We start from the raw sequence: 72,089 nt of genomic DNA, 5'->3' as shown, positions 1-72,089 counted from the left end.
TTTACATCCTCCCAGGAATTTTCAATCAATTAACATCATCTTCCATAGTAGCTGACCTACTATGTGGGATCTAAATATGAGGGAAAAAATATCATTCTAAAGCAGTGGCTGGACGGAAGTTGTAAAGAGACCGGCCACCAGCCTGTTGGGCAGAGTGTAGCTGCTGCTGGAATATCTGGATTCAAAAAGGCTGCATGAAGCCCTTTGGCAACTTGCAAAAGTGGACGCTTGAGGTGTCCCTGGAGCACACACTGCTTGCAGTGGGTTCAGAAGTTTTAAGAAACTTTGAGATAGCTCACCTATGATAATAACGGAAGTAAGACAAAAATAACCTTTATCTACCCATGTTCTTAAAGCCTGAAAAGTCTCAGGGAAGGTACCTGGGTAAGATTTTAGTCAGATCAGAAAAAAAACCAAGGAGATCTAGGTGCAGGTGGGCATGTATGCTGAACTGGGTTTGCAGTTTAGCAAGATGTTTGCAGTAATCTGCAAAGCCAAATGACACTTTCTAGGCTAAGATACTCATTAAATTCACAAAGCTTGCAAGTCAACTTAGGCTGTGCTCAAAGGAACATGGAGATTTACACCTGCATCCTGAAATGGAGCAGAACATGTGCCTTTGACCCAAGGTAGGCAAAATATGGAGGTGCTAAGTATGTCTTTCTCTGAGACTTCCAGGTCAGGCAGGAGGTAAGTGAAGCTAGGTTAACTGAAACAGAAGGAAATATTGATGTGAACTCTGGTGAACTGAAATGGCTGAGTCTTACAGGCCTGTAATCTGGGCATCAGCACAAACTGAAAGGGACTGTCAGAATGGAAAGGATTGAGGTAGCCAGCATTCCTCTTGTGATTTTTTCTAAAACCATTATTAAGAAAAAGCATCTCCAGGAAACTGTGGTAGTTACAAAAGTGCACAGGCCAAAATAACAGATCAAATCATGGCCAGAGCTGGCAGCAAGCAAAGGTCACTGCATTTCTGAGTCAAAACACAGTCAGCAAGGACTTCATGCAGGATCTTTTACACATCCACTGGAGCTAAGCAGATAAAACAGGAGCATCCAGAAGAATTTGCTGCAGTGGAAATGAACTGCGATCTATCATCCATAATTCTTCCTGCATAAAGAGAAATCCAATTGTCTAAAAACATGAGGCAGCAGAAACTGAGTTGATATTTCAATTTAATTCACTTCAGTTCACCTTATTGAGTTCAACAGTATGCAGAACACTATCTTTTATCACTCAAGTGTCACTGCTCTTCATTTTTTGCATAGTGAATATGGTTATGGCTATCGATGTACTTATGAAATATGCACTCAGATTCCTCCACTGTGTGTCTGGCTTTGTGCCGGCAGATACAAAGAATTGTTCTATGGTGGTTGGGTGTTTGGTTTGGGGTTTGGTGGGGTATTTTGAGGGGGGGGGGGGGGGCAGGGGGTAGGGAGAAAAGAGGTAGGCTAATCTTGCAAAAGCAACCTCCACAAGGTCACAGACTTCTTTACAGAGTTCACTGCTGTTGCAGAGACTGTAACGTCATTACAGTTTCCAAGAAGGGCTCTATTTGTTCCATCTTTTTGGCATAACGTTGCAGAAGTGATTATGAGCCAGATTCAGTTCTAAACCATGTGAGAGAAAAAAGATTATCAAGAGCTCTTGACAGGATGATCACAACCTGAGAAATGTTGTTCTCCTCACCCTCCATGACAGTCACACTTTTTTCTGAAAAATGAAATCTGAAATATATATTACTGTGCAGAGACCAGGCTTTGTTTTCTGCCATGCCTGAGGCCGTGGGTCAGGCTCACAGCTCATGTGGTACACCCGACTACTGCCAGTACACCTGCAGAATGTCCTGTCTAGCTTTAAGTAAAAGACAACACCCACCCCAGCGAAGTGTCCTCCCTTCCTGCCTGAACTACACTGCTCCTCCCAAACCTCGGAGATGTTGTGGGTTGCCTGGCTTTTTTCCTCCTTTTATTTTCATGCTTTTCTGCTTAGTTACAGTTTGGAACAAGAAGGAGGATGCTCACAAGGACCTCAGCCATCCTCATTCCCATGCACTTTTCCTTTTGCACCTTTAGGTTTTACCACTAGATGGAAGCCTTGACCTCCAGAGTTGCTCCGTTAGATTCCTGACCATTCAATTCCACACTTGAGCTTATTGGCGAGCTGTTTATCTACACTGAGTCAGAAACTGAAGTAACAATTCGCTGGGCTCAGGCATTTCTGTAGCTCACTGATTCGTACATGGAAGGTATAAACCTCCCAGGTCTTGTGGCATTCTCAGATAAAACCGTAGAGATTACTAGGTCTGTGTAAATCTTTACAGAATCACAGAATCACAGAATCACAGAATCACTAAGGTTGGAAAAGACCTGTAAGATCATCAAGTCCAACCATAAAAAAAAACAAAAAAACAAAAAAAACAAAAAAACCAAACCAAAACAAAAAACCACCAAAAAACCAAACAAAAAACAAAACCAACCCCCCACACACACACACAAAAAAATACCAAAACCACCCACAAACCACAAAATACACCACAACCCGCACCAAAACAACCCACCCACACCACACAGCACCATGCCCATCAAGCCACATCTCACAATGGCACGTCCACACGCTTCTTGAATACCTCCAGTGAGGGTGACTCCACCACCTCCCTGGGCAGCCTGTTCCAATGTTTCACCACTCTCTCAGTAAAGAAATTTTTCCTAATATCCAGCCTGAACCTCCCCTGGCGCAACTTGAGGCCATTTCCTCTTGTCCTGTCACTAGGCACTTGGGAGAAGAGACCAACACCCACCTCTCTGCAACCCCCTTTCAGGTAGTTGTAGAGAGCGATAAGGTCTCCCCTCAGCCTCCTCTTCTCCAGACTGAACAACCCCAGTTCCCTCAGCCGCTCCTCATAAGACTTGTGCTCCAGACCCCTCACCAGCTTCGTCGCCCTTCTCTGGACACGCTCCAGCACCTCAATGTCCTTCTTGTAGTGAGGGGCCCAAAACTGAACACAGGATTCGAGGTGCGGCCTCACCAGCGCCGAGTACAGGGGCACGATCACCTCCCTGCTCCTGCTGGCCACACTATTTCTGATACAGGCCAGGATGGTGTTGGCCTTCTTGGCCACCTGGGCATACTGCTGACTCATATTCAGCCGGCTGTCAATCAACACCCCCAGGTCCTTTTCTGCCTTTACTAATGATATGGACCTATATTGGATTGGCCGTGGACAAGCAAGGGGAAGAGAATGGGATCACTGCTTCCCACCAGTCTCAGCACACGGGGATAGTCACTGGTGGCATATAGTCGGGTTGCAAAGCCTGTTGAAGGCTATTCCTTTTGGCAGCACTGAGCTCCCCAGCACACTACTCTGAGGTCCCAGGACATAACATAAATAATGGCTATATACTGAGTTTCCCACATTTCTAGTTGCAAGCACCACATGAATGAAGAGTGTTTTCAATTGTTACTGTAAGAAATTTCTCACCAAATATTTCCTATGAATGAATATTTTTTACATCTTATTTCCAAGCAGTTCACTGTGAATTTTTATGTTCAGCTTTCAAGGTGTTTAGGACATACGGCCCTCATGGGATCATTCTCTGACTGGGGAAACAGCTTTTACTAATGGGTTATGAACTGCTGAATACTCACTATTATGGACTCAGAATTTGCTTTTGAAGAAAGCTCATGTTGGCTGTTAGCCAGCATCAATGAGATCAATGGGAGGTATTTCTGCTCCCGAGTGCCAAGTCAGATGCTGAGAACTCTACTGTTTTAGCAGACAGCAAATTAATTTCAATATTTAGGCAAAGCAAACAGGAAACACAGTTTATAAAAATTTGCTTAGAAACTTAGAAGGCTATTCCTGAAAAGTATTTCTGATGCTCATGTGTCTTTAGTCCTCACTTTTATAAGCCTATGGAAAGATCCAGGGACAAAGGGATGAAGTTCCTTGTTTCTTGCTCTTCAATTATTTTTTGAATAAAATTGCAAAAATCTGATGTAATCTTGCTGGTTTTCCCTATGATTGTTCTCACACACAGTACTAAAACTGTTATATCTGTAGTGCTACTAAACTGCAGAACAGTTTAGATTAGATGGTGTGTACGTCAACCAGTGGCATGTAAGGCTACATCTGTGCAGGTACATCAGATAGTGAAAGGTCGGACCTCTGGCTCTGAGGGCAGCAGACGTAGCATGGATTACATCTACCTAAGTAAATTCTCTTCTTCCCCCAGAATATTTGGCTTGGTCTTTAATGACAGACAGAAAGATCTCTAGTCTGTGTTGTTGCCTAAATTGTGATGGGTGCTGTTTGACAGAGCTCTAGCTGATTGTCGTGGTGTACCCCAGCCGGCAACTAAGCACCACACAGCCACTCGCTCACTCCCCCCAAAGTAGAAGTGAGAAAGCTCATGGGTTGAGATAAAGACAGTTTAATTGGTAAAGCAAAAGCCGTGCAGGCAAGCAAAGCAAAACAAGGAATTCATTCACCACTTCCCATGGGCAGGCAGGTGTTCAGCCATCTCCAGGAAAGCAGGGCTCCATCACGCGTAACGGTTACTTGGGAAGACAAATGTCATTACTCCGAATGTCCCCCCTTCTTTCTTCTTCCCCCAGCTTTATATGCTGAGCATGACGTCATATGGTATGGGATATCCCTTTGGTCAGTTGGGGTCAGCTGTCCCGGCTGTGTCCCCTCCCAACTCCTTGTGCACCCCCAGCCTACTCGCTGGTGATGAGAAGCAGAAAAGGCCTTGACTCTGTGTGAGCACTGCTCAGCAGTAACTAAAACATCCCTGTATCATCAACACTGTTTCCAGCACAAATCCAAAACACAGCCCCATACTAGCTACTATGAAGAAAATTAACTCTACCCCAGCCAAAACCAGCACACTGGTACAAGCTAAAACTGCTGAAAAGGATGTAGCCAGTGTGGACGATCACAGACTAGTCATGATTCCATGGTGCCATGGACCTGTTTCATCTACCAGTATAGGCATAGCTCTTAAAGTCTAGGCCCTGAGCTGGTATAGATAAGCTAATTCAAAGGATTTACATACATTCAGTGTACTCAAGGATTTGGTACACACTAGCACAAATCAGTACAGGTTAGGGAAAAAAAACTTCTATAGATTTGTTTTTGTCATAACATACTTGGGAATTTCACATTGCCATTTGCAAATTATTTGTGTGTAACACAGACAGCACAACCAACCCTCTCATGGGCTTCACAGGTAGCTCTTTTCTCTTGGGCTCTGCTTGGGGTTAGGATTGTGCTGTCATTACTCTAGATGTCATTAATCCCTTCTGTTCATTTGGGTCAATCTGTTTCATAGTCCTGCTTGATTTTATTCAGTGTCCTTTTTATGGATTGGGGCAGGAAGGGGAAGACGTGCCATCTCTGTAAAGCAATTGTGTTGTAACAAGCAATGCTGTTGCTTATTACAAGAAGGAGAATGCCTTATGTGTATGAGCTAGTCTACGCCATATACGTTATCTCAGTGGGACAAACTACTTAAAGTCTGAATGTAGTATGTCTGAACTTCAAAAAGACACTGTAAAAAAAATTACTTTTCCTGGAAAATTGTTTGTTTGGTGTTAGAACAAGTAATTGAAAGGGACGTAAAATCTTGGGCTTGGGCATGGTTTCTTTGTGTACACATTCCTATCCATTCCTTGTGGAGCATATTACATGGGTTAGGGCATGGTCCTGCACCAGCTGGAGTTACTGGCTAAGCTCACCTCAACTTTACCATTACAGGATGATAGCTTGAACTAATAATATTCAGCTTGTGTTTATCTCTTATATAGTAACAAAGAAGGGAAGAAGCTATAGTTGAATTCAAAAAAAACCAACAAAAGCACAAACTGACAGGAATCATGAGTGGCTGTACTATCTGAAAATACTTTGAACTTGTTTCTGAAACCAAATTCATTTCAGGTTGCCAGTGTCCCTTTAAGAAGTACCATTTAATGTGAAAGCCATTTGGAGAAAAACAAAAGTCTCATTGACAATGGTATCAGCATAGAATGAAGGACAATGTCACTGTATTTCATCACTGCCTTCTGTGGTAGGGCTTATGTTTATTGAATAGAAAACTGAACATAATAAATATGTGGTAAGCTTCTATAAATAGCACCTTTTTGTTATATTAATAATTTTCAGTTTTCCGTGATTTGCAGATGCCTCAGATTTTGCAAGTGGAAAACGCACGTACACAGAGTGGAGCCTGGTGCATGGGAAGAGGTGAGAATGCCAGTCTGATGGCTAAAATTTGAATTAATATTTGATTTGAGTTTTATTTTAATCTATAGTTATAACAGAGTCATGAACATTCATTTTATGGGCCAAACTGTTTAAATCTTTTCTTCCATTAATGAGCCAGCTGCTGCCAAGACATTCACCAAATTCAGTGGAGTCACAATCTGTTCCTTAATCTAATTACTAGTAAAGGTGCCCATAGAAAACTTTTTTTGGATTGCTCAATGTTACAAAGTTTAATGTAGTTTTACCGGTCAGAAATGTAAGTCAAAGGCTGCACTGGCTCCAATGTCTGATACAATTAGGTTAATGGCATGAAGCCACTGGAGTGTGGAGATGCAGGCAGACTGCTCCGTGCCCAGGAGTCAGAGCCATGGCTGTATTTGCCCTTGCTGTCAAAGAGAAGAGAGCGGCAGTGACAACAGTGGCTAGAAGGATCTTTCTAGAAATAAAAACTGTCAGGCTCTCCTTGCATTCTCACACCCATAGGCAGCTGTCCTACAAAGTGCTCCCACTTCCTAGAAATTTCAGTAGGTTTTTCAGGGCATGGACAGAGAACTTTTCACAAAAAATTTCTAACAACTTGGTCTAATAAAATACATGAACTGCTGTGCTCCTCAGGTCTGAGTCTTTCCTTATGTAGGCGCTAGCATGAGAATGTAAGAAGAGATTAGAATGAGGTCTTCCTGCAAGTGAGAACTCATCTTAAATGACTTGAACATTCCTGGAAAAGCCCCTACCATGTTAAACTTTTTGCAGCAGTCTTCCTAAGTATAGGAGTTTTCTCCCCATTTTCTTCCTGCTCCTTGCCTCCATTATTGCGGAGGTTTTTTCCTAGTTTCTATCAGCCTGCTTCCAAGCTGCATTTTAGTTCAGCTGTAACAAAGTCGATACTGGAGTGAGTGAAATACTGTCCTCCTTGGCCACTGTTCTGGCTATATAATGGCTTACCTCACTCACCCTTCAAGATTGTGATCAAGATCAAAGATGACAAGTTTGATGTTACATCTATACACTCCTCCAACAACTGTTTCTCTTCTACAGAGGTTTAGACACAGGCAATTTCCACCTTGAACAATAGCCTCTGTCATGTGGACTTGCCTGTGTATTATATGGAAATCATTACTAAGTATTACTGAGAAAGAGCCTAGTTTACTTTCATTAGGGCAGTCAGATTTCAGTTATTTATAGACTGGTTCTAGCTTTTTATTTTCTCCTCAGGAAAAAAAAAAAAGATTACTCTCAGTCATAATCCTGTTCTTGTTTCATGTGGAGATGGAGGTGACTAGGAGGGACTAGAAAACACAGAGCAGATTCGGTGGAACATTCTCATTAGTGAGATGAATGATCAGCATGCGACCACCCATGCAAGGATCAGACTCTGATTTCTCCCTGGCCCTGAGGGCTGGATTATCCAGTCTGTTAGGGATGTGCTATGCTGCATAAGCATGATAAAATCTCAGTCAGAGCCTTAAAGGAGTTAAGAGACACCTGGAGAGAACCCCTTAATACAAACCAGAAGTGCTGTACAGGTGGAAGGAAAGTATATAGATATGACACCGCTTGGGTCCAAAAGCAGTCTGTGTTTGCATGGAACTGCACCCAGTTTCACAACTCTTGTTTCAGATGCACTGTTACATGAATTCAGTCAGCGTGATTTGGGACTTGAACTGGCCAATCCACCTGGCTTGGGAGCAGCCCCGCCAGCTGGGGAATATCAGTACTGTGCTCCATTCCCAGGTACGGATATCCATCCTGACATCTCCCCTCCAGAGAGATGGACGGGGAGAGGTCAGACAAGGACCCCTGCCAGCACCATGGGAATGGAAATCACATTAAGGACATTTAGTTCTGGAGTGGGAAAGGAAGCGCTTGATAGTTTTTTAGCACATAGGCCTAGGCTCCCACTAAGTGACAAAAGCTGGAGTGGATTTCTAATGCTCTACAAGCAGCCCCTTTCTTCTCTTGTCCACATGTAGCTTCAAAGCTGTGGAAAAAGAAGGCCATCATTTAAAGAGAGATATTCTTATGAAAGAGCTCTTGAGCTGCTGGAGACTTTTACTGTAGCTTGAGTGCCTCCAGGACTCCTGACACATACAACTTCTAGAGATTTTATTGTAAAATGGAATTCAGATAAACACCAGTAGCGTCTCACCTTCCCTGCGGCTGCTTTCTGTCTGCCCTGGCCACCCTGCCAGAACTGGTTGGTGATCCATGAAGATCAATAAAAGATCATGCAATAACAGTACACACACTCACAGCTCAGCATCCCAGCAAACTGCTTGTTTGATCATTGTCATCTAGATCTTAATAATATGAATCTTCTGGTTCAAGGCATGAAATCTGCCTTGCAAGTACATACAAGGGCTATTGATTTTCATTAACTCAAAGCAGTGAAATTAGATGTTTAAGATACAGCCTACTTGCAAGAAGCATGCTGCCTAGTACTTGGCAGGGAACAAATTCCTTTGGAGGTGACTCAGGACCTATTTCTCTTCACTGGCTTTGAAGGGATTCCAGAGAGATAAGTTTCCAGGTGTCTAAACTTCAGCAGTCTGACCACTTGCCCACAAATCTTCTCCAAGAACTTCTGCTACGTGGGAGCACGGGAGCCGCAGTCCTCCAGTACCACGTCCCCAGTGCTGTGCAGGGCAGCAGAGAGGCAGCCCACCGCCAAGGGCCTTACTGCAACAGCCGTAGCAACACCCCATCCCCTGTCCCCTAGGCAGGGCACTCAAAATCAGGGGAGGTCCTTTCTGTGCAAGGGCTTTTTGCTAACCTGCAATGCAGAGGAGTCAGGGCTGGTCCTAGTACCTTTCTTAACTGCATGGAAAAAGAAAAGAAAGCCAAATTGTAAGCGAGGAGCAGCCCTAAAATTAGCTCAAAAAACCAATGTGATGAATATCATGGAAAGGTTTCCTCTTATAACCAGATCTGTACAAATAGTGAGAAAAGCAAATAGCAATGTCTCTCTGTTACAGACTAAATAAATATTCTGCTACTGAAGATGCTGTTGAAAGTAGAGCTTACACTTGGCAAATAAAGAGATCAAATTAGCAGCAGGATTCATAGCCTTTTAGATTTACTAACATATGCAAAATAACAAAGACAGCACTCTTGCAGCACTTCATATCTTCATAGCACTATGTAAATATCACCGAGCCATATACCTCAACAAACCCCCATATCTTCTCAATGCCCCATTAAGACCTAGCTTTAACGAGGCATCTGCTCTGTGCGAAGATTGGCTTCCTTATCTGTCCAGCCTTTTGCCTCATCTATAAGGTGGCTAGATATGGCTGTGGTCTTCTGTCACTAGAAGAGAAACCTAAATCACTATATAGTTATTGGACTGTAAACCACTGCTATTTTTTGTTGGCTTATGAAATGATCCAGAGCCCACACTCAGTTCCCTGAGCCATCTAATACCCTTTCCACAGCCATTGCAAAATTAGTCACAAGCTATAGCATAAGCTTCCACCATTATCACCCATTAAAATTCTTCCTTCCTTACAGAATGTTTAAACATATGTTATTATATCATGGCTGATATAATCATGGCTGACAATGTGGGTGGGGAGGTGAATAAGACTTTTTTGGTCCATTTACTTCTTCCAGTGCCCAAAAGCTTTGCCAAAAATGCAAGAAAGGAAGCAATCACTCAAACAATCCAATAAACATTTTCTTCATGTGGGTGATCTCACGATGCAGCAACCACAGTAACTATAATAGTTACTAAAAGAAACTTTTCTACCCCAGATAAATGATCTTATCCCACAAGAAATGTTTGTCTAGCAGAAATAGGCAGTACGCTAAGACAGTTACATTAACTGCAGTTTATTGGTTACTATTATAAAGCTCTTTCAAGAATGAGGATTTTGGAGGTATCTGTCTATACAGAAGAATACTATCATAAGCCTGGACACAGTTCCCCTACCACCCACATGTAGGCTTCTTCTCCAGCAATGAAGAGAGATGCCATGCAATGTGAATCACCCTGAGGGTGCCTGTCTTTCTCCATTGACTAAGGAAAGCAGATGACTAGGTCAGCTAAGCTCCTCACCTAACAGTGCTCAGAAGAGTGCATAATATTAAGCAAAATTCATCCTGTCCGATACCTGTTTGTTACGGTCACTGTTCCCCTGGAATACAAAATGGAGCTGCACACAGGTCTTCACTCAAGGAACTTGCTCCCTGCTTTCATGCATAGACAATATCCGTTCTTCTCTTTCAAGTCTTCTTTCAGACAAATCACTTCTTTTAAACTTTTCTCCAAGTGGAGACTTTTCCTCTATCCTGTATGCTGGGCTGGTGACTAATGCATCTGCCTTTTTTTACCTAGAAGTTAACATTACTAAGTTCTCTGGACAAAGATCTGTTTCTCTCATACATTCAACACAGATTTCTGAAGAGTGCGAGTGGACAGAGAAGATGACATAGCCCTTGTTTACAGCACTACAGATTTTCCTGTACTCCTGCACTGCCTTATACTAAATATTCTCCAAACTTCAGCTGACTGTCTGAGGACAATAGGCAGATGCTGGAACTCACAGTAAGAGGTATTTTTGCTGTGGTTTCCTGAGAGTACCAGGAAAAAAGTGGATTTTTGAGGAAGATGAACAAATACAGTAGGGACCCTGAAGATGAGCTAAAGGAGGTCAAGCTGTGGCAGTTACAAAAAAGATACTGCTAAAAAAGTAATCCCCTTAGGGACATGAGCCAAAAGAAAGGGCAGAAGATGGCAATTTATATGAAAATTTATATGAAATTTATATGAAAATAAAGGGATGGTGTAACCTTGGATGGGATAAGAGGATCCTCTGCTTTCCTATTAATCACTCCATCCCTTTCTTACATGCTTGTGAGCTTCCTTATCCTCTGAAACTAACATTTGAATTAATGTCTCATATTCAGAGCAGTAACAGAGATGTAGATTTTGAAGAGTGCTGAGCATCTGCATTGCCCATGGACAGTAAGCTCTGAAAATCTTGTCAGTTTTACATGGCAATCTAAACACAGATGTAGATACCTAATTTTAAATGGATAGGCTTGAAAGTGATTGTCTAAATGTAGGATGAGATTTTATTTGATAAATCCCAGGTGAATAAACTTGGCATCTGAATCATTACTCCATGCACAGAACTTCTGGAGGGGAGTTATGGGAGCAACCTCTGGGCAAGTAGAAGTAACTTGTAAAACTTCTTTCCACATTCTTTGAGGAAAAGCAAGTGCTTAAAATCATGTATTTTGCTTCTTCCTTCGACAGCATTGGAATAAATTTTTTACAAGTTTTTAGACCTTTTTCTTTTTTCTCTTAAGTTCTTCTTAAGGGTTTTTGTGGCTCTTATAGCTATAGCATTATTGTGGAAAATAGCTGAAAAGGAACTATTTATGAGATCAGTCCTGCAAATATAGAATGCTGCTCATAGTACATATTCCAAAAATACTGTGTAGATCCATAACATACTACACAGTAATAGGCCATAGTAAATAGTTCCAGAAATGCCAACATGCACACACACATATAAGGGTATAAAGGATGTATGTATTCAAAATTAAATTTAACATTTTTACATAGTGGTGCTATTTGCTGAACAGATAAAAACAATGAATAGTGTTGCCTTAGAGTTAAGATTAGCAGTGCATTTTCAGACAAGGAACGTAACTGTTTCATTGGTTTCACACATTTCTATTTTGCCCAGAATCCATATTTAAACCATTTCATGAAAGTCACACACCATTTATTTGAGCATAAACAACATTCCTCACTCACAGACAAGAACATGCTGATCAGCTTTCTTGAATAACTAGTTAAAGGAGAGATGATGAATTTATTCCCCATTCTCTGTGGAGTGGCATTTTTTTGCACACTGACATGCTGTGATGAGCACTTTATGATGCATAGCTGACTGGCTCTAATACGACTTGATCCTTTATAAATTAAGAGGCAAGAGGCTGCAGCCTATCGTGTAACTCCATTACTGGGATTTGGATTAAGAGTGTCTTGCACATGTTACTGTCTTTCTTTTAGCTGTTACATGTTAGGTGCCTCAAGAATAGCTTTTGGAAACCTTTTTCTCAAGTCGTCCTTTTACTGCCTATCTGGGCTCTCTGAAAGAATCTATTTGCCAGTGAACTGCATGGGCCCGAGTCTGGGGGAAAATCCAGCAACCAACAGAGAAAAAGAGTAAGTTTAGAAAGAAATGTTTCCATTTCATTTCCATCTGCATTGCAAAACCTGATCCTGGCTACTAGAGTAAATGCTTTTATTTGCATAATTATTTTTAGGTTCATCCTAAAAAGATTTTACCTGTTATACTATGGCACTATGGCAGTGACCCTTTTCCCAAGAGATCTGTTATAGTAGGTATAACAGGGGGTACAATAGCAGTTAGGCCTTTTCTTTGCATCTTTGAGAGTTGGTGGGTTTTTAAAGTTTAAAGACAGCTTGCTTGCTCCTGCATTCTCCTGGGGTATAGGGCTTCCTATGGCAGCACACCCCTCCAGCCCCAAGTCACACAGCTCCTGTACACCCGGCAGATCGGCCACATGGAATTTTATGGGAAGGAGTAATACTAATGGGGAGGAGGGAAATGAGAGTTTAGATCCCCTCCTACCCCCACCTCCCCTCTGCCACAACAGAGAAGCCAGACTGATGCCGTTATTCCAGCGGTGGCCCAAGGGAAACAAGGCAGAGGGCCAGTGGGACTGGGCAGGGCTGTGCAGGGCCAGGCCAAATCCTGTGGCATGATGGAGAGAAGATACATTTCAATCTTATTGTCAGGAACAGGACCTCCTTCTTCCTGACAGGCAGAATGTTTAAATCCAGCCGGGTTTCTTCACAGTTGGAGCTGCTGGGCTTTGGTTTGTCTATCAAATAGCTTGGAGCTAAGAGGTTCAATTAGCAAGTTTGATAGCTGGACATTGTCTCTTGATGTGTCTTCCATGATGGTTGATACCGTTACATTCATTCTTCCAGACAATTCTTTTCCACTGTATTGGGTTTGCGTGGCATGCAAACCCAATCCATCCCCCATCAAATCAAACAAACATACTCAGAGAGGATACAACCACCCAGCTGTGTGCGGGATGATACCTATAAATCACGAGAGGCCAGCTCCAGGCAGCAGCATTGCCAGCTTCCAGTGTGGACATCTTGGCAGATTCACAAAGAAGCTTCTGCTACATCACAAAACTCCGACTGAGGCATATCAGAGCTGAGGACAACAACCAATAGATGCTCTGTCACCTACATAGTGCAGCTTTCCAGGGGGAATGAAATTAGAGTGCAACTGCTGCCAAGACAACTTTCCTCTTTCGTTAAGGTATTATTTTTCCCATCACTAGCTATGTGATGCTACTAGAATGCTACTAGAATGTGTAGCATTCACAAAATCAGACACATATTCTCATAGTCAAACTGTTACCACAGCCAGACAGAGGTGGGCTAAGTGTACCTATGCTCTGATCCACTTTGCACACTCTTATGATCCCTGGCCTTCTTAAATATCAAAATTGCATCTTGAGATAAATCAGGGAAGTATCATTAGAAGTTTGCCCTGTTCTTATGCTTTTCTTAAACATCTGCTTTTGGCCACTAAATGAGACAGATACTGGGCTAGATGGATCTTGGATACGACCTAGTACAACCATTCTTACAGTGTCTAATAAAAGAAGATTGCAGAGTAGCCAGGGATTCCAGGAGGCACTGCTGTTTGAAGGGAAGGCACTCACACACTCCAGTGATGGGCAGCCATCCAAAACGCTAAGGTAGATGGATGGCAATAAACTTTGGAGATAAGCAGATGGCTCCCAACTACAGAACTAGTTCACAACAACAAATACTAATGGTCTTAAGCCATTTTATGAAATTCTCAGAAAATGCCAGAGCCAGCTATTACATGTCTGCACTTCTTAAAGATCAAAGCTATTTTCTTAAAGTTGATTTATACAAGCCAAAAGAACTTATGTAATTTTCAGTTAAAACTTGCAGTCCACAGAAATAGCCTCCAATTTTTTTTCCTAATAATCCTTTCTGGCTAATGGATTTTTGGGCCAAGTTTCTGCCCTTCATACTTTTATATAGCCCAGTTATAGTTCCCAGTTATAGTTCTGCAACTCTTTCATTGCAGTTTGAGACCAGCACCTGAAGTTAAATTGAATCCCGGCTGCTGGGGTGTTGTCCTCTGCCCTGGAGGAGCCATGCGCTGCCAGCCATGCTGTTCTGTCCCTCTCCGTTGTCTTGCTGCTGGCATTTGTGCAAGCAGAAGGTGAGTCTCTCCAGGAAACTAATCTGGCTGAAGATCAACCACTTCATTCTTTTGCTGGGTTGGTTTTCAGTCAGATCAGCTCCTTCAAATTCAACAGGTAGTGTGAAGATGAGGAGGTGGACACGCATGGTCAGGGACAGGAGAGAAGGGCAGAATTTGCAGCCTCGCTTTAGCTGAGTCTTAGCTGCTGAGGAGCTCTGCTGCTAGCAAAAGTATGAGACACCCTGGTTCTGCAGGTCATTGGATGATGCAGTTTGCAGGTTTAGTTGAGATCTTTAATTTGTTCCAGAAGCTCTCAGAAAAGGCCACCCTGGTACAAATGGATCAGCCAGAAAACTGGGATGGTTTACATTCTTTCAGCGATTTACCTGCTGTGAGAGGACATTAAAGAACTGCCTGGCCCATATGTTGAGGCAGTGTTTCTCGTCCTTTTAAGTCCCAGTGATATTCTTTCTATGGTTTCTGCACAAGACTCTACTTTCATTCCTTGCTGGTTTTTAATAGAAGTGCAGATTTATATCAAGTATGATTTCTCTCTCGCACCTGCCTCTCCCCATGCTGATCGTCAACAATTATGCCTCTGAAGCAAAACACTCTTGACTCACAATTCACTGGCAGACATTGCTTCCTAATATTCTCAGCACAGGTAGAGACATCACGTATACAAGGTTGCTCTTGACATGAAAGAAGGGATATTTTAACATTTCTTCTCTCAGCGTATCAGTAAAAAGAGTAGTTATAGCCTCAGCCTAACGAGGGAGGGGAAAGGAAGGCTGTACGAAGCCACTGGACACAGGAGCTCCTACACCAGCCAGAGCAAATGGAAGTTTAACATCTCCCTCTACACCAGTAAATCTACTCTTGTTTACAGATATCGTAAGTGGAAACAGAATCAAATATCTTCTAGCAAAAATTATTTAAGATTTATTCCTGTGATCTACGTCACTATGTTTACCATGGCTTAGATTATGCATAAAACAGGCATTCCTGCTGTGCGCTTGATAAATCAATTGCTAAAACTCACAACTACTGTATGAAGAGTTTTAGTAAAAACATTTCAACCTAATAGGACCAACTGATTGTCAATCTTATGATTAAAAATTTATATCAGAGGTAATTCAAAACTGGATTTTTAAAAATATGGTAGAACAATTAAGAAATAAAATCTTCCTCAGAGATCCAACAGTGTTTTAAATGTAGCTGCTTTCCAGAGTAAAATATTTTACTGTCATGACCAGCTGCAAAGGAAAAAAATTGAAGACTATTTTCCCCTTCAGAAGAGTCTACACGTAAAAGCTGCTATAATGTTTACTGCTGCTGCCATAGGGGTTTAATCCTTCTTCTTTGAACACCAGTGGGTACAGGATGCGTCCTTGAAAATAAATGTTTCCTCTGCCTTGTAAAGCACACCTTTTCATGAAAAACTTCATTTAATAGGAGTTGCCATGGTTACCATCATAGTAGTGCTTTTGTGAACATGATGATCATTCACTGAGTATATGTGAAGGGCTCAGGATGCTCACCAGAAGCCAGAACTGTCTCACTGACTTCATAAAAGTGACACCAAGTCCGTTGTCTGCTTTCCTGGTAAATTTTTCACACATGTGGCACTACATGACACTTGCTCGCACTCCTAAACTGACAACTGAAACATTTCCACTGGGCTTTAATGGATGTGTGCCAATACTCTCTTAACACTTCCATCAAGGGAGAAACCAAGCAAACACTTGAGTATCACCTAACACCCACTCTGGTTCAAGTGTTGCCTCCCCCACTCAACAAGTCCACAGAAGACAACTACATTCTCCATCCATCGGCCAGCACAGATCAGAGTAGCCTCTAGCCACGTGGGCTAAGAGCATGTGGAAATATGTGCAGATTTGTAGGTCTACATCCAGCCATTGAGATCCTGAAAGGACCTCTCCAGTCCCAATGGACTCCCAGATAGCCTCTCTCTTGCAGGGCACCAAAGGAGAGGTGCAGTGTTAACCCCAGCAGCTCGTGACCAGAAAAAGGGGAATTCACCTGCACGACCTCCACATTCCTTCACATAACTGTGGCATGTAGCCCTTGTACACCAGGCTTTCCACATTCAGAGCTGTCCAAACTGGTGCTAGGCTCTTCTAGGTTCCCTCACACCAGTGAGGGCTGAGTCGAGATTTGGAATAAAGACTCACCTCTTACACTTCATCTGGGATGTCAGTACTGATCAGTCCACTCACAGAGCCTGGGGACTGATTCATTATGGCTTGGCACAGAGCTACTGCCCTAAAGTCCAAGCCTGGGTGCTGATCCTGACACCTACATGCAGCAAACCCACTAATTACATCCACTGAAAAGATCTGGCTGAATGGGACCATTTGCAATGTGAGGGCAACAGGAATTCTTTCAGGTCCATGATACAGAGTCACCTTAACTTTACATCCCCTGAGAAGGGCTTTCCATCATCCAGATCAGTCAAGCCTCCGACTAGATGAGTGCACAGAGATGGGGTGCAGCTCTGCTTCCCCTTGTAGTCCCATTGAGTTCTGGGCTTCAGGATGATACAGAAAGGGACTCCAAATACTCAAGTTTTTATAGCAGTTGTTACTGAGTGCTAGAAGTTTTCAATAAAAAATTTAATATACTAGAATTCAAGTAAAAAAGAGCAATTTGCTTATAAAATACATATTTGCTGCACTGTACCATGAACTTTGGTAGGAGTGTGCATGCTAGGGTTTTCAAATGAAACTTAAAAGAGTGGGACCTGGGAACCAAACTCCCTAAAACTCCACTGAAAATGCTTGCCTCAGTGCTTTGAAAAAACAGCTTTTTATTACATAGTTGTATTTTACCTCAAAATTGTAGAATTTTAGGAGGTTGGGTGTCTGGCTTGAGACCTACCACAAATGAAACTGACCTCATCATAACCCTTAAAAAAACCCAACAACCCAAAAGTCTATGTGAGAAACTGCCACAAATATTTTGGCAGCATTTACCAGTCTGAAAGTCAGCCTTTTAGGGCTGACCTAGCATGAAGACTGAACCACATGCCAAGCCATAACTCCCCTCCTCCTTCCAAAACTGCAATTGTCTCCATTTTTTTTAATCCACAAGCCAGTGTCTTAAGGCCAGTAGTGAATGTTAACAAAGTCTTGACCTGCATAGTGCTAATTTCCTCTGGGACCACTAAAGGAGAAAACCTTTTCTATAAACACCAGATCCTATAAACCGAGAAGTTCATCACTGCAACACCTAGAGTGGGATGGAAAATGCCAGGAACGGAATCCAGAACCCTTTATTAGAGGTGAGATTCTGCCTCCAGAGTCAGGTAGCAGAGGATGGAGACAGCGTGATTATAGTCCATTTTGAAAAGTTTTAGTTGGGAATGAAAAATACCATCATTCAGCATCTTTGTCTTTTCTTCGTCTACAGTCCTGAATCCTCTGCTAAGTCAGGTCCGTGTTCTGCCTCTCAAAAACTAGAAGGACTCTTTAATTTATAGCATAATGCCAGAAGGAACTGCAGTGGCATCTGTCCCCTTTTCTTTTGGAATTGCACAGAAAAAGGGAGAGATCCAAAATGCTGCATGAAAAGAACTGAATTAAGTACTTTTTTTCCCAGCAGTGCAACCTTACCACCAGAATTTCAGTCACATGAAAAGGGACATATTTTTCTCCCCTCTTCCTACCCTACAGTGAAGCTCTGCCACTGTATAGAAAGAAATATAGGGGAGAGGCTAGAAATATCCTGTAAGTGATACCAGAATGGGTAGAACATTCACATGGGGCAATGATCAAAACAGCCATTTCTTTTTGCTCACCCCTCTTTGGGCTGGAGAGCCAGACTCACACTCTTCTGCTTATACTCCATCCTCACAGCTGGTGGAGGAAAGATGATAGCCCAGCAGGCAGAACTCAGAGAGCAGAAAAGAGATTGAAATTTGAATCCAGGTGTGGCTTCATCAGGGAAATCGATGCTTTTGCTTCCTCTTCTGTTTTAGCACACATATGATCTGATGCGGTTCATCTTTCAGCTTGCCACTCTGCCTTTCTTCGGCTTGAGGCTGCAGCTATTGCTCTCCTACACCATGTTCTCGTTTACTAAGACCATTATGTGAGGGATGAGGAGGAGGTTCTGCTGCCTGCATTTCCTTCTGCGAGGACAGAGGTTATAGCAGCTGGAGGATGCAGTTAGGTGGTGCTTAACCTTGCTGATACGAGCTAAGAAGGTTAACCTTGTACAATCCGGACATACAGCGCCAGGCACATTTAAAGTTTCCTTTGGAAGGTAGACACCTCCTAATTAGCCACTGTGTAGGACTTATCAGGCTAACAGATTTCAACACCGTCGTAAAAATACACTTCACATCCTCTTTTAGGTACCTTAAGCCCTATTTTAGATCTGGCCCTAGGCAACTAGAAGCGAGAGAACTTTCTGCAGAACTAGCATTAATTTCATGTCCTCGGTGTTAGTTTGGTTTCGACACAGAGTGGTTTACTTGTTTGGCTTCTTTGAAGATGTCTCCGGATACGTTTGTGTCTGACAGTCTTTGTGACCACTGCTATTAAATGCTATTTAATGAAGGCTTGAAATTTGGGGAAATTTAACCTAGGAATATTTTCACTATATCCTTTTCTTTAAACCAGTATCGCAGCCTCATAAGAATAAGAAAGTAATTAGAAATTAACTTGTCTTTTCAACAAACCCTACAGAGGAGCTAATGTGAAGCACAGGTAACAGAGAAAATGTAAGTAAAGTCCAGGACTTAATACCTCCTTCATTAAAATCTCTGAAATGCTTGGAATTTAATGCAGAGAAGTCTCCTTTTCACCATAATTATGTGAAAGACCAGAATAAAAAGGAGTTAAATGAGGCAAATACATAAACAAGAGAGCCTAGAGTTTGTGGTAGCTTTACTTACTATCTTAATTATATATTTCCTTCAAATGTTTCTTTTTTCCCTCCCTGGGACAGATGGATTAAATTAATCTTAAATGCAGCATAAAATCTATTCCAGATCCTTTCATATGCCAGTGCTTAAACATAACTAACTAGAATAATAAAAGTCAGAGATGGAAAAGACCTATTAGCTGACCACCTAAAATTTTACATACAGAAATGTATCAATTTAACTAAACCTATTTCTAAATATTTAAGGAGGTTTGGTTACATCTTAAATCAATTCAACAGTGGCTAGAGTCAATTTATTTCACTTTGAAATCACACTTAAAAGCAAATGGAAGTGACCTGCTTTTAAGCACAGTTGCACTAACCAAACAAATGCATGTGTGCAGACTAAGAATCAGAGAGACAGCAAGGTCTGTCCAGTTCTGGTAACACAGACTACGGATACCTCCTTTGGGGGGCTCAGGGTCCTCCACTGCCATTGCAATTGATGGAGAACAAATATTTACCCGTTCCCAAAACAGAGGCCCAAGCTGGGAATCAAGATATACTGAATTGATGTCTCAGTTTTGCCCCTCTCTGGCCTTGGACGAATCTCTTAACATCACATTATGTTTGAAAACATGTTAATGCCTCTTATCTGAATATGATGATTCAAATACAAGCAAGCTGAGAAACAGCTCATGCCATGGTTACTTTCATAGCCAGGCACAGCATTTTGGTACCAGTTCTAAAAGAAATCGTATGCTTTTGATTTTGTGAGTAAATTGGTTTAGATGGCTGTTTACCAGTCATGAAGGATAGAAAAGTTTGTTTCTGTATATTCTGAAGTACTACATAGATGCCTGTACAGAACTGTTCTGTATGAGCACTTTTTATAACATTTTGTCCAAACTAGCTTTCAGCAACTTGCTGGGGGAAAGATGGAAGAGGGATTGTAATTAAAGGGGCTTATTCCATACCTAAAGCCTTATATTTATAGTAATGCTTATGCGAAATCCTCCACATAAACTGAAAAATCATTTATACTGCTTTCAAAATGACATGCATGCAAACCTAGACAGATATTCAAAACATTAAATACCAACTTTCCTATACAATGATTTTTTTCTAATTCTTGATGAGGCTGAAAGTTTCTTCTAAAGATCACTGGAGACACGCGGTAGACTGAACTCCTGTGATGCCGAGAGGCCGCAGGACTGCACGCTAGCCCAGCGTCTCTCCACGGCAGAGCAGTGGGAATTCATCAGTTTCACAATAAGCATTTCTGGTTTTGGTGCCTGCTGGTTGTTCCTACAATATGCTAACACCACCTTCACAGCTCTTTCAAAGGTGTTCTCCTTTCCTTTGATTTTACAAGCTTCCTACCCACATCCAGATTATTTTAGAGAATCAGGGCCATACACTATTAGAGACAACAGTGGCATGAACTTCACCAGCATGAGCCTGAAAAACAATGTTAGCTGTTAGTATTAATTTGTGCTACTGTATGCCTATAAACGACTTAATGTACCACTGACAAGGATGAACGTATCTTGAAATGAAGGACGTCAATGCCATACAATGTAGACATAGCTAAAAAAGTACTGATGACAAACTAAACCAGTTAATCGCTTCTTATGCCAATGTAAGATTGTCTTGTGCAGTCTGTTTTTACATTCTGGTCCATTTTATGTCTCAAATATTGAGACTTTCACTATTTTTCTTCTTTCTTGTAAGGCACAAATAATAAAAAGTAGATGAAAATAATTATTTTTAAAAAAACTTTTTGTCTTTAACTTCTGATCCCTTTCTGCAAGTGGCCATCTCCTGCAGCTGATAGTAATTTGGTAGTTGGAGAATTTTGAAGAGAAAATTTGAATTCATCAAACGTGATATTTTCCACAAAACATTAGTGGAAGAAGTTTCCCAGTTCTGGGGTAGACTTATTTCTTTAATTGTCCCACAATAGCTAGATCGTGGGGAACACAGAACACCACCTCCCAGTTCTGTGCTTGAACCCGATCCAGAAGCGATACAAGTGTTGGTCTCCCAGCTTGGAGACACAAGCTAACAAATTAGTCTGTCCCCTTCTCTTGTCATCTGCTACAGCCTGAATGATCAAGTGGATTAAAGAATGACTAATTTTTTGTCCGAGTGAGAGATTGGTTCACACCTATGTGGGTGAATATTTGTATTTATGTAAGTGATGGAGAAACAGAGAGGTGTTCGCCCCCAAATACAAAACAGATGGGCACACGTGACATGCACAGAATACAGGAGCTCACCCACAACTTTTCACTGCACTCTCACGTTATGGAGTATGACTGCCCCGCTACCAGTAGGCTTTCCTACATCAGCATTTCTTCACAGGCAGCATTCAAAATGCTCCTTTTGCATCACATTGTTTTTTGTCATCATTACAGGAATTCTCATGGGGTTGGAAACCCACCCTCTGCCTGCTTCTGTGTGTAATTTCAAAATGATTATATTCAATGTAATGAGACAGGCAGCACTGAGGGAGACTGGAGAAAGCTCAGCACAGGGAAAGACTTCAAATAAAAGGCTGTAACAGTGGATACTCCAAAAACATATGGGTAGTGAGGATGTCCGTCCAACAGGCTCTCTTAACTTTCCCTGGATATGGGGTGCCGCACCTCTCCAACGCCCTTCTTCCAACTGGAAAAACAAAAGTAACATAATGAAGGTGCTGCAGTAGTTTCTAAAACACGGCCACCTAAAGCCGGTGGCCTGTCGCCAAGCGCGGATGAAAGGTTTTCTCCGGGGGACGCGGGTGCTCTCAGGGAAGCGGGCGAGGCAGGCGCTCTCCTTCCCTCCGACCGGGCTCCCCCGCGGCAGGAGGGCGGCGGGAGAGGGGAAGGGGGGCTCGGCGCCCGCCACGGACAGGGAGGGGGAGGCCGGGCCGGAGGAGCGGCTCCGACTCCCGGGCAGGCGGGCCGGGGCGGGGGGGGGCGGCGGCAGCCGCTGCCTCTCGCACACGGCGGAGCGGCGGCAGCAGAGGCAGGTCGCGGCAGCCGCCGCTCCCCCGCGGGAGGGCGGGCGTGGAGCCCCGCCGCTGCCGCCGCCGCCGCCGCCGCCATGGAGAAGCAGCCGGGCGGCGAGGACGACTGTGTTGACTCGGGAGCCGAGACAGGCGGGTGAGTGGCGGGAGCCGGGCGCGGGGCTCTGACCTTCCCCGCTCCAGGCCGGGCCGGGCCGTGGAGGCGAAGCGCTGGGGAGCTCCCTCCCGGGCCGGAGCGCCCGCCCGCCGGCTGCACTTGTTGCCGGCGGCCGCCGCCGAGCGCGTCCCGGCAGCGGCGGGGCTGGGGCTGGGGTCGCGGGTGCGGCTGTGTGTCCCGGGCTGAGTCTCCCTCCGACAGACGGGACTGCGCCCCGGGCAGCACCCCGCACAGCGCGATCTTTCCTTCCCCCCGTCCCCCCGCCCCGGGGCTGGGGGTCCTGTGTGATCCTCTGGGGAGACGGGGAGCGCTCCTGCCGCGGGGCATCACCGTGCTTGCAAAGCCCTGGAGAATTTACCTTCTCCTTCGGTTGAGTAGGAAAAAGCTCCCCATCATCCTCCTTCTACGCATGGGGAAGAAGATATGGAGAGATCGTGGCCATGGGGTTTAAGTTTGAGCTCCAAAGCATGTTGTGCTGCCTCAGCAGTGGGGCCCAGCGCTGTGCTTTATGGGCTGTAGACACATTGGTCAGGGCTTGGTGCTGCACCATCCCTGTATCCCGGGATAACTTGTGCTGAGGATAACCTGGAAGCATGCCCAGCTACCTATGCTGTCCTTGTGGCAGTGACACCCAGACAACATCAGGCAGACAGAGCTGACTCCTTAGGAGGACCATCAGAGATCCACAAAAGCAGGTTAGATTTGTAGGCACCCTGAAATTGGGCTGCTGTTGTCATGATATTCATCGTACTGACCTATGAAGTGCTGTAAACTTTGCTGGTAGTTGTCCAACCTGTAAGTGTCATATAAGAGTCAAGGAGAATGACTTTCTTTTCTGACTTTGTGACCCCGCTGCCAGAGGTGTACTGTGTTTGTTAGTTGGATGACTTCTCCTAAGATCATGGAGCTGCAAGGATGATCCATGGGATCCCCTGTTCAGCTTCCACTTTCAGCCCATCTCTATGGGAGAGAGAGGGAAGTGCTTTCCAGCCTGTCCTACATGCTGCTGCCATGTCATCCTGTCGGCAATGACAGTAAGCCTTTGCTCCTTCTCTGGCTTCAGAAGGACAAAAGGAGGTTCCCTACTCCTCTTAACACTTTTCTCTCCTAGGTCTTCATTCTCCTCCCTCCTTGCTTTCCCAACTGTATTTCTCCCAGTTCCTTGTCTGGTGTATATCCTTTGGTCTCTAGTCTGACTGTTGCAACAAGGTCAGACAGCATTCCTTCTCTTTCTTTGACTCTTTTCTTCTTCCTACTGTAACAGCACATGCTGAGGTTCAGGGAGAAAGACAGGACCCTAATCTCAGACTGATACTAGTGAATAATAGCGCCTACTGTTGCATCAGGACACCACGCTGATGTATGAGACTGAGAGCGTAACAAAACTGTAAAGACAATTCTTTTTTGCAAAGTGGAGTCAGGACCACGCACCAAAACTGAAGGAGCAATATTACAAATTAAAAAAAAAAAGGTAGAAATGGAATATGGCAATCTTTTTCATACATCCAGCTATTAATTAATTTTTTTTTTTTTTTAATCTTTTCTTGGTCTGGGAAGTTAAGGACTTTTTCCATCACCTCAAATAGTTGTAGTATTGTGGACACACCTAATGGGGAGAGTTTTAAAATGTTTCATATGACGTGAGCTTAAAGGAAAAAATCCAGGCCTCTTTCCAAATAGTGGGATAACAGAGTTTTAGTTCATCTTTGGGGAATGTGGGTAAAAGGAGACAAAATAACCAGTGAATTCATGGCTGGTTCAAAGCTCAAAAAAAATCCTTGAGGCCTCAAGTCATTCTTAATTTGCTATGTTTATCTGGAATAGAAAAACCTGGGTTTCCTTGGGAGGGGCATTTGGAAGGATTTGACCCAGCTGATGACATTAGCCTTTAGACCTTAGTGACCAGCATGACAGCTGCTTGTGTCTGGTGTTGATGAAGTGCTAAAGCTGATGATTTTATGAAGCATCCCTGTCCCAGGCTTGATGCTGGAAGGTGTAGGTTAGTAGAAGAGTCTGTCTGAGGAATTTGAACAGTGACATATGGCAATTAATAACTGCAGTGCTTTGCACTGAAGTTTATTTTGAAAAGCAATGGGTCTCTGTATTTCAATTATTATTTTTAGTTCTGTTTAGCAGCTATTTTAGTCTGATAAACATGTTGCGTATGTCTCTTTCATAATGTTTATATTTCAGCTTTCTCACCAAACCAACTGTTCACAGCACTTGCTTTTCTCTCTTACCAGAAGATCTGCTTTTTGCTTTGTCTCAGTCCCATCATAGCTATTGCTAAATTGAGCTGGTTTCCTTTTTCTCCAATTATTCAATGGCAAAAAAAAAAAAACAAACTATTTTGAAGTTCAGCCATCATCTTCTGAAAGTACAAGGAGAGACAACTGTCAAAGTAATTCAGTAACAGTCCTACATCAAGTGATCCCTTTCTGTCACTCAGGGAACAATAGTGGATAGTGACTGTAGTAAATCCAGGCGCTGCAAGCCCTTGTCATCTTGATGATCGTATGTAATGATGTGTGAGCTCTTATACGGAGCCTGTACTGCTGAAGCTGCTTATAGCAGCTAACAAATCTAATACATCAAGTGCTCTATAGGGCATATGTTCCTTAAGGTTTTGCTGCGGCTTCCAGCTACAAGAACAGGCAAAACTCCGTGCTACAGGCCAGATCATTTACAGTTTGAAGCCTTCATTTTCCTAATCTGTTGGAAAATACCTTCTTCTGACTGCATTTGCCTCAATAGATGGGGTGGGCAAAGAGGCTGCTGAACAAAAATAGTGTATTTTGAGTTCCTGAATCCAATAAGAATGGATTGAGCTGATGTTGTCAAGTACCTAAATAAAGGGAGTAGAACATATAAGCCAATTAGTTTGTATTGGCTGTTTATTAATGAGATTTGAAAGAGTTTGACCATCCTTGATCTTAGAGATTTTGCCTGTATGAAGTTTGTCTTCTCGGGAAATGTTTTTTTGGACTTTTTAGTAAAAAAACCTTATTTTATCTGCTACTGTAATCTTTTAGCCCAGAAGTATGTGAGACAGAGAGCTTTCTGTGGTAATAATTTTAGTAGTGGATTTGTACTATAAAACCTGACATTTTAGGAAGAAGAAAATGGTCTTTCTTTGGTCTTTGATTAGAAAGCAAACAGAGAGAAAAACAAGTGGAAGAAAGAAATTGAAGGGATTAGAAATATGTATGTTTAAAGAACTGTAGATAAATTGTAAAGAAAAACCTAGAAAAATTATTACTAACCCACCTAAAATGAGTTGTAGAAATGTTTATTTTCAAATTTTCTTGGTCTTACAAGCCATGCAAATGCTGTTATTTCACTATCCCTACTCTGAATAGCAGAGCAAAGGTTTTTTGGGGCTGAAACTTCCAAGATGATGAACTAAAACAATTATAGAAGTTGTTAAGGCATGTAATTTTGAAGCAATTAGACAGATTCTTGCTACCACTGAAGTAAAGGGCAAAGCATCAGCTGAATTCATTGTGTTCAGGACTGATAACCTGAGTGACGCATAGTGAATGTGGAAAACAGGTAGTTTCTCAGACCTAAAGTCTTAAATTTTTGATTCCTAAATTTTATTTGGTCCTGTTAGCTGTGTTCAAGGACTACTTCTGTAGGAATGCTCCCTCCTATTTATGAGGTGTATATGCCTTAACTAAGCATAAAACTTCAGAGAGATAGCTGGCATTAATGAAGATTTCAATATATGTGACAATTTCCAACAGAACTTTACTTGTTCCCTTAGACAGCTGTGAGAACCCATGTCTTAAAGGGTTCACACTTTAATCATTTGCTTACTAATAGTATCAAAGTTTGCCTAAATCCTTAGTTTTCTCCTTCCTCGCTTAGAAGTAATTTAAAGATTTGAGAAGTTATAACTTTCAACTTAAATTATTTGAATTTGCAACTTTTCCACTTCTATTTCAAATAATTTATTTCTCTTTTTAGAGAAAGTGGGGAGACAGTATTGAAGTACAAGGGGGTTTTTTTCTGTATAATAAGTTAAAAACCTAAATATTGATCATGCAAACGGAATTCATTAGTAGTTAATTGCTGAGTAATTGGCAAATTTTAAGATGAAGGAAAATTATACTGTCTCTTTGGTAGCAGACAACTGCCAAGGTACAGTTCAATGATAGATAGAGAAACCTATTGCAAAACAGATAAACAAAAGATGCTTGAAGCTTAGGGCACTGTACCATGCAGCAGCTATTTTTAACATTTGTTTAGCAAAACCCATTATTGTTTGGTTACAGTTATAGTCAGAGGGGTTGTTCTCTCCTTTTCATTTTCTCCTGTGGTTCTATCCCTCAAATTAATTTTGCAGAGATTATGTTAATTTTTTGACTGTGCTATACTTGTTTGTTTGTTTTCCTTGTGGCTCTCACTAGCTGCATGTGTGACCTTGGCCAAATCACAAATTATTTGAACCTCTGTTAACTTATCTGTTAAGCAGATAAAAAAAAATATTTCTTTGTTTGTTGCAGTTCTGTAAAATGTGTGAGATTCTAAAGCAGAAAATACTATTGCCAATAAGAGACAAGGCAGCCTATAAAAAAGAGGATGTACCCAACTGAAAGGAAAAAGTATTAAGAAAATTGTAATTCATGTGTGTCCTCAGTCAAAATGTGTTGCTTAAATTATCAAATGAATACTTGAATGGTTTATTGGGGTGAGAGGTTGTTTTCATGTCACATGTTTCTAGCTTAAAGGCATCCAACATTTATGACTTTGTCATCTGTACGGTAGTCCTTCAATATGACATGTCAGTCTCTTGTCACATATTTCATCCATCTATGAGAAACTCTCAGGAATAGAAATCACTGCTGCTGAAACCTATTTTAAGGCCTGTTTTTACCTTGGGGTTTCTTTTTTTTTTTGCTAGACTTTCACTTCCTATATATCCACCATTCCAGATGTGCCAAGGTAGACAACTTGTCTCTGATTTGACGTTCAAATAACATGAAGTTGAGCTATTTGTCACAAAATGAGGTTGAGGCACCACTTCTAACCAGATTTAATTGGTGGAGTGAAGCTGTTTCATTGAACCTCAGGGCAGGCAGACCTGCTAATGCGTGGCACTGGGGCTAGGCACCGAAAGCGATTCCGGTGGCCAGGAGGTCCGTGCTGACACCCGTGATGGCTAGGTCCCAGCAGGCAGTGAGGTTCACCTCAGCCAACTGTAGCTGCGTGAAGACTAGGCGTTTGGTATAAGTTAAGCCGCTTCTCTTGTTAGTTAAAAGCAACAGGACCCTGGGAGGGTGACACACCCGCTGGCTTTGGACGGGCAGGTACGTGCCACCTGAGTCCTGATGCGTCCCTCTGGGGAGTGCTCTGTGAATGAGTGGTGAGCGGGGTGTGCAGGCAGGTGTGCTCACTAAAGCATAGTGTCATCCTGCCCCATCAGATGCTTTTTGAAAGATTACAAACAACCCTTCATCCTTATACAATGATGATGATGAAGTCTCTCACATGGGGCCTCAAGCACTGGTAATAAGCTCCTGAGTGCGGTAGTTACAGCTGAGGGATGGGAATCCATCATCCAACTTCATCACTTGACTAGAAATCCAGAGCAAGGCATTTTAAGACAAGATGCTCTGAGTTATTCCATTGCAGTTGTCTTGATTACAGAAGTAGAAGTAGGGTGAAGGTAATGGATTTTCGTTGGACTGATATTAGTGAAGCAGATTGTAATCTGACCCACAGGAATTTGGTGAGAAGAAACCCAAGACAGAGCTACAAAGCTAAATCTTCTGACTCATACATTGTGCTTTAACTGCTATAAAATCCTCCCGTGTGCCCCGTGGAGCGCTTTCTGGGGGAGGGAAGGCAAAGAAGCTGTTAAATACAGCTCTTAATATGAAACAGTGAAATCTGAAACAACGCTAAGTATAAAAGGCAGAGGAAATGTGAATCCAGCAAGTGCTGTTCCATCAGTCCTAAGCAAGCGAAGGATGCAGACAGCAGAAGAGCTAGTAAACTTTCCACAGTTTCATTTTTTAGGGGGATTAAGGAGTCCTGGCAATGGAGACCTTGGGCATATCATGGTGTAGTATTGTGTTAGAATAACTTGAGAGATGCATGTTCGTTTTACACAGCAGACTGCCTTGTAGAGATGCTGCCTGGCTCGGAAACCCTAGTTACAGCCATGCCAGTGCATTAAACAGCATGTGGGGGTGTCCCTGAGCACAGGGACAGAGTTGTCCATACTGTTGAATACGTAAAATGGTTGATGGCATCAGTTTGGGTGGGGCTATCTAGCTTTCTCCCATGTGATTCTTGGGTGTGTTTTACCATGAGCCAGGGACTTGTTTTACCACGTTACCGTGGCCCAGGGACCATTCCCAGCAGACCACTTGCCAGTCTGTTTTGGAAGGCAAGAGGTTTTAATGATACAGGTGCAGACTGCTTCATGGTAGTTGGCCTCGGTCCCAGACGGGTCTCCTGAGCACATTTGTTTATTAGCATAGATGTCACCACTGTAGCTATGTTAACGTGATGCTGTGCCATGGCTGATCAGCATGCCAAAGTAACCCAAGCACAGTGCAATGCTGGTGTAGCTATGTTGCTTGTGTGATTCACAGATGTAACGTAGTCATGCTTCTTACCCAAAGAAACGGGTTTCAAGTGTTTTTCTATACCATACTCAGTAATTGTAAGTTGTGCTAGCAGCTACTTACTGGTATTCAGTGGGCTATTTTCCTTTCTTGGGTATTTTGAGGCTCTGTATTACTAGTCAGCAATGAGTAGTGCAGGCTGATCTCAGAGGATTGCTCAGGATCGTTTGTGCTCATGATGGTGTTATGCTCTCAGATAATGTACAGTCCTGATCTTTCAACAGTGCCATGGGAATCAAGGTCCCACATTTATCTCAAGCTTCTACATTCCTATTTTAATGTCTCTTGACATGCTGGTGGCCTGACTGTTGAGCACAAATTCTTTGCAGGCTGATGTGTCTTTTGACTGAGTGATGAGCCCTCCTTTTCAGTACCTCCCACTGCTTCAATACCCTTTTTGATCATTTTTTTTCCTCATTATGTGCCTATAAAGGGAACAGTCCTCCATTTGTTCAGTTTCTGTCCTGAATGTCTCTTTCCTTTTATCTATCAGAGGAAATAGTTTGCTGCAAGACCATGTAATTGGCCTGGAACCTCTGAGCCCCAGTATGGCCCCAGTCTGTCACCATTAAAGCCCATGAGTGCTTTACTCTTGAGTTATCCTAATGGGAAAATCCTCTTCCAAGGCAACTGATAGAAGCTGATACCTGGGATGTTTAAAACAGGGCTGGAAAAAATGGGAAGGAACAAAGTTGCTTGACGTCCAGAGAGTCTACATGACCCAGGAGATGTTTATTTTGGTACTTTATTTTTCTATTGCATGATGTTGTCAAAGGGAACGTTTGTTGTGTATACTAGTCTAAAAAGATTAAAAGACTTACAGAAACTTTAGAATTTAGTATGCTAAATAGCTGACTATAAGGAAGAAAGTATATATTTTGTAAGCCACTTAGTAGCGTATGTCATGAATCTGAATGGTTTGTGCTAATGTTTTGAAATTATTAAGGATTTTACTAACACTGTTATTTTTGTTTTTAAAGACTAGATTCAAACAAAGAAATTCTAAAAAAGAAAGGAGTTGGAGGGAGGACAAAAGTGATTCAGGTTGGCCCTGAGAGGACATAGAGAGACTCATATTCATCCCATTTGGTTTTAGGCATGTAGCCGAGGGTCCTACATTAAGAATGTGGTTTCTGTAGGTTTTATCTCTAGAAAACAGCTAGGGAGAGACACACTTCAGACCTCTCTTTTTATTGACTATAGAGGGAGCTTAGGGAGGGTACAGTTCTCATTTCGGCATCTGACGTTGACATAAGACTTTGAGCTTAATTATCCTTTTTTTTAATACTGTGTATGTCAGTTGTGCGACAAACATGAATTAAATATTAGCTTGAACCATATTAGAATTACAAAAAACCCCCAATACAATTCTAAAGCCTATTAAAATGTGTCTGTGCAATTAGTCTCCAAGCACACTGTTGTCTCCTCCTTTCTCACTCCCCATCTTTTTATTTTTCCTCTTGTCTCATTTTTCATGTCCTGCCTGTAAGTAGACTGCCACTTCCTCAGTTTAGGACTCATTAATTCTCCATGTCCTATAATGTGCCTGCAGCACTTTGGGATAATAAAATAACAGTGTGAAGTAATAGAAAGCTGCTTCTACTTGCGGTAAGCAAAAGGCAAAATGTTGTCTCGCTTCTGTCTGAAATACAAGCAGTGCAGATTCATATTGAATTAGCCGCCAACTGCTGAACACAGATACGTTGAAGGACAGCCCTGGGCTGTTTTCAAACAGAAGTGCAAACTAAATGAATCCTTGCTTCGGATGCTTGGAGGCAGCTGGATGTATATTGCTTGCCTCTGGGCTTGTGAAGAGTGACACGTTACAGTTTTCACACCTTTCCAAATATACATGGTGCCAAATGATACCAACGAGACTTGCTGCTGAGAATACCATGCAGCTTTATGGCCTGCAGAGCACTACTTATCCAGCCCCTGGGATTGCTTTCCGTTGGTCCCTGCCCGGAGCCAGACTTGTGGTGTGTACATGGCCCAGCAGTAGGAAGAAGGAGGTCTCCTTCTCTGCTCATGTCGTTACTGCCTCTGCCCTTCCCAGCTACACAACGGTCCTGGGGGAGGTTGGTTGAGGGATAGCATTTTATTCAGGGAGGATGTGCCATGTAGCAGGTATATATGGGGCGACTGAGAAGGGCTACTAATGACCTAATCCTGTGATCTCTGCCATGTGTGGCAAAGATGTTTCCTTGCTCCCTGGCGTTATCAAAGTGGCTGGGGGTGTAGGATTTAGTAAAGGAGAGAGAGTGAGAGAGAGCTGCAAGCCCTCATCAGCAACTCTCTCCCCAGCATTGCACAGACCTTTTTCAAAAGCTACAATAACCTCATGGTACTTGATGGTATTGGTGGATTTTTTTTTTCATGAGTATTGTGAAAAATTCAGATTGTGTCATCTTCCACTGGTCCAACAGGATTGGCAAGAAGAGTTGGGCGTAGTTCCTCGTGATCTTTCTCACCTAAACCAGCAGTCTTAGCATCTGATCTGCAGAATACTGAGTGCTAAGCACGGGGCTATGAAATATGGGGATGACTGTAATTGCTTTGTTTCTTCTGCAAGAGATATGTCCATATTAACATCAAAAGTGGGCACTCTAGTTATGTGGGGTTGATGTCCTTTATTCCCTTGAATACCTGAGAGCCTTGAGTATGAAGGTATCCTGAGAATATGCTTAGATGGTATCTATTTCCAGACAAGTATCTTAGGAGCCAAGGCTCACATGTTTTTGTAATTTAAAGCAATATTGCAAACTTGTAGCAATTATTCATATAAAACAAGCATTTAGGTTTGGATCCAAGAACTGTTACGGCTCCCGAACAGTTTGCCTGTTATGTTCAGGGCACTGCAGGGCTTACATGCGAGATGTTAATTGTGGCAGAGAGCTCTGGCAAGTGGCATCTGTTTTGGGGACCCAGCGACTGGGGGAGCGGAGGCTGTGTGACTGTGAACTCCAAAACCAAACACTCAGAAGTCATAGGTAGGGCCTCAGAAGTGGAAATTATTTTTTTTTTATATTCAGTGATGACATAATTGTTTTACCTTAGTATTTCTGAATCTTTAGGACATAGATGGGCCATGCTTTAATTAGCCCAGAATGGGGTTTTCAGGAGTTTGGGGTTATATGCAGCTGCAAAATTAATTGCACTGTTGTTCAAAATACTTAACTGCTCTGATTTTCTCACAGGTAAGCCAGTATGCACGGAAGTAGAACCAATGGGTGTATGTTTTTACTGAGAGATTTCTTGAAGAGGAAAAGGGTTTCCTAAGGCAAAAAGCTTTGTCATCTGAATATTTATATTTGGTACTCAATTTGTGTCTTCCCTACCAGATGTGAACAAAGAATTCTTCTCTTTGAATAGAGTTCTCTTAAAAAAAGAAAAAAATCTGCACAGCAGCATTTAGAGGACATAAGGTGAGGAAGATGAGGAGCAGAGTCAAAATCTAGTAGACTTCTGCTCCTAACCTGTGTCTGAAGCAGCCTATTTCTTCCTTATAGTGAGCCTTCTGAGCTTTGATTTTTACGCCTAAAGTTAGGTAGCATGAATAGCCCCTAGATAAAACCCTAGCTGCTTTACTTACTCTACGTAGGTGTTTTCAAAATTCATGCGAGATGCCAGTTTTTCCGAGGCCATGTTCAAAACCTGTTCCAGTTATTATCTTAGCATAATAACGCTAAATGGGCGTTAAACTATTTTAATATGCAACGTGAGTTAGTTTTGATACATTTTTCATTATCTTTTTTAGATTTAATATGGTCTAACTAAAATCTTTGTCTTGCAGGTCTGAGTACAGCCGTATGTCCTCTACCAGCAGTGAGTATAACTTTGATAATTTTTTTGAAATGGATACTCATATTTTCTTTTTTCTGGTTGCTAATGTTTATTAACATCAACCAAGTGTTATGATGGAGTTCACTTTGACACAGAAAAGCCCCTGTCCTTCTCTTCTTGGATCTATGTCTAGAAACAGTATAGAAAATTAAACTGATTGGATGTTTATGACCAAAATACAAGCCATGTGTAAAGTCATAAATATTGGAGCTCACAAGAATGCAAGGCAAAATGAGAACAAAATCTGTAGACACCGTGTGGCCAGTGTGAATGGGTCCTCAGGCCAAATGAGTTTGCAGTGATGGATGTCATTATTCCTGCATCCCCCAGGTCTAATTGAATGCTTATTGTAAGCTGATGCCAAGGAAGCACTTGAGAGCAAATTCTGTGAAGCATTTCTTTGATTTCAAAGATGATACATGCTCTAGTAAGTGTCACAGTCTTTCTAGATGTTTACGATAGCCGGTTGAATTTCAGGTTATCCAACCAATAAAAGATGAATCCTGGTGTCTGGATTATTTTTTCTTTCTTTTTCACCAACGCAAAACGGCAATTTTTTAAGGAACAAGGAGCGCTTTTTCAGTCCTCTAAGTACCACTCCAAACGTTTTCTTAGTTGTAGGACATACTGTATCCACAGCACTTTGAAATGCAATAGTGCTTATTCATGCACAGCTACTAGTTATCTCTCTCCTGCCAAAGTGCAAGGTGATGCCTGTCTCCCTGATTCACACATAGGCGTGAGCTTTATTTGTGCCAAGCAAGCAGATCAAAAATTCACAGATGACAAATTGTGTTTTATAATCTGGATCTTTAAGTGCCATGAAAATCAGAGGGGAAGAAAGCTGTCAGTTTTCTCTCATTCACAGATTCTGGCTAAAGTGTGCAGAGGGTTATTTTCCATCTCCCATGATCTTCAGTGGAAGGCTTTTATTGATTTCAACAAGAGCTGGATCAGACAGTGTTCGTAATGTTTGGCTCCTGAGCTGATGTGACTAGCAGGGAGCTCGCTGTCTTTCCTCCATCTGCTCAGTATGTGTGTGTGTCTGAGAAAGAGAGAATTTAGTGCAGCTTTTTCTTAAATTCTGTTGTTCTGGATTCCCACTGATAGACATAATTTTTGAAATAGTTGGGAGGCAAAATCGAGGCAATCAACTTTTCTGTGATAGTAAAAGCATATTGGATTTGACTGGTTACACCAGATGTGTGTCCCAGCACCCCCTCAGCTTACAATTTTGGGAGATGGCTTGGGGAATATGCTGCAAGCTTCCTCCACTTTTTGGGTGGTAACTCATAATTATTTGCCTAGAAGTGCATATTTGGCAGATAAGTTCAGAAGACAAGGTGTAAGTAAAATATTTCTCATCTAAAAATTTGGTTTTGATCCCTTACCAACTTTGCATGACTGCTGCACATTTTACAAATAAAGGTAACAAATTACATTTGTAAGTCTTTGTTTTTATTAAATGAGCTGTTTGTAGGGTAATTTTTGGTTGTGTGGCAGCTACAGTGTGTCGTGTTAACTGTGGTCACCTCAGCGTCTTGCTGGCCATGGCTGTCCCGAATATGTGGGGATTACAGTTGTATTTCAACACCAGTAATTTGTCAGTACAAGGAGGTATTAACATTCCAACAAAGACAGAGAAGTTCAGGAGGCAGGACAGTCTCCTCCTTTCTCTCTTCTGCTTCCAAGGCAAATTATATTGATACAACTTCACAAGTAGCAGTATTTAATTTTGCATTTTGTGGGGTTTGTGTGGTCGGTTTGGTCAGGCAGTGCAAGAGTAACAGAAACAGCTACATAAAAGAATTTCAGTAAAATAGAAATGCTTTCATGTCGGAGGCTGTCAGTCAGGGGGTGCATAATGCATTTGAAGAAAAGATAATTGGGGAAGAGATACTAGGAAAAAAAATGTGATTTGGCCATTATAATTTCTTTGGGGAAAAGATTCAGCAAGTGGTATCATTCATAGTACAGAAAGCAGTCTAATCAATGATGCTGTTAGGCCCTAAGATGATACAAAGTAAGCTGTTGTAAATTAAAAAGCAAAGAATCTCCATTACCTGCAGCTGCTTCATCTGAAGCTCCTCTTCTAATGAAGTGGAGTTTATCTAAACCAGAAGGATGGCAGGCTAATGTGGTTTTACAGGGGTCTTATTCGGTGGTACTGATGAGGCTCCGATTTCAGTGTTCAATAAATGAATAATCTTCTAAATTTCTGGATGAACTCCATTGGACAACGGTTTTCCACAGACATGCCAAGAAAACGATACGAACGATTTAGCAGGTGAATTAACTACAGTTGCCTATATCACTTGCTGGGATGACAGCCGCTGAACAAGCTGCAGGACTTTGCACCAATGCAAAAGTATGCAGGAACCCTAGACCCCCAAAGTCAGAAGTAAAATCTCATCAGCTGCTGTATGGCAATGGAAGGATCATTCTGTACATGCGTTATTCTAGTACTTTTTTTCCCTAAGCATATGGCAGCAGTTATCGTGCGCGACGTACTACTTCAGCAGTTCAAAGCCCTGCCTGGTGGGTTGGTTGGACCTTGGGTCCTATGCAGCATCTCAATTCTTTACTTCTTTGACCTTGTCTCACGGCTTTGGGTAACCCAAAACTGCTTTTTACTGGCAGCGTTCATCTAACATTTGTGGTTTTGTACAGCAAGTACTTTGTGAAAGAGTACCAAAGTTTGCAGAGTGTGTTTGTTTCTGCAAGAAAATGCAGCCGCTATCTGCCATGCGGCTCTGGCTGTTGTCAGGGTGCCACTTTGCCTTTTCTTATTGAGCAGGGTAAATAGGCCATGCAAACCTGTCTGCTGGATGCTGGGTTTTGAGGTATTACAGCTTTGAAAGGTTCAGCAGTGTGATTTCAAGGAAGAGAAGTGCTAAATTAATTTTGGCATTTTTTTTCCCCTGAATTCTGGTGTGTATAGAAACTTCTCCCTTTGCTCTTGAGCAGGAGAGTGCTTTGTCTTATTAGGATGTTTTGCCCATTGGTGTGCTCTTCATTAATCTAGAAAATGTATTAAGCTTCTTTTTGCTCATATTTTCAATTACCTTTTCAATTACAGTTTTCAATTACTATTAGGGATCCCTAATCATATACGAGAGGGAATTATGCTAGGCACTTTATACACACAGAAGAGACTTTTACCCAAAGTACATAATACCGAAATACAATGACCATAGGTGGCATATGGATACAGACAGTAGGAATTACAAAGAAATAATTAATTAGTGTTGGTCAGCACAATAAGCAACAGTCTCTGCACATCAACGTTTTAATTATCTTCAAATTGCTTTGAGCTATGTGTTTCAGGGATGATTTTTGACTAGGGAGGAGGAGTTTTGATGGGGGCTGCTTATTTCCTCCTCTGCATAATCTTTGCATTTATGATAATGGCTCGTCAGAAAGACTCAAACCAGAAGTGGGCATTTTGAAGCAAGACTTTTGTGATTTCTAACATTTGAAATATTCCATACCTAGTCAGCTCTGGAGCCAATTTAACCACGTTGTCTTAGAAATAATTGTGGAAGTGAGTGATTATTTTTTTCCCCTGACATTTTTCAGCTAGGCTGCCTGGATACATGTTTGTACCATTCCAGCTAAGTCGGTAAATGAAACATAAAACTGGCCCTATGGGATAAGATGCAAGTTTGTGGCGGATTTTAGAGCATTTGAGATAGTAAAACCCTGTAGTACACGGTGGTTCATGTTGTGCTTCTCAGTGAGGTAAAGGGCTTGTCACTCACCTGCTTTGCAGTCAGAAAACTGGTAATGCACCTTCCCTTGCTCCTCTGCCCTTCATTTAGCAGCTGGGAAATGATTGAGTCCTTCTGGGGTGTTTTTAGGTTGTTCCTATTCTTCTATGGTAAACCTGAGAGCTGGGCTATTAACATTTTATTTCCGTGTTGCACATACTTCCTAACCCATGGAATTTCACCCACTTCCGGATTCTAAAAATTAAGCACAAGACAGTTTCTTTTGGCAGATCTACAAATATGTGGGTTACTGAGCATGTTTCTTTTTAAATAAATTTTTTCCTGTTTGGTCTTCTGTTCCTATGGTAGTATAAATTCAGATCTTTGTTTTGGGATTTGGTCAAGGTTTTGTCGGTGTCATCTGCATCAGCTCCCTGGGCTGGTTTTGGACTCTGTTTTCTCTACGAGTGGCAAGAGACCTCATGCGCAAAACTTGCAGTCCATAAAGGAGGGCTAGTAAGGGCAAGGTTTCTCTTATTCTTGATTCCAGAGGCAGGGTGAGGTGCTAAGGCTGTATCTTACCTCCATGCCCCAGCTGTGTATGGAAATAGGCTGCCCTAATGGCGCTTTGGATGGTGGATTTTATTTCCTGAGTGGTGTTTGCTCTTTGTGCTTGATCTGGCCATTGAGAATGGGACATCACCAGTACTACAGTATTTGCTGTTTGTGAAAAGCCCCTTGAAACCTTGTGTTTGTGTATGCCCCTTGCATTAGTCCAAGTCAGCATAACCTAGTCGACGTCCTTTTTCTTTCAGACTTATTCCCAGTCTTTTTTAGACACCTAGCAATTCTCATTAAAGACAATTAGGGTAAGTTAATGGCATGTGGTCAAGTGACAATATTCAAATAAGAAAAAAATGGTTGCCCAAAAGATAGTGCTGTCCTGAATTTGAGGTACACCTTTGTTTTCCTGAAGCTGCCTTACCTTTTTTTGCTCACTGCTGCATTTATCTGCTCTCATTTTGAGTAACTGTGTTTACTCTGAAGCCAGCTGTGAACTTAGGGCCTCATTAGAAGTAGAAATTACGTATTTGTGTGCACTGTCATTCTGAGGACCCATCAAAAGCTACTCAGGTGCCAATGTAGTCCATCAGATAGGTTGTGAGTGGTCAGTGTTAGGCCACCAGTCCCATCCAGGCTCAGAGCTTGCCAAGGCAAGTTACATGACAGTTTTCACATCACTTCCATACCATGTGCATGGAACAATATGCTTCCTCTCTCTCTTGCTCTTTCTGTTTTGTCCCTTTTGCTCTTTTTTTTTTTCCCACCATGGCATCTGCTTCTTGATGTTACCTGGCAAGAATCTTCCTCTTCCCTCTCTATTCAAGTTATTAGATTGTAAGCATTGTTGGAAGGAAATGTGAAGAGGAAAATGAGAGAGTAGAATCCAGCCTGAGCACTAGGTCCTTCATAGAAGAGAGCAAAGTCAGTGTCTCCAGAAGTTCTCCCATTTCTAATTCTTAAGAATTTTTGTTACCAAACACTTCAGACACCCAAGGATCGCATCTGTCAAAATGGGCACTAATGGAGCTTTTAAGGAAAAACAAAAGGTGTAGCCTTCCTGGTTGCAGAGGTAACAGGAGATACAGGAGAGTAAGGATCTATAGTATTACGCAGATGTATAGGTGCCTTGTAACAATAGCAAATGGAGAAATGGGTTCCCATTACTTGTGTATCATTTCAAATTCTGGCTGCCTTCACTCAACTGTTAAAGGTAATGAAAACTAACCAGGAGCAGGAAGGGGGCTGGATTTGATTTGGGCTTTTAAAAATCTATCAGAAAGCTAAAATTTCATAATACAATTGCCTACTTCAAGTTAGGTTAGTTCAAACTGGTTCTGACCCAGGCACTGCTGGACTGGGTATCTTCTAAGTATATTTCTCCAAACAATGTAATTTAGTAAGTGTAATGATATAATTATATTCATTTACTGCAATACGAAGATGCACTGTAGTATATTGTTTCTTATTTTCACAGAGAACTGAGATGCTTTTACAATGGCTGGCAACGAGCTGTATTAAATACAATTGTAAAAACAGTTTACAGTGGGCTTGCCAGCATCATGCTGCATTTCCAGAAGGTGTTATTATAAAAGGAAGACTAATTAAAGTATGAGAAAAAATGGAAGAGGAAATTGGACCCAAATCATGTAGAGCTCTTAGCCTGCAGCATCTGTCAATGTTGCAAATTCAGGTGTTTAATATAGTAGTGAAATCTAAAATCTCAGCTCCTGTGGAAAATACAGTGAGCATCTTCTGCGTATCTTGCCTGGCCTGTATGCTGCTAGAGGTAAAGAGCAATGCTGTTTCCCACTGTGACTGTGTGAAGAAGGAAAATGTCATTGCTACATGCCACCTAGCAGTCTTTGGCTGTGCAAAACATGTTTATGTAGCTGCTTGTCATCAAATTCCACGGCGACGAAGGAGCAAATGCTTGCATACAGGATAGAAAAGTATAGTACTGAACCACAGAAAGCTGCGGTTGGAAGGCACCTCTGGAGATCATCTAGTCCAAGCCCTCTGCTGAAAGCAGGGGCAGTGAAAGCAGGCTGCTCAGGGCAATGTCCCATTGTGTTTTGAATATCCCCACAGCCTCTCTGGACAACCTCTTCCAGTGAGTGAAGAGTAGAAAAGTTTTTTCTTATGTTTAAACAGAATTTCCTGTATTTCAGTTTGAATCATCAACCCAGAGCAACATCAGCAGGCCCTGTTGCTCTCCAGTCCCTAATTTTCCCTTTCAGTTGCATAATTTTTAGTAACTTCTTCCTGTTTTGCTATGGTATTTGATCACACAGCACCATGCCCCCTACCAGCCCCACCAGCATCCCAGTCTCATTCACAGGCATCCACAGATGATGCATCCTGATTTTCAGGAGCTGCAAATGGACCCTTGCCTATATCAGGAATGGCACAGAGTTATCACTGCTGCTGAGCACCATTGCCTGGAAACCATGCTGGAGATGTTGACATTGAGTTAACATTGTTATTTGCACTTTTACCTTTCAAGAAGTTGAGGTTAGGATGCTGTTCTAGTAGGGAGATAGCATGTTGAGGTTGGTCTTACTGCACACGGTTATTTAGAATCATAAGGAGTAGAGAGGAAACATGTTCTTAAAGACATGACTGAAGATGGCCAGTGGCCAGAAAGAGAAGACAAAAAAGAAATGAGGCACAGTCATGTGTAAGGGCATGCACAAACAAATGTGTAACTGTGCTTGAAATGAAATCTAGATTTGATTTTTGCATGCCAAGTGTGTGGCATTAACCACAAGCATGCCCTTCCCCTTGTAAAGATTGAAGTTCCTGTTTAAATGTATTTAGCTTGGAGTAACCCATGTATCTTTGTTCTTTGTTAAAATCAGACTTTCACTCCTTGGGATCATTTAGCACGCACCCAACTGTGTGTCCCATGGTTAAATTACTTCCTACTGGCTTAGTGCTAGCTTGGGATTTCTGTATCAAGGGGCTGTAAGTGTACCCTGAAGAGTTACTGGACCAGAGCTATCAAAACTCTGGTTTTGTTGTTTTGTATATTGTTTTCTGACCACATCCAGTCAGGTTTTTTTCCTGTCATATAGATACAGCAGATAAAAACTGGACTGGTTATTAAAAAAAAGAACTAATTTGTGTATGAATGACAATCTGAATGTTTTTCTAGCTCCTTTTTTAAGCATACATAGTCATAATCAAACCCACATAAGTAAATATTTCCTCTTTCTCATTACCAAGCATGATTCAGAAGCATAGGAAATCTTTGATAGACACTGAGCTATTGAGTGCCACACAATTCCAGTAAAAATCTACAGGAAAGATTTCAGACAAAGTTAAATTGGATTATTAGGTGATGTGGGTTGAATTTCCCTCTGTGGAAGTGTTACTGCTGCTGGCCCAGAAAACCACAAGGAGCTAGGCAGCCATTTAGTGGGTCTTCTACCCTGAGCAATGGGTTGTAGGAAAGATCTTGGCATTCCAAGTTCAGCTGGTGCAGTGATGAGAATGGTCTGGAAATTGAAGAGATGTCTGTCTGAATTGCTAAAGCCCAAAGAGGGAAGCTAAGAAAAATAAATCTGTTCCATGGCAACTCCTGACTCAGAGGCACTAGTTGTGGTAGAACGGGAAAAGCCATCTGACTCACTGAGTCAAATGACAAAGCACTTGTGAAGGCTGAAGCTATTAAGGCAGTTTCTACTAAATGTGTGCTGTTTTGACAACGCCAACAATTAGTTTCCTCATTTTATGGCCGCAGTACATTATCGTGGTGTATTTTCTTTAATTTGAACTTTCTAAAATAAATAAATAACATTGATTTATGCAAGCTTGCTGGGGAACTGGGGCACTTGGTAATCGGCGTGTGCCACATTCTAGAGCAGTAGATATCCACTGCCTGCCTCATTTTTGTTGGTACCACATATTTGTTGATTAATAGTTTCGGAAAAAATCTTGTATCTGTAATTTCTAAAAGGTTCATTAAACGTTTACCAGGTGTCTCCTGGCTGCCACCGTATGGGATCAGGATGAAGCACGAATGACAAAGCATGCTTTCTATTACTGCTTCTCTTTTCCATCAGCTGGTATGGGGTAGGTCTTTTGAACCGCACGTTGCTGTCGGCTGAAAGGATCATGAGATTCAAAATAGTTTTCCACTACTGTCAAGTCCAAATGGCTCCTTTGTTGTGATGCTAATATTGTTGATTGTTTACAGAGACATCGAACCTCAGGGTTTGATCCCATATTTTCTTTAGCTGTGTCTTGAGCGTAGATGCTTTGTTGTGGCTTCTGCCTTCAGTCTGGCTGGGTTTCCCTGCCACCTCTTTGTGATACCAGGAAGGTCTGCCTGAAAGTTAACATTTTTAGCCAGATCAGTTCTCTGACTGCCACCAGAAGGCACAATCCTGATTACTCCTTGTCTGAGGGCTTCTTTTCCGTCTGTTCAGCAAGCTGTTTCAACTTGCACCTAGACCTGACACATGGGAAGCACTGGAAACACTTAGCTGGGAATAGTAGGGGGAAGAGTGCCAGCAGTGAAGTCTTAAATTGTCTTAAGCCCATCGTAAAATCACACTCTCGGTTAACTAGAGTACATTGTGTGAGGTATGGAGCTCATTGTTGGACCAAATTTGTCAGCTCCTCAAGTGTACAGCATTTCTTGGGTTTTTTTAAAGCAATGTTCTTTCTGCACTTTTATAAAAAACATATTTTTGAGAATCTCAGCTTTACACAGGAGTCAGATTTTAAGAAAATACAATGCTTGCAATTAAAGGACTTCGAATAGTATGGTGCTGGACGCAGTTTGAATGCTGATATGCATTGTACGGCTTTTGATTTACTGGTGATTGCTGATGGGAGTTTTACTGAATTACTACAGATTGCAACTCTGTACAGAATCTGATATTAATACCAAAGATCGGTGTCTGGGTTTTTGCCAAGTATAACGATCCATATCTTTCTTTAGGAAAATTTTATGATCGGGAAGGACATGCATCTTTGCAAAGGTTAACTCTAGTTCTAAAGTGGAAATCTGCAGCCCTTTGGAATACTGCTCTCTCTGTGTTTCAGTTTCAGGCCCTCTTCCCTTCCCTACTGCCCCTAAAAAAAGAGATTACTTTTTTTTTAATTCTACATACAATATCAAATAACAATAAAACAAATTAATGTAACAGTTAAGCATTAATAATTAATGCACCTTCCCTGTATTTCTCCGCTGGACTGCATTTAACAGCAATATAGGCTGTTACATAAAGTCCCGCGTCTTACCCTGATGGCCTAGGCTCATTTGTGCCAGTAGCATCTCCAAACTCACTGGGGCAAATCCTGCGAGCAGCAGCTCACCATTGTGCTTCAGTTCCCCACTCAGGGGTTTCTGATCACTGTTTCTTCTTGTGTGTTTCTGAAAGACACAGAATGACAGGTGCCAGCTGTTTTCCACAGAGCAGGAATACTTTTCAGGCTATCAAAAAAAATTTTCCTTACTGTTTCTTTTGTGGGTATTGGGTCTCCTGTCTCTCTGTGTGATGAAGCCATGTGAGCCCCTAGATGGGCAAATAGCTGTCCACTCAAAAGACACCATCTACCTCTAAGACAGTGAAGACAGTTTGAACATGCCAAATAATGTGAATCTGGTTTGTGGCATGGACACATCTGCAGACTGAGACACCAAGACAGATCTCCAATTGTGGTGAACTGCATGGGAAGGAAGAGGGGAAATGACAACAGTTGACATTCAGGAGAATATCCATGAAGATGTATGAGTACACCAGCATTTTGGGGTTCTTGTTTTTCAGCAAGTTTGCAGCTAAATCTGTGGTTGAGGAGAGTATTGAAGTGTAAGACTTCAGTGCTCTCCAGAGGATAAGTAGATGATAACGATTTTTTTTTAACCTGAAATTCTGATTATTTCTAACACCGCTGTTGCCAATGTAACATATGGTGTCAGCAGCATATTTTGAGGAAGGAGAACACCAGGTTGCGAGAGCACCATGCAGCAAGAGTAACGAGCTCATATAGAGAAGACCACAGCATTGGCAGAAAAATCCTTAGTTTGGGGGGTGTTTGTGAGGACTTGCCAAGCAGTTTGCTTACTTGTAACCATGGTCCCTACAGTTTGTCTGCGTGAAGATCCCATACACCTTCTTCTCAGAGTTGTGGGTCTTTTTTTGCTGGGTGCTTAATATACAGTAAAGTACAGCCTCTGCTTTGACATGCCTACAGGCTCCGTAACGCCTAGGTAGCACGCAGACATAGCAAGGCGAAGGCTGTAGTGTCAGGGACATGGGATTACACAGCCAGAAACACAATGTGGCACTCCTGTCTCTTTCTTATTAGCCTGTTTTTGGAGGGAAACATGATGTGAACACGTGCCGTCTTTCTTCACAGAGCCACTAACTTCCCACAGGTTTCATCGGAACTGGATGAAAGGCAGTGGGACAAACTTTTGTCTCCACGGAGAAAAAAGACTGTAATGTGAATTCTCTTCTCCCAACCTACAGCTGGACAGTCAGCCCACAGGCAACACACACATACCTTTACACCAAGTGGGAACTGCTGTTTGTCTGCCAGGTAGTTAGGGAATAAGTGAGAAAGCTGCATTACTGTGAATGAGGAGATGAGGGAAATAGGGACTGAGAGTGTATCTGTGACCTAAGGAGTCCCTGACTCTTTGCCTTGCTATGAGCAGTCAGCAGCCTGACTTAGGGAGTCAAAGAAGTTGGTGTGGAGGATGTAATGGAAGACATGACAATCACATAGGTCAAGAGCATTTCTTCCATAATGCTCATCACAAAAGCACGTCTCATTTGTTGACAAAGTGATACAGCAAGATAAGATACTAGAACAAGAATGATCTTCAAGATAAGCGTGTAGGCCCACAAACTTTGTCTCCAATTTCAGTTGTGTAGCTGAGGTGCCCAAGATGAAAGTGGAGTTACTTGGTTCCCACTACACTTGTGGACAGTGGAGAGTGAGGGACCTCATCTGAGGTTCGATTCTGTCTCTCACCATGGACTACAAAAGGAGCCCAGGAGAGCCAGCCTCCTGCTGGAGGGACATCTGTCAGGTACCTGACATTCCATGGGATGACTCTGGGCCACAATGGTTGTGTTTCCTATGAAGAAGATGAGGGTCGTATGGTTCTGAAGGCAAGCCGAGGTGGCAATCTTGGCATCATAGACCATACGACTGCAAACAGGAGAGCGAGTATCAGGGTGCAGTTTCATGATCAGCTTAAGATGTGGAGCTACACAAGTACCTAGGCCAACATAAGGGAGTGGGCAGGATTGCATGGAGAGGTGAAGGATGTGAGATGGAGTGAGATGGCTTCTTTCAACAGCAGCTTGATTTGATCATGAAAGATTACCCTTAGGCAGGTCAGGGAAATGTAGCTGGTGGGGGAAGGATGAGAATTCACTGGGGGCTGTAGCACAGTGGGGAGTTTCAGCAATTGCTGCACCATCTAACAGCAAAGGTACCACATGATGAGATCTGGCATTGCCTTTGCTTGATCGTGCAGGGCCTCTGTGGGCATTAAGTATCGCTTTTTGATAAGATTCATTCCCGCAGGGTTGGCTGCGTGCTGTACACCAAGGGCAATGACACCTTGTAAGACTATTCATATCAATGTACCAGAGAAAGCTTTTTACCTCCATCAGGCAGATAATGAACTTAATTTTCCAGCTTTATTTTTGCTCAATACTTTTTTTTTTTTTTTTTTGGTTCTACAGCAACTGGATAACAGCACAGAGAGCCTATATCATGTGCCCGTCTGGAGGAGCAGATTGACCATTTTGCCATGCTTGTCAGTATGCCGGTCTGCTGTGCACTGTCTATACTACCTTAGTACGGATGGAGGAGTGAGCACCCTGGCACCATTATCTCCATTAGAGAACATTCAACTGCAGCTCCGCAGGAAAATGCTGCTCTGATGGGAGAGTGAAAGAGGTTTCTCCTCTTGTCGCTGTGCTGTGCAGAATATCCCCTTTCTTACTGCTTCTGAACATCCTTCATGAGTTTGAGGTGGTGTGCAAAACAGGGCATGCTGAGAAGCACATTATGCTGCAGCCCTGCATTTGTCAGATGCTATTAAACAGCGGGGAAAGAGAATGGAGGAGCTGGTGAATCTGTCACATCCTGCTTGTTCAAAAGATTATTGATGCTGCATAATTCATCAAAGCATGACCTAGCAGTGGGTTATGCTGCCAGGGTTGTCCAGTAACTGCTTCTGTTGCAGCTGCCCATAAAGTGATGATCCTTGTTTATGAAAATAGCCTCTGTCTTTGTGTCTGCCCATGAGCCTTTCAGTTAATACACCTAAAACAGTCAGTCTTGCCTTGGACTCAGATAAAATGTGAAGGTCCTGTTCAGTGAGAAATTTTGACATTTCTTTGTGTTTTGGAATGGGATTGAAATAGAGAAACAGTGACATTTTCTGTGCAGCGAAAATCCTGGGAAGTTTCAATTAGGAAATATTATAGTGCTTTTGTTCTGACGTTATTTATACAGTGATTATTTTTTTTACATTCCAACAGTTGAAATATTTTGATTTATTAACAATGAACAAAATGTGCTGATCTGTAATGTTCAGTTTTGAATTATTTCATGACTTCCTGATAGCAGTTATTTCCTGATATTGAAGTACTGTTCGATGGGAGTTGCAGTTCAGAAACCTGGCACATTCACTCTGACCCTCTTCCATTGCTTGATTTACATCTCCTGTAGTGCATCATGCAATTTGGTCAGAATAAAATGTGGAATCTTACTGCCTGATGTAGCGATAAAGGAATCTAGGCTGTACAGTGTAAGAGAGGTTCAGGCATTGGTTTCCAGGAAGCAGCATACCGCAGCGGGAAAATGGAACTTCGTGTCCCAGTGTTCAGATTCTCAATGCAATATTTATGTCAAGTATTTATAGGTTGAATACTTCCTCTGAGTTTCCTGGATGTAAGTGGCTAGAAAATTGAAAATATCTGCCACAATTTGGAAATGCGCTTTCCCGTGCACAAACTGGGGCTGGCATCCAGTCTGCCTAAAATCTCTCTTTGCCCTAGACTCCATCCTAGCTCACATACTTACCAGGTTTGCCTAACCCTGTAGGTAACTCTTCATTAAATATCTCCTTTTGAGTCTGAGAGGTCTTTAGGTCCGTATCTTGATTCACCAACACAGGGTTAGGAGAGACGTTTCAGGGAGACAGGTACTTATCTCCTTCCTAAGCTTTGCTATGGGCTGGGTTTAGGCAGTCAGTGGATTTCCAGCCAAGTTCACTGGAGAAGCCTGGAAAATCAGATGTCGTCAAGACTGATGAAGGTGATGACTTCTCCTGAAACAAAAAAGTGGTTGGAGCACTGCCCCGAGAAGGGACAGGTCTTTGTGCAGGGCAGCTCCAGGGGGAATGCAACCTGGGCCTCCCACAGAGTAAAAGAGGGACCAAACTGCCAGGCTGTGGCCAGATAACCCAATAACCATTCTGCTGGAGCCAGGTGTGCAAGAGTCCTGGGGCCAAAAAGCAAATGCAGGAGGGAGACTTCTCTAACCTAGGTTTATTCAGGTGGCATGTGAGAAAATTCTGCTCATTTTTTCTAGGGACATTTTGTCTCCTGGGATTTAATGTAAAATGCATGCGTACTCCAGGGAGAAGGAGTTGTAGGTCCAGCTCCCCATACCTCCAGATGAGCCTAGCTGCTTCCCAGCTGCAAGGGTTGCCAGCCTGAAGTTACAGCTGCTTGTGCCTGCTTTGGGCCAGGAGCCCTGCCTTCCCGGCCAGCTGCAGGAAGGATGGTGTTACCGGATACCAGAGTCTTTATGGCACCTCTCAGGGGTGGTGGCTTCCCCCCCCCCAACCCAAGGGAGCAGAGCATGTAACACATTGCTTCCCACTTCACCCATGTGTGTTTGTCTCACTAGATCGCCACTGTTGTCGTAGCTGTCCCATTAGGCACCTCTGGCCAGGGGAGGGCTGGGCAGCTCTGGATGCCAAGAGGGTTGTCCTCTGTAGGCACCACTGTTCCCTACAGAGTGAGGGGGGAGGAAACGAATTAGGAAGGCAAGATCATCCTCCACAGGTTTTTCAGAGTCGGCAGCCTCTCTCCATGCACTCAGCAGGGGACATAGGCAACTGGGCTTGACAGACAGGTACCTGTCCTGTCTGTCCCCAAGACAAGGCAGCTTGAATTTCAGTGAAGTCATACCGAAATGAGGCAGCTGGCATGGACAGACTTGACAGCACCCACTGCTTTCTGTCAGGTTGTCTTTCTGATTAAAAGATCCTGGTTTCTGGGCAGGGAAAGGAAGGGAAGAAGAACCACAGGGTAAGAGTGCCATTCTGCTTTGCAGAACTTTCTTTTTTCCCCACTCAGCAATATTGCATCAGCAACAAAATAAAAATAATATGTAGAGAAGGCCACCTTCAGCTCCCAGCTTTACGACATCAAGTGTGACAGCCCCGCAGCATTTGGGCTGACTGTTTGCTTTAACCTCTCATGGGTCGTTAATACTACCTAACAGAGGAGTAAAAGTTTAGAATTGTAAAATACTCCTTCAATCCTGGTAGTAATTACCTCTTAGCTATGTTAGTGCTTTGCCAACTCAAAGAGAACTAATCCCCTTCTGTCACAGGAAAGAAAAAAATGCAATAGCTGTGAGAACTGTGGAGCTTATTTTCAAATAGATGCCTCAGCATTTTGATATTTTCTGTGGGATTAACTAGTAACACAGGAAGGCTAATATATATGCAGAGCTTTCATTTGCTTCTGTGACAATTTGCCAGGGGCAAATTGAACTGTGTCATGAGAAACACTGTTGTTTCCCCTCGCTTCCTTGTCAGTTGAAGCAAAAAGACTTGTTAGTAACATAGAAACAATTTGCAACTTATCATCAGTTCAGGGGAAGTTTCTCTTAGCTCCTTGCCTCATATTTCTGTTTTTCTTATGTTTCTCTTTTTCTTACCCAAACAGAAAGGGCTGCCATTTTATAAGCACAGAAGCCACATAATGAAAAGTGTAAAAGCGTTGCAGTAAAAGCATCTTTGCTAACATAAAATAGATACTGAAGCTCATTCCGTAGTGATTTGTTACACTTTTCCCCCTTCAGCATAGTTGCTTCTAGCTCAAAAAAAGATGATTTGCTCTGCTGTGCGTATAGCCCTAGCTCCTAACGATGGCTTTGTGCCGTGCTTTGGTGGTCTTCTGAGGCTGGCTCTGCGAGCATCTGGTGCTGATGGGCACAGGCAGCGATGGCTGCAGAATACTAATGCTGGGGCTGGCTCCCACAAGGCTCCACTTTTGAAAAATGCTTCAGCCATTCAATGTCCATGCACCATGCTGAGCAACAGGAGGGCAGAAAAGCCATGCTCAGGGATTTTTTTTTTTTTTCAATGCAGAGCAAGAAGCAGACAGGAGCGATGGCTCTTTGCTTCACATTGTTGTGCCCAGGCTTCTTTCAGAGCTGCAGTCATTTATATGCATAAATATCAAGCCTGTCACTTGTTGCAGGCTTTGATAGCATTTGTGTAACAAAGGAAACAGAGGGAGAAAAGAGCTGAACATCTTCTATTCCAGTCTTAGAAAATGAATGACTGTGTAGCTATGGCAATTTCTTTCTGGCTTTATTAGATCACTGTCCTCCACAATTTGTTTTCCTTCCTGTCCTGCTGTCCCATGTAAAGGGCCATGAGAGGACCTCCCCCCCACATCCCCTTTGTCTTTCTCCCACACTGGGACAATCCACAGGGGATATCTCAAAGAATTACCTACCAGTAACAATTGCCACAGCAAAGCCTCTTGCCATATACTGACACAGATTTTTTTTTTTGCTTCAATTTTTTTCTTCCATTAATCACCTGACAAAGTCACTCCACATCACCCATTTCATGCAGAGATATGAGAACTCTGCTGTAATTGTGTTTTTTACTATTTACTTGGTTTTTCTGTATCTCCCCTAGGCAAAATGCGTGCTTGCTATTTGCTCTGCATACCATATCTTTCTGCAGCTTCTAAATTGAGGCTGATGGTATGTTTACCCATCGTCTCTGGTAAGCCATGCAGTTGCATCTAGCTTTTCTCTGGGTCTTGCAGCTATTCTGTATTGAAAGACAACTAAAATACAGTACTTGTATAATACTGCTTTTCCATTAAAGCAATTGCTGAAGTATCACAGGAATGTTATTCTGATGCCAGGAGGGAGGAGGGAGAGGATCGTACTGATTGCCAATAGGAGGGGAAACAGCCTGTGAGACAATCCCCCCTATTAAATGTGGTCTGCACAATGAAAAGCTTGGGAAGCCTTTCTGAGGCTTCACACATTTAGGCTTTGTGCCCAGGCTCAGGGTCTCAGACATGGAGGTGGTTTTAGAACACCACACAGGGGAACTATTTCAGAAAAAATACCCAGATTACCTGGATGATGTATTAAACTGTCTTGGATCTCTGCTCACACGCATCTTTCGTGTCATGCAACTCCAGCAGAAGTGACAATTTCTCCCCTGCCCTCCAACAAGCCATTGCTCTGCTTCTGAGCTATCAAAGAGGTTTCAGGGACAACAACAGATAGAGCCCCTGTGAACATTCCCGAGGCTAACTAGAGGTTTCTTTTTTTCCCCTGAGTAAGTGCAATTTTTTGCACTTCCTGCTTTTACCAGTCTTCCCTAATCTTTAAAAACCTTGAAGCAGTAGTATTATAGTCTTGATGATCTGAAGGTATAAACAGTGCAGGATTTGTAGGGACAAATAATATCTTTTCCTGCAGAAGGACTTGTGTGCCTGAAGGCTTCTCTGGGTTTTTTTTCCCAACTGTATCAGTTGGTCTAATAAAAGATATTACCTCTCCCTGCAAACTTTGCCTTACTTATTAAAACGGTTGCCTCCAGGACACAGAACATTCTTAACTGGGTGGAAAACTCCAACGTCAAGGTGATAGAGTGAAGCTCAGTGGTGTGATTTCCATGCCCTGAGCCAACTGGCACAAATTAAAACAAGGTGGAATGAAGACTGTCCACCCTGATCATTCTGCACATCATTAGTATCCCTTTCACCCCCACTCTATGTCAGTATTTTTGTCTTTCCTACTCCTCAGCTGTATGGGGCAGCTCTTTTCTAATGCGGAAATGCACATTGGGTAATGTCTTTTGGATGCTACCTCGGTAGAAACAGCAACTGTTATGGTATGCTTGATGAAACTCCTCTGTCTTCTGATTATTTCTTTGGTTCCTACATCTCTGTACATTATTTTTTGTTTACTGCAGGTGAGCTTGAGAGAGATGAAAAGAAAGCCCAATGTGACTGAGTAGACTGTTTCTCCTGTAAGAATCACCTAGATGTTGACAACAGTCAAAGAAATTGGTTACAAATCTTAAAGGGTATTTTTCTTTTTATACTTTCAGGTGAACTTTCCGTGGAAGGCATACAAGATCCATTCCTTGTTAGTGTACATATTATCACAGACCCAGGTGAATCCAAGACTCTTCAGCAAGCCATTGATAAGCTTCTAGCCTGGATCCATCCAGACCTCCAGCTGTTTCGAGTCTCGGAAAGGCGAGTGCCCAAGAAGCTCAGGAAGCCAGGTAAGGCTGGTGTTTCTCAGCCAGCCCTTGCCGTCATTCTGTTTCTGCAGGAGGAATATGGAGAAGAACCAATCTTGCAGCTCCACGAAACCTTTCAGCAGCCACCTTGGCATTACCACCACACAGAGCGTGTGCATGGGAAGTTCCTCCCTTACATGCCATGCAGCCAGGACTTTTACACTTTGGCTCCAGAGACTCCTCTGTGGGCCATTCGCCCAGTGCACTACGGGAAAGAAATTATCCGCTTCACTATATACTGCAGGAGTGAAAACTTTGTTGACATTTTGAAATTATATGAGTTAATACTGAAAAGACCAGTATGTCAGAAAAAAGTGGACTTTTGTGTTTTTCCTGTCTATTCTAACATGGAAATAGACATTCAGTTTTCTTTAAAAAAACTTCCGAAGGGCCAGGTGCCAATGCCGACAGAGTCAGCAGTGCTGGAGTTCAGAGTAAAAGATGTGGGGCAGCTTGTGCCTCTCTTGCCCAACCCTTGCAGCCCCATCAGTGAAGACAGGTGGCAGACAGAAGACCATGATGGAAATAGGATCCTTCTGCAGGTAAGTTCAGTATACCGGGAAACAGAAGCACATTTATTGGTTTTGTGCAGGAAAGCTTAACCTGCAAAGGCAGCCAGAAAAGGAGGCTTTTGGTTTTTGCTTTATCCTAGGAGAAAGAGTCAGGACAGTACTGCTAAAGAAAGAACTTGAAACCCCTTGCTGTGTGTGTAACTAATCAGGAAAGCAGTGGATGATACTACCCAGATATCAGTCAACCTCACTTTATGCAAAGAGTGATGTGAGATGAGGTGGCTGTTTAAAAGAATGAGGAGAGAAGGAGTTATGAGCCTGGATGGAGAAATGATGGCTGATGGGTGTAGTTTTATAAGAAATACGGGCACAGAACTGACAGGAGTTTATAAAATAGCTCTCAGTTATGAGATTTTTATGGGAGACAAGCAGAATTCCTGATGGTACTCATTATTTTCTAGCATTACAGGGTGACAAACTGCATCTCTCTTTTGCACAGTGATTATTAGGATCAGGAGAGAGATGGTGAAGGAAAAGAAATGCACCCTGAAGAGCAGCCTAAGAGAGACATTCCCCCAGACTGTTTTTTTGAACTAATCTCAAGTGCTCGTAATCAGGTCCTGAAAGAGAGTTGATTTGTTAGGACATCTGTAGGCACCATATCTGGGCAATGTATCAGCACGCTCTGCTTCGCTACACCACATCCGAGGAAGATAAAGGGGATAACAAGCAGCAAGCTTTTAATAGCTGCCTGCCCTGCAGAGGGGGTATCTGTGGCAATCCAGAGCCGGGTTAATGTGCATTCCTGCACTGCAGAGGTATTTATTGGTGCTTAGCATTCGAATCAAGGAGCACAGACCCTCACCTTTGGAAGACTGTTGTTCAGATTTCAAAGAAGGGTATTTTTTTTAAGTGAATTGCATTCATGAAGCTTGGCAAATTGTCCGACCTTGTTTCTGTGGAAGAGGCATTGTGGGTGCCATCCTTCCACTGTATGGACCTCCCAGTGTGCAGAGGTGTGTACACCCCCCTGCAGCACAGGGCCTCTGGGTTTGTAGCTCCCGGGACTGAAAATCCAGGTACATGGGCATCTGCGCTCTGGTGAGTCACACCCAGGTGGTGGTGAAACCTTTTGATGCCGCTTTGCAGGTGCCACTCACAGAGACACCCCATGACAGAGCTGAACAGCACAAGTGTAGGGCTCAGAAGACAATTCAAATTCCCTGCCCGTCTGCCAAGACAGACACCAATTTGTCAGGGTTACTGCTTGCACTGTAGGCATATCTGTGTTAGCCTGAGATAACTTGTAAACTAAAGCTTACAAGAGCCATCACGAAACTTTTACACAGCAACCGCACTCACCTACATCCCCTTTTCCCTGTTCTTTTTCAAGAGGTTTCTGCTATGTAATGTAACTTTGGTTTATGAGATCTTGCACTGGTTTCAAGTAAATTGAAGGGGGGGGTAAAAAAAAACATGATAGGGCTTCTAAATAAGGCTTTCGATTTCAAAACAGCAAATTTTCATAAATAACAGGTGCCAAGCAGTACAGAGGTAAAGCGAGACTTGCCAAACAGCAGGCTGAGGTAAACCTTGCAAAGAAAATCAGAATAAAATTTTAGCCATATGCACCAAAAGAGAAGAGAGGCTAAGCGTGGCCTTCAAGTGCAATTAATTTTCATTTCTGTTTTCAATGATGATGATGATGCTGAACACGAGGCCAAAATGGCAAATGGGAATGAAGTTACAGAAATGGAAATTATCACATTGGAAATGTGGTGAAGCAAAAGAAGTTTAATGTATGCAAAATGGGGGGAAAACAGAGACTTTGTATCTAACTTACACAATTGTAAAATCATGAAGACTAGGTCTTGGTGTACAGGTTTTAAACAAGTCTGTACAATCAGAAGTGGAGTTCTATAACTAAACCAAAGGGAAAATGTCCTCTTTGTACTCAGATGACTACAAGCCACCAGTACAACACGGCCATGAAAAGAGAAGTGCAGTCCCTGGTGTGTGTAGCAGAGTTAGTATCCCCTAAGGAGTGTGAGAAGTGCTTGTGCCATTGCACAAGGTCCCACGGGTCTCACCTTTCTTCAGCCCTGGGCTCCAGAAAGGTGTCTTCAGAGAGGTGCGGGTACAGGGAAGGGCTCTCACCCCATGCAGAGGAATGGAGAGACTGTCTTACAAATGGAAACTGGAAGAGTAGGGTCATGTGAGCCTAGCCAAAGTAAGTCTGAAGGGAGCTCTGACTGTGCTCAGAAAATATACCAGAAGGTAAATGGCAGGAATGGGAAGAGGCTGTTTCACTAAATGACTCTTCTGGCATAGGAACAAAAACCTGTCAATAAATAGATTTAAACTGGCAGTTGTACATATTGACGGCCAGCTACATAACAGCCACCCAGCAGGTACAAACAGGTTAAGACCCTAATTCAAGACAGGATGGTCAGCTAAGGAAAAGGCATTATATGATGGAGCATGGGTTATAGGAAACACTGGATTTGGTGATCCATGGACTCCTTATATTCTTTTAACTCATTCTGAGTTCAAAACAATTGTAGAATCTAGTTTTTAAAGTAACAGGACTACCTTTGGATTTCTCACGAAGTGTCACTATTAACAATATTATCAATGCCACAACATAGGTAATAACTTTCACTTCTTCCCAGTTATATGAACCCAAACTCCTAGTTTTTTTCTTCCACAATACTCCTAGTATTTTTCAGCCTGCACATCACTTGGTACTTAGTACTCATCAGAATGTTTTTATTTACTTCATATGGATACTGCACCTTTTTACAGATTAAAATTACCAATTATACTCAAAATGGTAGATTACCGTCCTTGTTAAATTACAGGCAGTGTTTAATGTTTGGAGTTCAAATATACCTCCATAATTAGACTAACAGGATGTGACCTCTGTGTTTTTCTTGTTGTGCTTACAGGGACTTGGATACATGCCAGCCAGATTGATCCATGTTCTTAATCCATTTTGCAAATGCAATTACCAAGGGGCTTAGATAAAGTCAGTGCAAGAGAAAATAAAAGTTATTCATGGGCAGGATAAGTCTGTTTAATGCCACAGAAACTATTCCTTCATTAGCAAGGAAGCCCTTCAAAATTATTTTGTCACAGTAGCTTTTCCACATTGGCAATTTAGCTCCAAGGGTGCAGCTATATACCAGCTGAGGCAAAGGGTAAGCTTCAGTTGGCTTTAGCAGGAGCAAGGCTTAAGAGTATGTTTGCATCCTATGATGGGAAGACACCCACACTGCTTCACCAGTGCTAAGCCCAGAAGCAGAAGCTCTGGGGAGCTTTTGTCAGAGAGTGGGAAGAATATGTAAATAGTGTAGCTAAGAATATACCATATACTGGTATACTGAATATACTGCCAGTTTTATAGGTCTTGTCCAAATTCCTGGCTGCCTCTGGGCATAATCCGCGCAGAGACAGCTGAAGTGCTCATGAACTTGCAGTCCTGGCAGTGCAATGTGGGAAGCAAGAAAGATTAATAACTGATGGGACTGGCTTGGCAATGCATGTTTGGGAAGCAGGGATAGTAAGCAGAGGGAACAAAGTACACAGATGGCTTCTTTAAATTATGAGAATGTCTTTGGATAGGGTAGGAAAGGTAAAACGACATTTTACATGACATGAATTTCCTAGCTACTCTGCATGAGGGGGGACATGCAGACATATTTTGGAGGAAGGTGGGCAAAACAAATGAATATCTGACCTAGGCAGTTACTCAGCGCTTAAGCATAAGACCTACTGCCATTTGACATGCCAAAGTGTACCTGAGCCACACAGAAGAGGTGTCCTGGCAGATTAGACTCAGGACCTAGAGGAGTGCTGTGCTGTCCTGGAATGCCAGGCAGGCACCCTAGGAGAATGGATCAAACACCTATGTTCGGGCACCTGATTCACCCTGTAATAACCAATTTCTTGCTGAAATCCCTCCCCCTCCACCACCTTCAGCACCGAGAAGCAAACAACATTGCCAGAAAGCCTGTCTGAGGGACAACAAAAAAAGCTTCTATAAATACATTAACAGCAAAAAGAGGGCCAAGGAGGATCTCCATCCTCTACTGGATGCGGCGGGGAACATTGTCACGAAGGATGAGGAAAAGGCTGAGGTACTTAATGCCTTCTTTGCCTCAGTCTTTAACAGCCACACCGGGTATCCTCAGGGTATCCGTCCCCCTGAGCTGGATGACAGGGATGGAGGGCAAAATAGGCTCCCCATGATCCAGGAGGAAGCAGTTAACGACCTGCTATGCCACCTGGACACCCACAAGTCTATGGGGCCTGATGGCATCCACCCAAGGGTGCTGAGGGAGCTGGCGGAGGAGCTTGCCAAGCCGCTCTCCATCATTTATCAACAGTCCTGGTCAACGGGGGAGGTCCCGGATGACTGGAGGCTTGCCAACGTGACGCCCATCTACAAGAAGGGTCGGAAGGAGGATCCGGGGAACTACAGGCCTGTCAGCCTGACCTCGGTGCCGGGGAAGGTTATGGAGAGGCTCATCTTGAGGGCGCTCACGGGACACGTGCAGGTTACCCAAGGGATCAGGCCAAGCCAGCACGGGTTCATGAAAGGCAGGTCCTGCTTGACCAACCTGATCTCCTTCTATGACCAGGTGACCCGCCTAGTGGATGAGGGGAAGGCTGTGGATGTTGTCTACCTGGACTTCAGCAAAGCCTTTGACACTGTTCCCCACAGTATTCTCCTAGAGAAGCTGGCGGCCTGTGGTTTAGACAGGTACACTCTTCGCTGGGTAAAAAACTGGCTGGATGGCCGAGCCCAGAGGGTTGTGGTGAATGGGGTGAAATCCAGCTGGCGGCCGGTCACAAGCGGAGTCCCCCAGGGCTCGGTTTTGGGACCGGTCTTGTTTAATGTCTTCATTGATGATCTGGATGAGGGGATAGAGTGCTCCCTCAGCAAGTTTGCAGATGACACCAAGTTGGGAGGGAGTGTTGATCTGCTTGAGGGTAGGAAGGCTCTGCAGAGGGATCTGGACAGGCTGGATCGATGGGCTGAGGCCAACCGGATGAAGTTCAATAAGGCCAAATGCCGGGTTCTACACTTCGGCCACAACAACCCCAGGCAACGCTACAGGCTTGGGGATGAGTGGCTGGAAAGTTCCCCTGCAGAAAAGGACCTGGGGGTGTTGATCGACAGCCGGCTGAATATGAGCCAGCAGTGTGCCCAGGTGGCCAAGAAGGCCAACGGCATCCTGGCTTGTATCAGAAATGGTGTGGCCAGCAGGAGCAGGGAGGTGATCATGCCTCTGTACTCGGCTCTGGTGAGGCCGCACCTCGAATACTGTGTTCAGTTTTGGGCCCCTCACTACAAGAAGGACATTGAGGTGCTGGAGCGTGTCCAGAGAAGGGCGACGAAGCTGGTGAGGGGTCTGGAACACAAGTCTTATGAGGAGCGGCTGAGGGAGCTGGGGTTGTTTAGCCTGGAGAAGAGGAGGCTGAGGGGAGACCTTATCGCTCTCTACAACTACCTGAAAGGGGGTTGCAGAGAGGTGGGTGTTGGTCTCTTCTCCCAAGTGACTAGTGACAGGACTAGAGGAAATGGCCTCAAGTTGCGCCAGGGGAGGTTCAGGCTAGACATTAGGAAAAAGTTCTTCACTGAGAGAGTGGTGAAACACTGGAATAGGCTGCCCAGGGAGGTGGTAGAGTCACCCTCCCTGGAGGTATTCAAGGAGCGTGTGGATGTGGCATTGTGGGATGTAGCTTGATGGACATGGTGCTGTGTGGTGTTGGGTGGGTTGTGGCTTGTTATTGTTGTTGTGTGGCGTGGGTTTTGTGGTTTTTTTTTTTTTTTTTTCTTTTCTTTTGTGGGTTTTTTGATGTTGTGTGGGGGTTTTTTTTGTTTTTTTTGTTTGTTTTTTTTTTTTTTTCCCCCCCCAGGTTGGACTCGATGATCTTACAGGTCTTTTCCAACCGTACTGATTCTGTGATTCTGTGAAAGCCAAGATAAATAAAAATCCCAAGAAATGTGTGGTTTGTTACTAGTCTATGCTAATCCTGCCTGAAACAAGGTAGTCGGATCTGGCATGTAAAGCTTTTATGCCAGTTATTGTGCTCATGAACCTATACTGTTTATGGGGTGGCTATTTTCTGCCTAGTGTTGCTTTATAGAGCAGTTAACTGATCACAGCTTTTAGTTAGAGGGACTTTTTTAGCTGATTTGCTAAGTTAATCGGCCAATGTTCTTCTTACCTATACCAGGCAACTGTAATCTTGAGTTCAGAAGTGGTATAATCATATTTAGGAAACATGGTTTATTACCTGAAGCTTTGGTTCTGAGAAAAGATTGCTTGTGGACCCAACCATTAAGATTGATTAACATGCTGCTGTGCAACCTGCAAGCTCAGGTCTCTGCTACCTTTGAGATTTCTCCACCTCTTGGTGTACAAAATGGGTACTCTAGATCTATGGTCAGGCAGTAGTCATCTTCTAATGGTTTCATGAGGTCAGCCACAGTCACCTCCCTACACGATCAGTATGTTCCTGTTGAGTATGTCCTCGGAGCTGCCAGAAGTCAGTCTGGCGGTGCAGATGTCTGCCAGCTGCATGCATAAAGGCATTCTGTGCTAGGCATTTGCAATGCAAAATGCCTGAAGATGGGAAGCAGCATGAAGGTTACATGCCTACATGGACATTGGCAATTATGTTATACTGAAAAAAGAATCAAAAGCTTATAACTGAAAACCTCTTTGTTTATTCACAGTTGGAAAAGACCTGTAAGATCATCAAGTCCAACCATCAACCAACACCACCATGCCCATTAAACCAGGTCCCACAATGCCTCATCCACATGTTCCTTGAACACCTCCAGTGAGGGTGACTCCACCACTTCCCTGGGCAGCTTATTCCAGTGTCTCACCACTCTCTCAGTAAAGAAATTTTTCCTAATATCCAGCCTGAACCTCCCGTGGCACAACTTGAGGCCATTTCCTCTAGTCCTATCACTTGTCACTTGGGAGAAGAGACCAACACCCACCTCTCTGCAACCCCCTTTCAGGTAGTTGTAGAGAGCGATGAGGTCTCCCCTCAGCCTCCTCTTCTCCAGACTGAACAACCCCAGTTCCCTCAGCCGCTCCTCATAAGACTTGTGCTCCGGACCCCTCACCAGCTTCATCACCCTTCTCTGGACACCCTCCAGCACCTCAATGTCCTTCTTGTGGTGAGGGGCCCAAAACTGAACACAGGATTCGAGGTGCGGCCTCACCAGCACCAAGTACAGGGGCATGATCACCTCCCTGCTCCTGCTGGCCACACTATTTCTGATACAGGCCAGGATGCCGTTGGCCTTCTTGGCCACCTGGGCACACTGCTGGCTCATATTCAGCCGGCTGTCAATCAACACCCCCAGGTCCTTTTCTGCAGGGGAGCTTTCCAGCCACAAAGGAGATCTGGACACAAAGAGGAAGAAATGCAAGAAAAGCATCAAGGACAAGCAAGGATGTAGATAGGGCAACTTTACAAAAATTACTTTTAGTTTCTGTTGAAACTGGTGAAAAGGACAGACTTTTGGAGTAAAAACTGACTCAGTCAAGGGAGGTGCCTTAAGCTGATATAATTAATCTTTAAGTCTAATACTAGCCTCCTGTTTTTAAAAATCTTATATTCTATTTTTCCTTTCCTTTTAGTGCTGTAGGTGTTTGGTGTTTCTTAGTGTTAATGATTGGGTTTGGGGGGGTACATAACAAATCAGTCACTAACTCAAATAGGAGGAGATTTTTTAGTTGTTCTTCATCGTGAGGTACTTCGTCTTTTCCATTAGTGCAGTTATGTTTCATGGCATAGTAAAACACCCACTTGTTCTAGTTTTGTAAACACAGTACATGCCACTTTTCAAATATGTTCAATTCAATTTTAACTCAAATTTATGCATTTTGCCTTTTTATATGCTACCCTTCTGAGTATGTTTTGCCTTTCAAGTAAGACTTATTATGGTGATACTGAGGACTAACCTCTGCCAGTTTTTCTTCTATTGATTTTTTTTGTCCTGGATCAATCCCACTGGTTTTAATACAATTAAAAAAACACTGTTGCACTTCTGTTGAGCAAGGCAGGCAAAATCTGGGCTTGAGATGGTGATGTCATTGCCGTGCTGGCTGTTTGGCTGGGTTCTGACCTCAGCGGAGCCTTGCTGGCAGTGCTTAATACAGATAAGGCGTCATGAGATCACTATCTGCTTTCTTAAAAAGCAGATAACTTAAAATAGACTGCAAGAGCACTTGTGGATTTTTTGTGTCAGGTATAGGCAGCCCAAGTGAAGTCGAAAGTGCATTTCTGCGAGGTTCGCCCCAAGTTGTTTATGGCGTTCCCGGATATTCGTCATGAAATTCTTCTGCAGCCCATTGTAATACACAAAGACTCTAAATCCCTCCAGGCTTCACAAAGATTTGTGCAGAGATTATAAATGAGCAGCAGATTAGCACCAGATGAAAAAATCTGTTCTGTTAGAGACCTAATCTCAGTCAGTTTAGTCAATGGCCGCGTTTGTTGTGTGTCTTTATGGCGAGGTCTGACAGATCTCTCTCCCTGTATTTGGAATTTCAGTGAAAATCAACGTGTCGGTTTGGATCGAGTCTTTGTCCTCTCAGATGGCTGACCCCCTCTCCAGCATCTCTGCTGCGCTTGAGCCTGACGCAGGCAGCATGGCTGTACCAGGCAGGGCTCTGCCAGGCTGCAGCCAGGTAACAGGCAATGCAGAATCACGCTGTGAGAAGGCTGAAGATAAGGACTTCAAAAGGAAAAGAATTCAGAAAAATTAAAGCAGATGCAATGGCTTCCAAAGCCAAGGGAAGAACTGGGGAGGAGGGAGAAGGTTGGTCTGCTGAAAAGAGTAGCTGCATGTGCAATCACACTGTCCTCAAGGCACAACAATAGGTCTTGCTGTTTTTTCAGCATCCCATGGCCGAAAGGGCAGTGGAAGATCAACGTCTCCCGCTTGCTTGTCCTGGATTCTCCCAAGAGCAGTCACACGTGGAAATCCAGTTTGAACTTTGTGGGACTGTCAGGCACTGACAGCTAAAGGTTAAAATGAAGAGGGGCGATCACATGAACGCACAGGCTGCATGCAGCTCTCCCTGTGCCGTGCCAGGGCGGTATGAGAGAGCACAGGCAATGGCCTTGGCACAGGACTAGAAGCTAGTTTTGCCTGAGTTTTAATCCTGGCTAAATCATCGAATCCCGTCTGTGATCTCTGACAAGCTACAGAATGTAGACATGGAAAAGTCTTATTAGTCTACATAATCCAGTTCTCTACAATATAGGATTAGCCTGTAATCTTTATTCACTAGTATTTCATGAGATGGGGCTTCTGACACTCTACCTGTAGTACAGTTGTGCAGTCTGGTATTCTCACAGTCAGGAAAGTTTTCAGTTATGTTGCTTCAAAATGAAAGTACTAAAAAAATCTCCCCCTATTATTTCCCCTTTCTGCCCATATCATGAAGAGCAGATTGGAAAATAGGCCTTCTAAATCGTAACACATCTAAACAAAAAAGGATCGAGGTAAATAATTCTTCCTATAAACAGAGTTGTTCAGAAATAAGGTGCGTTAGTGATGTCTCTTCGCCTGCCCTGCAGGCAGCCCTCCTAAGGGCAGGCTGTACTTGTCCCCTTCTCCTTGCTGACCCACCATTACCTCCTGCCAGGCCAACTGGGCTTGGCCAGGAGCTGTGACCCGGTAGCTGGAATAACAGCAAATACCTTGTATAAAACGAAATACTCTTATCTGTCCACAGAAACATTAAAAGAGCTAGGAAAAAAGTTTAAAATGACAAAACTTTAATATCTTACCTAAAGTAGATTTTTCTTGTTAGTGTAAGTATGTTCCAGCTAGGCCAGGTACTTACAGCTGTTCGGCTGCACAGGGCAGGTTGCCCCTTCCAAGCGCTCCCACTTAGAAGTGCATTTCCCCTTTCCTTTAAGTCTCTACTTTTTATCCGCATTTTGGTTAGAAAGTTCCTACATGAGAGCCCCTGGGGTTTCTAGCAGGGGTGTTTCATCTCACCTCATCCATTTATCCTGGTGTTGCCCTCCGCTCCACACCCTCGTAGGCAATGCCTCGGGTAAGCATCCTTTTGAGTACCGGTAATTTGGTTGCACCTGTAGTCATTGTGTTGCATATCTACAATCCAAAACTAGCGCAAGCTGATTTAAACTGGAGGGTTTGTAAATAGCAGAAAGAGCTCAAAACAGCTATTCTTGTGTCTGTGCTTTATTCCCAAAATGCTTAAGATTTTACCTGTATGAATAAATTAAACATGCCCAGCAACATTCCCAGGCACTGAAATCCCTGATATGGCATGGCCTGTGCATGTGCTTGCAGGCCAGGCAGGATACAGCAGGTACCTACAGTTACACAACTGAATCAGACCCAGTATCTCAGTCGTGCCCTGAGAGGCTGAATTAAATTACTTTTTCTTTGGAACATGTGTCAAAAGTTATGAAAATAAATAAGAGTAACAAATTATTACCATTATCTAAATGCATGAGACTTTTACTAGTGTGCAAAATATCTCCTCTATACACAAAAACAAAATGAACACATGGGAGTTATCTCTGCAGGATTTGGTTTGGCTCCAGATTGTAGACACATAAAACTGATGTCTAACTGCAGGTATTTTTGTGTGAGCTACTGTCTGTGTTCTCACTGTAGTCAATGGATATGTACTCAGTACAGCCCAAGTACCTAGAGAGCAATGCAGCTAACCAGATACAGGAATTTCCTTTAGGGAAGACTGAATGGCTCTCCAGACTCCATTGGCTGTATTAACTAGACAACTAAACCCTACCTGTGATGTCTGTGGTCTCTGCTTTATGTATATAGACAGATGGTATTGTCTGCGCAAGATAAATGCAAGGCTTTCGTACTGCCCACAGAACTCTCCCCATGCAGGTGTCAGATCTGTCCCCAAAAGCCTTGTGTTTTCAGGTACAATTTTGTCTGAGTTGTTACCAGTGCTTGTGGTCCCAAGGGCCTCCTTACCTTTTCACAAACAAGACGACTGCACTTGCTTGGATCCTTTGTTTCTCTGGATGCTTGATCTGCCAAATTATCAACTAAGTCTATGAAAACACAAGAATATAGCATAAAAACTAGCTGTGGTCAGGCGATCCCCCATCTTCTCTCTGAGATGTAGGAGAAGTGTTCTGGACATGCTTCTGTTGATTCAGCAAGCGTGGTGGTTGAGTCCATGTAGTGTATCTGATATCAGAGCTACTGAACAGAAAAAAATAGTACCTTTGGTTCATGCAAACAGCAATATAATGAGGAGTGTTTTCTTGAAAAAACTCATCAAAGAGTGTGGTGATTTGGTTGTGTACTTTCAGCATGTCATATTGTTATTGCTGGGTTATCCAGATATGTCTTCAGTTAAGAAACAGCTGGTGTTTTCTTCATGGATGCAAGCTTTTAATCTTGCTCAGTAATTTTTTAAACAAATTAGCTGACCTATTGCATAAATAAAATAATGTTGCATGTAGATGTCTAAAGTGATTTCTGGTTAATGTTTTGTTGACAATCTGGCTTACTTTATTTGACTCTTTTGTACTCAATTCCTTATCAGTTAATGAAACTGCTACACTACTGTGGTTAATTTACCCATTAATTCATTTAATTCTTTATGGCATTAAGAAAAACAGCTTATTATATTATACAGAAATAGGTTATGAATTAACATACCTCATTACATATACAGTGGTGTATATATAGATACTCATCTACAACGCCTAAGCGAACTCCTATGGTTTGGCTGTCCTATAAATCACCTCTAGCTAGATGATCACGAATGAGCAAAGCATTTTTTGCAGATGTGAAAAACCTTTTTTGCCTAGAAAATCACTGCAATAAAAAACAGAAGATGGTTGTGACAGATCTGGGTCACTAAGACAATGTGATGTGCACTAGCAGGATGTTAGAAGCAACAATGTATGGAGTTCCTTTAGAGACAGCAGATACAAAGGGCCTCCTTGGCTGCCAGGTCTCATCCCTTTCTGTCATGTCATATAATCTCTTTGGTAAATTGATCAAGCTCCATCTTTATCCATTACTCACCCCAGAAGACTCTTCTACTTCTATTGTGATTAGAAACCTTTTATTGGTTCATGGTTGAGGTTTTTTAATGTATAGTTCGTCTTTTTTCTTCTTTTTTTTTTTTTTTTATTGTGGCTGCATCTTTTTCAGTTTGAATTTATTCTTTTTCACATAGGCATGATTTGAGTCATGTGCAGCATTCTGGGTGAGGCCATAGCAGTGCTGTACACGGCGCATTAATATTTTTTTAACTCACTTGAAACTGCCCAGAATCATGTTTGTCACAGCCTTGTCACTTTAATAGCACATAGTGACCAAGATACCTAGTACTTTCTCCTCTGTTGTTTCCAACTGACAAGTCCCATAGCTGAGATTAATGTTTACACTCAAGGGTATGATCTTGCACTTTGTCCCACTGTCCCTTTTGGGACATTTTGTATTATGTGAGATACATACACATACATTTTGTATTATGTGAGAAATTCCAGTAAGAAGAATTTAAATTAAACTTTTTAAACTGTGAACTTCTAAAAGCTTTACTGAGATAAGTGGGATGATGAAAAACCTCATGATTGCTCAGACACTAGGGTCTTAGTTCAGTTACCCACACATCAGTGTCTAATCCCATAGGAAGGCCACCTGACCTCCAGCACCTTCTTGAGAAGGACATTGGCTCCCCATTTGTCACAGCTGCTGTCCCTGTGCAAATGCTCAAGTATCTGGCAGGTAGATAACTGAATCCTGCCCTAGGGATGAGATTCAGGTCCAGATTCAGATCATAACCATCAGGTTAGGTCTTCAGTCTACATATCTACAGAAAATTAGGTGTCCAAAGCTTGTCCTTAAAGTCATTAGGAGTTAGATAATAGGGCAAGTGGGTTCTAGGGTTGACTGTTCGACTAACCAGGTGTGAAAGAGAAAATGTGAAAGAGTTGAAAGAAGTAGTAAATTCCCATTGAGACAACAGAGAATGAGGTTGCTTGCTAAAGGCTTTTTGATGTTTCAGAGGAAAAAATAAAAACATTTGCACCACAGTAAGGAAGAAATGAGAAATAATAATGATGGTAACATACATCTCCCATTTCTTCATTTTTGTTCTTTAGCTGTCCACTAAGGCAGTAATGTTGGAAGACAGAATATGAATGAATCTGAACAAGTCAATAGTAAGTGAGAATTTCAAGCTAGTGTAATTCAGCCCGCAAGGCAGGGCTCCTCTACCATTTATTCTTGTTGTCTTCAAGGATCCTTATGTAAATATTTGGGATTTTGGCAGGGTGCTTTCTCTTTGTTATTGAAGTGAAACATTTGCTGCAAGCATACTGAATGAAGTCTGCTTCGTAATTATTTGCAGTAACAACTCAGCAATGGAGACTTACGGTTGTAAGACTGCCAATTCTGTATTAATGTGATCTTCTTTTCTCCCTCTCCCGGCTGCAGCAAACACGCAGTTGGTGTAGGAAGTCTGCAAAGCAGAACAAGCAACCATATCCATCTGTGTCAACAGATTCCCGCTTCACCACTCTGCCAGCCTTTATTCCTCAGAGCCACCGATCTGTCCCTGAACAACCAAAAGAAATGGGTCAAAACAAGGTACGTCATGCAAACGGCCTTGGTCATCATCTTGGTTTCTCCCAGCAGGACTTGAGACACAGTGATCGAGGAGACTTCACATGCAGATCCAGCAGTGCCTCCAGCATTTCATGGTCATTTCAACGAAGCAAGTCTCTGTTCTGCTTGCCCACAGCAAATTCTTCCTCCGCCTCAGAGACTTTTCATTTCAGTGAACCATTTCAGTTTTTAAATACTGGGTCACCTGCAACCAGGTTAAAAACATGGAGATGCAGCCCCAGGCTTAACATTGACGACTTGGAGGGTGCCCAGGAGACTGATGTAGACACAGGGATGAAGCTGTCCTTCTCAGACCTGTCTGTGGTCTCTGCATACTCTGCCCTTAATGGATTTTGCAATGACTTGGAAGCCTCTCTTCCCCCACAGAAGCAAATTGTCGGTAAGACTAAACAGGCAGCCACCAGTGGAAGGCCTGTATCAGCCAAGTGCAATACCTTTGAGTCAGTCGATGGTTCACTGCCTTCTCTCTCTGAATGGTCTTCCAGCTCATTCACATCAGCATCTCTCTGCAAGCAGCCTAAAAGGTCCTTGAGAGCAGCTCCCTGTTCTCTGGATGATTGTGGTAGTGTTTGCCCAGCTTCACCAGCTAACGAAGAAGAATTTTACATCTGAGGCTTCTCGATCTTACACCTTCCAGGGCAAGTGTGTTCTACTTGGGAATGACAGCAGTGGGCCCACCTTGAGCTTGCAGAAGGTTCCTCACTGAGGAGAAGGTGATGCAGCAGACCATGCTAAATATTTGAAGAAAGCATTCGGATCCCTCAGAGATGGGTGTCCCCAAACTATGCACAGTAAAGCAGTCTGAGCTTGCACCCTGTACATTTCTCCTGGAGGGGATGATCAGAGGCTTGTCCACTGCAGTGCAAGGTGGATCGTTTCTATAACTGGCCCTTGGACTGGTGGTGAAGGAAGTGCCAGAAGAGGCACATAATAATCCAGTTTTCTTTGGTAGAAACTGAAGAGTAATTTGTGACACCAAACTGCTTTAACTTTTCTGAGAAATTCCCTTAACTCAGGAAAGGTGGGAGGAGAAAGGGGTCTTCTTTCCCTTTCCCAAGTTCCAAAGGCAGCTCTAAGCGCAGCAGGTCCCAGTAACACGTCTCCAGTAGAGTCAGGCAAGACGTTTCCTGTGAGGACACACAGAGTTCCTTCTAACTTCTGAGACCTGGCAATGCTGAGGTGGGGAGAAGCTTCACTCCTTCCCCAGGGAAGAGGAAGCTCTACTGTATCTGTTACTTTGACAGTCCGGGATGCAGAAAGTGCCAAAAGGGAAACCTTACAGAACATTTTCAACCCATGCCCTCAAAAAGCCCATCCTTTCCTGCTGGAAGGGAGCCGTCTGACCCACTTGTGTAGACAGTGGTAAACCGTGTTTGCTATTTCTAATTCAGGCAATACAGAGCTTACCTTTTTGGAGTGCAAAGCAAGGAAGATAACCCTGCATTTTTATATATTGCTACACCACTAGTCCCAAATATATGGCAGCTCCCTATTTTTTAAGGGGTTGCTATTTTTCTCTTAAAAATAATTAATGCAGAAACTTATTCTTCATATTTCCAGTGCAAGCATATTTCTTTCTGAGTAAAACACATTTCTTCTCAAATACCTCTCTCCAAAGGGAGAACAAGTCAAATTTTACTGGCTTTTCAAGTGGTGTTTTTAAAATAGGCATACTTGATAACCTGTTTTGCTCCAATTCATTTGGTATTTAAAAAAAAAATAAGTAAAAAGCTGTTAATATGACAGCTAAGTACCTTCACCAGGATTTAAGTTGTATATACAGATTGCATCATGCATGTTCTGAAAAGTTACATTTTGGGCAGAGAAGTGGCGCTGACTGAAGCTCTGGTTTAGGCAGTGAGAAAATGACCATGTTAAAAGGTGGATGTATAATTCTGTATGTAACATATACAAGTGCAGACACTGAAGACCTACCATGACAGCATTGTGGTGGATGGAATAAAAACACATTTGTGGAGAAAAATGTTTGCTATATTACCAGGTAGTTTTACTCAGGAGAATTGCTGCTTTGAAAAAAAAAAAAAAAAAACCAAAAAGCGCACACATGCTCTAAATAATATTTACAAAAAGCGGAACGGCTCCCCTGGCCCATTTAAGTAAATGCACAGTTGTACAAACAGTTCTGGAAGAAAGCCTGAGGGAAATTGAGTACAGGTTTATAGGGGAGGAGGGGGGATTCCATTAAACCTACACCCGCAATCCAGAAGAGGCCAGAGGGATAGTCAAGAGTCAGGATGCTACTCCTCAAGGCTTTTTCCTTTTGCTGTCATTTTCTCCACACAGGGAAAGAGGCATCAGGCTGAAGTCCAAGTCTCCTCTCTGTGAGATGCTATCATAGCATGTACCAGAGGTAGACCTTGTCTTTTGTGCTAAACACAATGTATAAATAGGAAAATCTATTCAAGCCCTAAGATCACAGGAGATTATCAGTCTTCTCCTGCTCTACAAAACTGTTTAGGCTTAATGCAGTTTTGGGTAAACTGTTCTCTTAAGAAATGCCTGGGACCAGAAATAGCACAAATGAAGGATTTGTCATGGTATGTATGTGTTGTCATGGTGTGTATGTGTTTACCTGCTCTGTACTCCTTCAGAGTCCACGCAGTCTTTCCTCTGACTTTTATGGCCTTTAGATCAAACCTCCTCTGAACACAGCAGACCCGATTTATCCAAAGTTGTGCTCCATGTTATTGTTTGTACCCTGCCAAAATACTTGTAAAACACTGTGAGGTCAGACCAGCAAGTTTTTTTCCATCAGCTTGCAATTCACCATATGAGCAGGAATGTCAAGGACAGTCAGGCTCCACAGGTTTAACCTTATGATTCATTATTTTCGGTCATATTGTAGTAGAAAAATAAATTATGAAATAGCATTGTGTATTCATGGGACAGACATTTTATCAACACTAGCCACTTCCAGATATGACAACCAACAGGACAAATTTGGTTCAAATCTGTTAAAAATTTTAGTATTCATTATTTGGAACAGGGGAAAAAAAAGCCTTTTCACTATATTTTAATAATATAGATAACATTCTATCTGAACATTCAATCAAAAACTGGTTTGAGCTGATATGTCTGTCTGATCCTGGAATCATGCCAACATCCAGACTCCTGACAAAAGCTGATTGGGCTTTTAAGGAAGAGAAGGCTTTGAAACATCCTTCTGCCTAGGGTATGCCTTTGCAAGAAGGAGTTCAGCACATCTGGGGGCCATCTCCTGACGCGGCAGGAAGCACTGGTACTGGAGGTCTACAAACAAGCACAGGATAGCTCCAGTGTCAATCATGAGGCTCATGTGCGGCATTAACCGGCAGCTCTGCAAACATCTCAGCTCCAGATTTTACCACGTTAATCCTAATGGGAAGAAAGCCAAATGAGCTTCCACGGGCTCTGAATTTATGCTGTCTCCACTGGTTCTGTCTTCAAGTATTTCTGTTTTGTTTACTGATACTTAACTAGAAATGAAAGTTTTAATTGTTTACATTCATGGTGCTTGTAACCAAATTTTGGAATAACTGAGTGTCCTACTGTCAGGAAAAACAGAGATGATAGTGTACAGAAAACTTCTTGTCTATAATAAAGCAAGCCAGATTTTGAAGAGTGTTTCACTGAAGGTAGACTTCATGAAGTCTCTTCCCATTATTTAAGAAGGGGTTAATCTCTTCAGAGAGTTGAATATGCACAAGTTGCATGGCATTTGCTTACTGTTTTGGTTAAATTATGAACAATGCCATTTGAGAACTGCAGGTTTTCCCTGAACTTTCTCTCCTTCTCACCCCAGAATGCGTTGCTTCTGTTAAATAAAATAGAGATGAAAAGTCAGTTGTGCTTAACATTCTGTGTGTTCATTTATCAAGTATTGCAGACTCACTGACTATTTTAACTAGGCTTCAAAATGACTGCAGTGACACAAGCTCTCCAGCTCTTGGCAGTGCGTATCAGTGGGATAATTACAAAATAAACATAGCAAAAATATTTTTATGTTGGACTTAGCTTTGCCTCGGCAGACCAGATCTTTTGATTCTCACTGTGTTGTTGTAAATCATTTGCTCCAGTAAAGCTGAAGATAAAATAGGAGCTGTGACACATATTGGTAATCTTGCATGCTTAAATCCCCCCTTGGTTTGTTTCATGTATGTTGGTCTTCATAATAGTTCTTCCCTCTTATTTTCATCAGTGTCTGGTGTTATCTATTATACATTTCTTTATTCCCCTCACGGGACATGTCTGCATGTCAACATTACATTGTATATGCAAAGCTGTGTAGGTTTGGCTTTGTTTAGTTTTTGTGGTTTTATGGTTTAACATTGTGGGTTTTATATATATTTGTATGGCAGTTATAGAGTTGCAGAAACATCAGGAGTTGGAAGAGGCCTCTGTAGGTTGTCTAGTCCAAAGTGTCTGCTGAAAGCAGGCACAAAGCTGCTGAAACCTCAAAGCTTTGAAGTTAAATCATGTTGTTCAGGACCTTGCCCAATTGGGTTTAAAAATATCCAAAGGTGGCAATTTCACAGTGTCACTGGGCAATGGGTGCCAGTGCTTAACCACTGTCATGGTGAAGAATGATTTCTTAATCTGCAGTCAGAATTTCCCATGTTCAAACTTATGATCTTTCCCTCTTGTTTTGCTGTGTACCTCTTAGAAACTCTGGCTCTGTCTTCTCTATAATCCCCCTTCAGGTGTTGGAAAACTGCAATTGCTCCCACAACCTCTTCTTGCACCTCACATGCTCTAGCTCCCTGACCATCTCAACTCTCTCCAGTTTGTCAATATCTGTCTCGTACTGGGGAGCCCAAAACTGTGCACAGCCATCTGGATGTGGTTTGAAGAGTGCTCAGCAGGCAGGAAGAATAATTTCTGTCAACCTGATGGCAACTCCCTTGCTTATACCACCCAGCATGCTGCTGACCTTATCATTGCAAGGGTGCACTGCTTAATCATGTTCAACTTGCTATTCACTGGGACCCTGAGATCCTTTTCTGCAGAGCTGCTCCCTAGCCAATAGATGCTTACCTTGTGCCGTCATACCAGGTTAGTCCATGCCAGGTGCAGGACTTGCATTTGTCTTTATTGAACTTTGTGAGGTTCTCGCTCGCACCTTCCTCCAGCTAGTGAAGGTTTCTGTCAATGGTAGCCCCTTAACACAAGACAGACGAAATTGTTGAACAGCACTGGACCCAGTGTTGACCTCAGAAGAATGCCATTTGTAGCTGGGTGCCAATTAGACTTTAAACTTTTGTCCAGTACCCTTTGAGCCTGACAATCCAGACAGTTGTTCACCCACATTGTAGTCCACCCATCTAGTCCATGTTTCCTTGATTTAGCTACAAGGATACTGTGGGAGACTAGGTTGAAAGCCTAGCTAAAATGAAGGAAAATTACATTCACTGTTCTTTCTCCATTGACCAAGGAAGTCATCTCATCAAAGGCGGCCATCAGGTTAGTCAGGTGTGTTTTACTGTTGGTAAATACATGCTGGCTTTTCCAAATCACCTTCTTGTCCATCTTGAGTGTGGGAATGGCTTTGAGGATTTCTTGATAATCTTCCAGGGGACTGAGGTTACACTGATCAGCCTGTAGTTCTCTGTGCCTGTAGTTCCCCAGATCCTCTGTCTTGACCTTCTTGAAGTGGGTTATGACATTTTCTTTCTTCCAGCCATCTGGAACTTCACCAATCGCAACAACCTTTCAAAACTGATAGAGAGCAGTTTCACAATGACATTGGCCAGTTCCTTTAGCACTGTCAGATGTAGCCCATCCAGCCCCCTGGACTTGTGTATGCCAGCTTATTGCATCCCTGACTCAGTCTTCTAGTGTGATTAGTAATTTTCTCCTCCAAGCTTTGCTACTAGATACAGACACATGGCAGGCCTGACAGCAGACCTTCTGAGTGAAGATCTTGTGAGTGAAGACAGGTTTTTCCAATTTTGGCAGGTTTTTCCAGTTACAGAAGACAGGAACTGTTCTAGTCTGTTCTGAACCAGTTTCCAGTTGTTCAAAGAAGGCTTTGTCTGTCTTCTCTTCTTGATTGAGTGGACTGTAGGAGATGCCCACAGCAATATCCCTTTTGTTAGCTTCTCCTGACCCACGAGCTCTTGACTGTCTCATCTTCTGTTCCCTCTCAAATGTGCACACATCCGTGCCACTCAGTTGCCTAGAGCACAAACCCCACCACCATCTGCCATCCTTTCCTAAAGAACCTGTATCCAGCGATGGCATCTCTAGTTACGCAACTGTCCTGTCACATCTCTAATCATCTATTTTTACATCCTGAGAGTGCTGAGGTCTTTCAGGAGTGATTTTCAGGTTCAGCAGCCTGAGCATTGGCACTGGACATCCCATCCACCCAGCAGAATGGAGCTACCCTGGTCTTGGTAAGACAGTCCCATCTCACAAAGGGCTTTGGAAGCAGAGTAAAACCATGGATGCATTAAGTATTGGAGAAATCAGAATATTGGAACACATTGGTGTTTTCAGTGGCTGGTATCAGCAAGGAGATGAGCTCTTGTGATCCTGTACAGAAGTTCATGCCTAGGTAGCAAGCACTGCAGTGGCCTAGCTTGGACACCTGAGCTGCCTTCATGAGAACATATCTAAAGGCTATACAGATGATCATGTGGCTCAGGAAGGCCTGAGGTGCCATAGATGGCATTTTTGTAAATGGTTTTCCTCTCTTGAGTTTGTTCAATTGCTTTCTGAGCCCATTTATCATCTGCAGCATCCTGTGGCAGGGACTTCCACCGTTACATGTGGAACTACTACATGTTGTACAGGAAGGGTTATTTGCCAAACCTGCCACCTGCTAACTCCATTTGATACCCCCTAGTTTTACTCTAGGGATAGACAGTCAAAACCATTACTTGTTCACCATTTTCAGACCACTCATGGTTTTATAGATTTCTATAAACCTTCCTTTGTTCTGTTTTCTCCTTTCAAGCTGAGAAGTCTTAATCCAGTTAGT

General features: G+C 42.8%; 1 protein-coding gene across 1 annotated transcript; it reads left to right on the top strand.

Annotated features, from left to right (window-relative positions):
* Positions 1–22,500: 22,500 nt before the first annotated feature.
* FAM124A (family with sequence similarity 124 member A) lies at positions 22,501–65,719 on the top strand. The gene is made up of 4 exons (XM_059825554.1): positions 22,501–22,559; positions 33,012–33,043; positions 50,699–51,438; positions 64,916–65,719. The coding sequence occupies exons 1-4, from the start codon at positions 22,501–22,503 to the stop codon at positions 65,717–65,719; spliced, it is 1,635 nt and encodes a 544-aa protein (XP_059681537.1).
* Positions 65,720–72,089: the final 6,370 nt, after the last annotated feature.

The sequence above is a fragment of the Gavia stellata genome, chromosome 1 (assembly GCF_030936135.1).
Source record: "Gavia stellata isolate bGavSte3 chromosome 1, bGavSte3.hap2, whole genome shotgun sequence".
NCBI lineage: Eukaryota > Metazoa > Chordata > Aves > Gaviiformes > Gaviidae > Gavia > Gavia stellata.
The sequence above is the reverse complement of the archived record's forward strand: the minus strand, read 5'-3'. Positions and strand labels throughout refer to the sequence as shown.

What these genes read in the sequence shown, in the direction of transcription:
- FAM124A (XM_059825554.1), top strand. Translation starts at nt 22,501, where the DNA reads ATGGAGAAGCAGCCGGGCGGCGAGGACGACTGTGTTGACTCGGGAGCC. An exon ending in CCGTATGTCCTCTACCAGCA is followed by an intron (nt 33,044 to 50,698) that starts GTGAGTATAACT and finishes TTATACTTTCAG; the next exon opens with GTGAACTTTCCGTGGAAGGC. An exon ending in GAAATAGGATCCTTCTGCAG is followed by an intron (nt 51,439 to 64,915) that starts GTAAGTTCAGTA and finishes TCCCGGCTGCAG; the next exon opens with CAAACACGCAGTTGGTGTAG.